Source organism: Clytia hemisphaerica, unplaced genomic scaffold (genome assembly GCF_902728285.1).
Source record: "Clytia hemisphaerica strain Z4C2 unplaced genomic scaffold, Clytia hemisphaerica genome assembly, whole genome shotgun sequence".
Classification (NCBI taxonomy): Eukaryota; Metazoa; Cnidaria; class Hydrozoa; order Leptothecata; family Clytiidae; genus Clytia; species Clytia hemisphaerica.
In genome coordinates, this window is record NW_027104387.1 from 345,356 (window position 1) to 400,139 (window position 54,784).

Here is a 54,784-nt window from a genome sequence, read left to right on the forward strand (position 1 = left end):
AAATAGGACGAAACCCTTTGTGCATCTTGGTGAGGGGGGTTCGAGCACCCCCCCCCTTCAAAACTTTTGAAATACTTATCTAAACAAAATATAGATTATATCAAACTGTTGGCAAAATTTTGTCATCTTTGAAGACGTCATTTGTGTTAACAGCGGTGAGGTCATCGTTCTTTGAAAATGCCGAAAATAGGACCCCTCTAACTTTTTCCACACACACATGGATATCTTTTGCTCAAATTTCATGTAGCACTCCTTATGACAATTTTTTTTACAATCTCGTCCCCACAGCATTCCACCACTTTATCATTTTTGCTGATGGATGTGATGAAAGTAGTGATGAGCTGAGCGCCATCAAAATCGTAAAAAAGTGAACGAAGGTACTGGGAACAAATTTGATTGTTTTAGGGACTAAGCTATTGGCTCCAAACTGGCCAATAATAGAAGCTGTATAAATTACATCTAATCAGACAGGCCGCACTGGGGGGTACCATGTTAAGGGTATGTCCGAGCCGAAAATCGAAAATTAACCTTTTGAGTGACAAAATTTTGACCTTTTTGGACCCTTAGACAGTGTGGCTGGAACTTCAATATTTGAGGATCCAAATCTTGCAACATCTTTACCTTATAGGAAGATTGAAATTAGAGTTTTCCAGTGTTCCAAAAAAAAACGCAAAGCAGAAATTTTTTCATCTTCACAGGATAGATTTTCAACAACAAAATACATCTTTTGGTCAATGAGTTTCTTTTTGACGTTCTTCTTTTTAGAAGAATATCGAGCACTTTAATTTTCCCCTTGAGTGTGCAAGAAAAAAATGATTAGCTTGCGTTCTCGCTTCCACGCGCCATACTTTTTTAAGGCTTCTATAGTTGCAGAAATAGCCTTCAAAGCCAGCTGCACTACAACCAAATAGAAATAAGAAATAAAAGTCATTTCAAAAACTGTTTATGCATCTCTTACTAGAGTAGATTAAAATACATTGATCACACATCGGCCCTTTACCGATCCACTCCTACTATTTTGTTCATTTTGATGTCATTTTCTTGTATGTAATTGTATTTGATAGAATATTGGCAAAAATTTGGCAAATTTCAAGAGTATTAGTGAAGTAATTTTTTATCTACAAGAAACTGTGCGGTTTACGTTTTTATCTACAAGAAACTGTGCGGTTTAAGCAAGTAAATAATTTCAAAGTTTTTTTGTAAAAGGTATGTGATTAAGTCCTTGAAATTTTTCTCCAAGGAGTAAATATAATTTTTGTTTAGATTTTCTACATTTTATTAGAAACAGGTTCTGAACACTAGGCTACAGGGAGTTTAAATTCCGTTTTAAAAAACATTGTATTTTGTGTACAATAGGTTCTTAATGATCCTATAAGAAAAATCTCATTCTAGTAGAGGATTAATAATTGTGTTTTGTTTGATTTGTAAAATGAATAAACCAGCTGCACTGGAAGGTCAACCCAATAAGCTTAAAACGATTAGAAGGAAGTACAATCAAAAAACCTAATTCGATGTTAAAGCCAAAGAGGTTGAAAAGCTCAAAAACTTCAGACAAAAAAAAGTTTAACACAAAGAATTTGTCCAAAGCAGACAGAGATGTGATAGATTATTTCTTAATGTCTTAAACCTGTTCTTTATTCTCTGAGAAAGTATCCTAGGCGGCCGCTTTATAAAATGTTCACTGCGGCTTTCATCAATTTTGTTCATTTTTTGGACTTACCTCCGGGTATCCCGGTGGAGGTCCTTTAAATTAACCCATGTCCGTCCTTTCGTTCGTTTGTCTGTTGCCAGCTTTTCTCAGGATTGGCTCATTAGTTTTTTCTGATTTTTTGCACAATGATGCAAAATGGCAATGCCCAAAATGTGACGGAGCCCGATTTTGGGAAAAAATTTTTTCCGGCCGAAAATGCCGGAAATATCCCGGAAAAACTGGTTTTTTGGCACTTTCTCGAGATTTTATCATTAGTTTTTTCTGATTTTTTGCTCAAAGATGCGTATTAACAATGCCCAAAACATGGTAGAGTCTGATTTTTGAGAAAAAATTTTTTCCGGCCAAAAAAGCTGGAAATTTCTGTTTTTGCAGATTTTCATTGGATTTTTTCGTTTCATGTCTTTGTTTTTTCGAACAAAAACATCATTTATAAGAATGTCCACGATTAAGCATGGTTCAATTTTCAATGAAACTGATTTTGGTACAGGAACTTTCTAAAAATCGCCAGAACAGCCGAGAATTGCCGGATTCCATGAATTTCTCGAGTTGCGCTCGTATTATTCTGCATTTTCATACTATTGTTCTCATTTTTCAATTGTCTTATTACATCAATCTTCAGGTAGGTCCATTCAGCATGTAGCTTGTTTTATTGTATGTTGATTTTTTTTTTCTCCAGTCAAGGCCACCCCTCGTTTATAGTTGAGTGTGCAGGGTTCCCAGGGGTGGGGGGCATTGACCTTAACGGCTGACGGGGACGTCTGAAGTTTGAAAAGTGGGCCCTGTCAGATATGAATTTTTGGCAAAATTGGGACCCTGTCAGAACGAAATTTTTTCCCATTTTCGCCCTGAAAATAAAAGCAGACGAAACTTTGAAAGTTTTTCTGTTTTCCACCCTGAAAATTGTCCAAAATAAAAAATCGACCCTGTCAGATACACTTCTTGAAAGTTAGTAAATTTGGGAACCTGTCAGATATTTTCAGAGCCTTAAAAAGGAACCCTGACAAGCGGCACGTCCCCGTACCCAGTTTTTCCTAAGTGCCTCCCCCGGGGCACGGTTTACTGTCTAGTAATCACTTGAAAAGAATAGTCAATTGATTGAGATTGATTTAAATGGCGTGTCGAACCTAGTATAATGTGAATGAATAGGGGCATTTTGTATTGAAGAAGCTGCTTAGGAAATTCGATCCAGTTTCGATAACTCAATCAAAAGTTATGGCGATTCTAAGTTTATGTTAATGTTACGCCACACTTTGACGTTCCTTTCTTATACACACAAAAACTCTCCAGACAAGAAAGCCTCAAAACCAATCATGAAAAACTTTCTTTTACACTCTCTATTTATTTACAATGCAATAGTTTCTTTCAATTTATTGAATAAACAAAAAAATCATTTTTCACTTTCTTCTTTTTAATTATAGTGTTCTTTTATTATTATGCGCAAATATTTTAATGAAGTTATGTGTTTCTTTTCTCTTCAATAAAAATATTTTTCGCACCAAAGTTTTCAGGATAACTTGTTTTCCGAAAATAATCCGAAATCAGATTTAAACTTAAACATCTTTACGACCTCCGGAAAAAAAATCTTGAAAGGGATTTGAAGGTCCACCGTGGCTGACCAATAACAAGCATGATACATACTCCTTTCAACAACTTTTTACTACTTTTTGCCACATCTATTCTCTTTTTAAAAATTATGAATCAATTTTTTAGAAAATAAATAATGATAAGAGGTAACAAATCAAATGGGGGATGAAGATGATGTATACGCTGAACAACTCAAAGAGGTTTTCAAAAGCTGTGATTTAGATAATAAAGGCTACATCAACCGTAATGAGTTGATTGATTTATCACAAAAATTACAACTGGGTGATCAAGTTGGAGATCTTCTAAAAGAAATTTTGGGTGATGAATTTACTGATGGAAAAGTAACTATTCCTCCTTTTATTATTGTCAGTGCCATTTAAAGTAATTACTAGATATTCTAAGATTGACTTTTTGCAATGTTAATTCAAATATCGACCTTTCTTTACCTGTTTTTATTCAGATGAATTTATTGTTTGTTAGCAACTTCCTGCTACCTCATTTTTGTCAATAATTTATGACTGGACTTTTTGACATTAATCATTATTAGTTGATATTTTACAGTATGTATGGCTAAAAAAGTGTTTCAAATTTTGAAAGTTTTGAATTGTAATGTAATGTAATTGGTTTATTTATTTAATGCAATTTTAATTTTTTGTTATTTATACCAGGTGACATTTGAAGACTTTCGTGAAGGGTTTGTTAATGTCTTAGCAAATGCAATTGATTGTTTGGGTGATGAAGAAACAGAAGATCAATCAGAATGGTCCGAAGCTGGTAATGAATTTTTTTAGGATTATCTACCCGTTCTTCCTGCCAAAAGTGGAATCCGCTGATAAGAAAAGCACAATCCTGTACCTTTCTTTGCAAAGTACCATACCTTAGTCTTGACAACACTTTAAAGGCATGGAGTCAAAAAAATGCTAATTATAGAGCTTTTTAAGCGTTTTTAAGCTATTTTAGTAAATTCTCCAGAGATTTATAATGCGAAAAGTGTCAATACGCCAATCTCAGTTCTGGCAAATAAACCCAAATAAACCCTTTTAATGATATTTTCCTTTCCAATCTAATTCAATTGAGACCTTTCCTCACAATTTCGTTTAAGATTGAAATGTTCATTGCATCTTCAGGTAACAGACTTTCAACCATCACTGCAACAACAGATAAAGATAGACAAAAGGTTCACTTTACTTTTTATTTAGATTGAGAATGAATTATAGAGTTTTGGAGAACTTTATTTTTCAAAAAATCAGCCATGTGTAAGTTCTTTCTGTAGAAAATTTTAGTCTTCCTTCACGATGTAGTAAAAATAGGGTAGAGTAAGAAAAAAACCCATTCTATTTTATCCAGTATACGCTCTCTCTTTTGTGGACAGTTTTTGTCTTTTTGTGTGTTACCTGGTGTCACTTCTGACCTGCTCCTGCAGTTGTATATCCACATATGTTTTCTGTATTAAGCTGATTTGCTGGAAGGAAAAAGTTCATTTTTAGTTGATCCTTTCCATTTACATTTAGGTGTCACCTGCTCATCATGCAAAGGTGTCAAAAACACAAAGTGGTGAAGTGAAGCCATCTCAACAACCTCCTCAGCAACATGTCAAAGCTCAAAAGACTTGGTCAAATACATCTCTCAGTCAAAGCTTTGAAGCTGGTGGAGGTATGTTATTTGCTGAAACACATAGCTTTATACTGCTTTATACTCTCTCATATTTTTCAACTGATTATTTCAACTTTCAAATCCATCAAAAAATCATGAAAAATTTCGACAAAATGTTATCAGACACCACACTTAAATGTTAAGTTCCTAAAAGTGTTTGTTGACTGTCTTTCTAACTTCAAATTTAGACCACCATGGTAGTAACTGTCATATGCAGTAACTGCTTTTAGAGTGACCAGCCTGGCACTGCCCTTTCTTGGCGTCAATTCAATGACTTTCAATCTTTTTCAAGCAAACCATTTAACTGTCAACCTTTAGCCTACTCTAATAACCGGCTACCGGGTTGTCTGTATTATTACTATTATATTATAGATGAGTCTGCCATACAAATGCGTCAAATCTGGGACGATCTTGCGGTTGGAGAATCTGGTTATATTAACCTACTACAACTCTCCATCGTTTGTGAGCATATTGGTATGGAAGGCATGGCTGATGATGAGCTAGAGGCATTATTTACTGAACTCGATAAAAATGGAGATGGTCTAGTCAGTCTTCGTGAGTTCATGGATGGCTTATTTCTATCAACAAAGCGACCGAGAAGTGATCGATCAATGTTTAGTCCTAGAAGTGAAAAATCAGTTATTAGTCCCAAAAATGAAACATTGGTGGTAAGTTCACGGAACAGTGAGCAATCTTTGGTGAATCTTGCTCCAGTGAATGAAGTGAAGCTTGAAGGATCTTTAGAGACCTTAGTGGATATGGAGAATGATTTAGAAACACCACGGATGGAAGAGGTCTTGGAAGCAGAGGTCGTTGAGGAAACTTTTTCTTCACCGCCTTCATCTCTTGCGAAAAGGAAATCTTTAGAAATGGTAAGTTATGGTTTTTATTGTTTTATGTTTCAAAATTCGGTGTAATAAACTGCTATGAATCTGCCAAAATTCCAAAACTTTGGCGTATTTGAGTACAGTACTTTGCTGTAATTCACTTTCTTCGCTCAGAATTTGATGTTCTTTCCAATGAGGCTTGGAATTCCCAAGTTAGAAAACCGAGTTAGCAAATTTAAACCGAGTTATGACGTCATCAAACAAAAACAAATCGAGTTAGAGAAATCAGAAATCGAGTTAGATATTTTGATTGTGACGTCAAAATTTTCGTTTGATGACGTCATAACTCGTTTTTTTTTGTTAACTCGGTTTTCTAACTCGGTTTTTCTAACTCGAGAATTCCGAGCCTCCTTTCCGATGGTGTCGATCATCTTTGTTAAGTTCAACTTTGAAAATTTGTCAATTATTATCTACCCTTCGGCTAGAAGTTTCCCCTGAAACGTCAGTCCTTCGGCCATAAACATTTTTTACCAGTCCCTGCAGGTCTAAATTTGTAGGCCCACTCTCAAGAAAGTTTCATAATCCTATTTAATTTCGAACTCGCACCACATGTAGCTTCGTCCCACGAGGAATTGCCCTTACTAATACTAAAAGCTGTGATGTTGTAATTTCTCCTGTCTGTGTAGAAAACTAATTATTACCTATCAATAAGCAGTTCTAAAACTGGCCTGACTTGAAATTTTATCTTGATTAAATTTTAGGCTGCATCTAATCCAGATCTATCGAGTACAGGTAGTTTTTAGTTTATTTTCTCGGCAGTTAAAAACGATCTTTTTGTTTAACTAACCAAAAATATGAGAGTCTACAACATAAAAGTTTCTTATGGCATTTTAAGCAAGGTGTGCCATGCTTCTTTAATAACTGTATGTGGATAGCTTATAGAAAACTTATTGTAAATATCAATTCTTTTATAGATATTTTCTATTCGTTGGATCCAAATGACACAGGGTAAGACTGCCGATTTTTCGAGTCTCACGAAATTATTTGAATCAATGTTTTGTTTAATTTGCAGACAATCTTTGAAGTGCGATTACAGCAACAATTTTTTAACTACAAAATGCAAATAAAGCGCCATCATCCATTGATTTCTTTGTCTTCATTTTTCAGGAAAATCAGTTACAACGATCTGATCATGTACTTGAAGGAGAATAATTTGGAAGAACTTGAAATCATAGCCAAGGTATTCATTGTCAATGTTTATGTTTTTCTTCAATACTGGAGGAGTGACACTTTTCGAAATAAATTCGGGTATTTTTTTTTAAAAAGATTGTTTCAAAAATCTAAAAAAAATTGTGTAAATGACGAAGAGAAATTTAAAACAAAATCGGACAACATCGTTGAGTTTTGGCGCTCTAACAAAAAAAGTATATAGCGCAGCCATCTCGTACCCAGAGCCAATTTTTTAAATTAGAAAAGGTAACAAAGAGACTGGGTTCGAGTTTGATAGCACAGGTGTATCTAATAAAAGTATAGTTAATGAAATAGTTACCTCAGATATAATGAGACTTTATGTAAGTCTAATTTAATTACAGCGGAAACAATCCGCAAATTATACGATTAGACTAATTATATATTGCAACTTTCGAAAGCACACAAAAACACTATTTTCTTCTTTATTTCAATGGAGAAAACTTTATTGTATCTATCTTGCTTCAAAAGAACGCATCGTTGTTTTTTTTTTATTTCTTCACAGGACATGTTTTTTAATCAAAGATTTTCAATGTTATAATAAGCAATATTTGGGTTGGTTAGATATTTCAATTTTTTAACTTTCAGGTACTGAGGAAAGATGGCCAGGGGAAAATAAAAAATCGTGATTTATCTCTGCAATTGGAAAAGCTAGTTTTTCAACAACAGCACGACGGTTAGCAGCTACACTTATTACTGATTTTGAAATATTGTCAATTTTGAAATTTTGTTGAATTAATTTTATATGTCACTGTAAGTAAGGCGAAACACTTTTAGTTCGGGCTATGGAAAATTTAAGTTAAGTTTTTTTACATCTTTGACGAAGAACGACTGCGACATATCGATCTTTTGCTAAGTTTTGATTAAAATTTGATTGTTTCTTTTTCAGCATTGACAAAGTCTGTCCTTTTGGTTTACAAGAAAGAAATCGCTAAACTCCGGTAAGTTTCAGTTTGTTCAAAATTCCATGGGCCAAAGACAAGTTTCGGTTTGATATTAACGATCTTCAAAACTTGATTAATTTAACGTTTGACAAGATGTAATTGATGCCCATCGGATTGAACGTAAACATTTTTGCAAGAAAGCGGTTAATAGCTGTTTTAGAACGAGTAGCTCCATATGCAAAGATTCCCCAATATGCCAGTTAGTCTTAAACTTATTTTAACAATAACTTTTTAAAAGAAAGTAATTTGGTTTCATAATCTAACTTTCAAAACTGATGGTCACTCGGAATATCTCCGAGGCCTAATGATAATCAAAAATCAAAACGAAACAAATTGAAATTGGAACCATGCAGAAAATGAGTTTGAAATAGTTCTTCTTTACTTTCGTTTTCAAAAGAAATCTTAATTTAAACACGCACCTGTGAATACAAAAAATCAATACAACTGCCAGGATGAAGCGGCGTCAAATATTTTTTTGTGAAAATTGCGTCTTTTGCAATCTTTCGGCTGATAAGTTTCAACGAAGAATATTATGGATATATTTTTGGTGTTTTTTTTTTAATTTTGTGTTGATTTCCATGGATTATTGCTGTGTAAAATAAGGTGGTATCCTTATAGGGAATTTGTGTTGTTCAGATTCTATTTGATAAACATTGACTGATTGACTTTGGATAAACCTTAAACGAAAACAGTAATGGCAGATGTTATTATTTACCCAGCCGAAGAGCTACGAGGACCTGTTCGGGTGCTTAGTCCCGAAGGTCGTGTTCTTAGTCCGGACATTTTGAAACGAATTATAGAGGGTCATGAGGCTAGTGATATTTTTGATGAAAGCCTGGATGCTGAGGAACGAAATTTTGAAGATGGGAAATGTGAATCTTTGGTTAAAGAGTTGGCAAGAGCCATACGAAGGTTTGCGTTTTTCGTCCGCGTTCAATCATAATTGATGTTTAGATGCACGAAACAAATGATTAATTTATTTGTGTTAACATAAAAATTTAATCGAAAAAGTTAAGTAGTTTAATGGAATTAATTGAAATAACTTCTTTGAACCGTAAATCGTAAAGTAAAAATCAACAACGGGGTAAAATTTCGTGTGAACTAAATTTCACGGATGGCATCTGTAATTTTTGCTTTCGCCGATTTTTCTCACATTCCTTTTTCAAAGAGCAAAACTTAGTCAACTCAAGTTGTTGAAACATTCATTAAACACCTTATATATTCGAATCTCCTTGCCATTTGACAGATAAAATAAAATAAAATAAAATGCTCAAATTCAATTAGTTAGGTATCCAAACTCTCTCTACCTTTCCACAACAAGGAATCGAATTTTCGACTATATCGTTCTTCATTTTACTATTCTTACGAAGATGGGATGTATATAATGTTATTTCTATGATAAAGAATCCCATGTAGTCACTATATCTCTACTGCACCTTCGGCCTATGCAAAGCAAGATTCTTTTCTGCTATTTCATGCGTAATTTTGTATGAGAATAAAAATGTTAGTTAGAATTTGGCAAAATGTGACTATCATCATTCTTTTCAAGCACTTTTTTTGATACCAAGCAATATTCTTTCTGCTATTTCATATAATTTTATCTGAGAATGATAATGTTATTTGGGATTTGGTTAGTGTCACTATCAGCATTGTTCGAGTAAAGCCCGAGTACAAATGTTGTCAGTAGACTCTGGCTTATATATTCGAACTCTATTATTCGAATCTTTCTTTAATTCGAAATAATTCCCAGTCCCTGTCAAAGAGAGAACCTATTTGAATACTTTTCAAATACTTAAATCTGAATCTCTCTGTAATTCGAGCAAACGAGATTCCCCGTTCGAGTTCGAATTAACAAGAGTAAACTCAGTAATAAACTACAGTAAGGATTGATTACGGTCAGAAGGACGAAGGTCTGACCATCATCATGCTTGATTTTATATTTACCACAGAAAACGTATGCATAAAATGAATAAATATGCATGGTCTAGATATAGCCAATCGATAAATAACAAGCCTTTCTCATTGTTTCCTCTCTATGTAGTGCCGCTTCCCCCTCTAAAAGTAAGAAATTTTATAATAGATTGCTGCCCTCTAAAAGAGGGACCAAAACCTTTTGAGAGATCACCGGAGCAAAAGATCAAAAGCAGTGCCTATTAGAATTTTATAGGCTTTACTAGCCATAATTTGATGTTTCGATAGAAGCTGTATTTACTCCTTTGAAATTGTACAAAGAAGTTATAAAGAACTGAAGCTACCAGTAAAAAAGCTGCAAAAGCTAAAAGTATGGCATTAAAATCGATGTTGTTTGATTAAGCCTGAGTTCTTTCAAATTTTGAAAAGAGTGCCACCTAGAAAATTTAAAACATGCCGCATACTTCAGGAAATGCGGTATTCATACATTCGAAAGCCTTAAAGAGGCATTTTGAAACATTGAAAGGATCTAAATCAAAAGCTTTCCCCGTCAGCGCAAACCGCGGTTTCTTTTACTGACCTGAAACATTTTTTATCAGAAAAAAGAAAAATAAATTGGTCTTTTTAACCATAATGAAAGAGAAAAAATTGCAAACTTGTGTCAGCGGCGGGCTCCTGAATAATTGTAATTCTTTTTACATTATTTTCTTCTTTTTTTTTGATTGACAGCGAAGAGGCGATGAGATCACGTGATCAGATGGAAGATTTGAAGAACCAATCAGAATTATTGGATGAACACAATCAAACGCTAGCAAAAGAAAATGAAGAACAAATCAAAATGGCACTAGAAGAAAGTCAAAATCGCATAAGGTGCCATTTTCCTCATTCAATTTAATCCTTTTCTTATTCCGTGAATAAGTTTTCTGGCAAATAGTGGTTTATTAAAAGTATGGAATGATTTCTCTAGTTTAGAAAACAGATTTTAGGTCCTTTTTCAGAATTATTTTCAGTCAGAGTTGGTTTGCACCCCGATGAGTGAATGCTTGAAAAAAAATCTTGATACGTCCGACTCTCCCTCTCAGTGCAATAACTCTCAAGCTTTCATTAACAATGCACGATTTTCCATAAGAACCAGTATTTGCAAATTTTTAGCTGAGACTTGCCTGTTCCCCCTGATTTTCAGGCTTTCTTAAATTGTTCTTTAAAATAAAATGCTCACTTTGTTCACTCACGTAAATGTAAATGGGCTTTTATAATCAGCATTCTCTTAGTCATTTAAAAAATTTATTTCTCAGCTTGTTCTTAATTTGTTCTTATTTTTTGGCCGATATTGAGCATTATGATCGTACCAAATTGTTCTTATGAAAATGTGTGTATTTATTTTAGAGAGCAAGAGGCTAATTTTGAGGAGAGATTGGCAACACGTGAACACGAGCTGCTTCGACAACGTGATGTCATGCTAAAAGAACACGAAAAAGAAAAGAACGAGCTGAGACAAAGATTGGATGAAATCAAATCAGACGACTCTAAGACTAAAAATAAACTCAAAGAAGCGGCTATGGTAAGGAAGGAATTGGATCAATACATATTGTGTTTGGTCTATCATCAGGTTCATTAGTTATATGGTTATGCTAAAGGTTGCTCTCCCGTGAAAGTTTTAGGTAGAAACCGGGAAACATTTGCCAAAAAAGAACCGTTTTATTACTGATCTTAACTTAGAATGTTCACGTTTTGTACAAGGGGAAAAAAGGCTTTGGTTTATGATATACTTAGAGTAGTTAGCTTTCGGTTAATTATACACTTTTTGTTTTATTATAGGAGATCTCGAAGCTTGAAGAAAACTTGAACATTACAATTAGCGAGCTGAACGAAGAAAGAAAACAGTCTTCCCGGCTCCAAGAAGTCGCTCAATCAGAAAAAGTCCTCAAACAAAGGGTTGGTTTCTTTCTTACTCCGCTGTTTACCTATTTTAATCGTAGAATTAAAATTTTTCATATTGCTAAAAGAGTCTTTGGAGGCATTTCTAGAGCCAAAAAACCTAGTTTTACGTAACAGTACCCTCATTGGTGAAAATATTGTTTCATTAGGACATGTTCCCTAGCGGCTGGCACCTCCCTCTTATTTTGCTCCTACCCTTTCGAAAGAGGAAACAGAGCTCAAGTGAAACTTTTCTTCTGAAAATACGTCAAATGCGCAGTCTGAACTAAGGTCTACAGATCCAATAATTAGCATATTAGCACGAAAGTTGGACCTTTTCATAGTTTTCTATTGCGAAGTATGATAAAACATTGAAAATAAGGTTCTAATAAGGTTGATAACCTGATGAGTGGAAAATGTCGTTTTATTATTTTATACTCTACGTTTGTTAAAATGATTAGTTATTCAATATTTCCCCTTTAAAATAAAAATATTGAATATTGGAAAAGGAACTACTAGTGAGAGAGAAAAATTCAAGAAATTGAAAATTTGGGGAAAGTGGAAAATTTGCCTTTTTGTTAACAAGAAATTATGTAGGAATAAATTTCTCGCGATAATGGTTTGTTATTTTAAGATCAAAATCATAGGGCATTCAAGCCAATCGTTATTATAGCCAAGGAATTTTAATGAAAAGCCTTGCTTTAACAAACATGAGGTTGATTTATTTTCCTTTATTTTCTCTCTAGATCATAGACTTAGACAGTCAACTTACGTCGTTGGCAGACTTACGAACCAACCAAAAAGAACGTATCCAACAACTAGAAGGAATTAATAAGGTATGTTGGTTACGGTTTTAAGGAATAAAACTATCGTATTTTCTGACTCTTGACCTGTATAAACTTTGTATTACTTTTTTTGTGTTTGGTCAAGTAGTTGCTAAGTTATAACCTTTTGAAGCTCAAATTCAAGGTTCTGAAATTTTTGAAAAGGCTACTAACTGTTACTTTAAACTATGAATTATTTTGAAAATGAACTTTTTAAAGGGATAATCAGATTGTTTGAGATATTTGGATTACAGAAACCTTCTGTGGTCCATAGTAAAACCTCAAAGTATTTTTGTCCAACAACTTTCCAAAATCGAATCAATATGGGTTCTTACACGGTTCTTACGTTGAAATTCTATTGTTTTCATCCTAAAAGCCAAAAACTTAAATATCTCGACTTTGGGAAATAGTAAGGCAAAAATATTTTGAGATTTTGCTCAGGATAATAGAAGGATCCCACATGGCAAATATTACAAACCATCTGATTATCCATTTAAACTGTTTTATTTTGCAGACGCTGCAACGTCAAAATGAAGAGCACGAATCACAAATTATGGAATTACAAAATGAATTGAACCACAAGCAAAAAGAACTCGATGAGCAAGTACAAAATAGTATACCTCGTATGACCAGAGATGGGAGTAATCTTTCTGATTATATGAAACCAGAACTCGCCCAAAGCAATAACCAAGGTATTATATACACATTATTTGTTTTGAAGCTACAAAAGGTTCGAAAAGCTTATGTTCACAAGTTTCGAATAATTTCATATCAATTATATTTTATTCCTCCTTTTAGAAATGGAAGAGCTGCAAAGTCAAATACAAGATCAAAATGATATTATCAAAAACTTACGGAACGAACTTGATACGGTTACTCACTCAATGAACGAAAAACACGGTCGGGAAATCAACCGGTTAACTGATAAATATGCCAGTGAAATAGCGGAACTCCAAATGAGTTTAAGTGCAGAACGAACTGAAAATACGGAAAAGCGTTCGACAGAGAAATCAAGTCTGATTGAATATTATGAAGACCAAATGACTGAACTTAAGAAAACTTTTGATAAGGAGAAAGAGAATCTACTGAACTCTCATCAACATGAGCAGAAACGTTGGCAAAGCGAGCGTATCCCGAGCGGAGATTTCCACTCTAGAGAGCGCTGGGAGGATTTGTTTCATGTTGAAAAAGAAGAAATAGAACTTAAGTATAAACGAGAAATTACTTTGCTTGAAGAGAAAATTATGGTTTTGGAAACAGAAAAAGCTGAACTTGAACTTAAATTCTTAAATGAGAAATCAGAAATTGAACAACAATTCCGTATTGAACGCTCGGAGCTTTTGCAGAACGCGTCGAGTGCTTCGCAGGAGAATGAACATTTTCAAAAACATGTTCAAGCTTTGAAGGACGAGCACGCAAAACGTCAATCGAACGCATTGCGTGATGCAAAAGATGAGCATAAAAGAGAGAAAGAAAAACTAAGAGAAAAATTTGAAAGTGAACTGGATAAGATGCGTTCTGAATACGAAAAAGAATTAAATGGGGAGAGAAAAGAGCATAGCGGTCAGGTAAGCAAACTTCGAAAAGAATTTGAACTCGATAAAGCGAGTTTGGTTGAGGGCTTCAATCGGGAGAGAACTGAAATGGAGCAAAGTTCAAAAAGAAAACTTAAAGAAACTGAGGATACTCTTAAACAAAACTATGACCATGATTTATCGACGCAGCTTTCTAAAATCCGTAAAGTTTCTTTAGAAGAGAGAGCTAAAGTCGAAGAAGACCTTCGTTCCGAAAAATACGAAATTTGTCAGAGTTTGCAGAACGATAAAACGGAACTTGAAATTCGTATCAAGCAAGTGGAGAACGACTTAGAAGTCTCCTTCGCTGATGAAAAAGCACGCCTGATTCGTGAATTCGAGCTTGAGAAATCCTTAATGGAGCAACAACACCAGAAAGAAATTGCTGAACTGCAACAAGCTTTCTCGACTGGTGAGGCAGGAATTAAAAACAAAGTAAAAGAAAATTTTCAGAAAATGTTACAAGAGCAAAAACAAGAATTAGAGGATTCTTATCGCGTCGAAAAAGAGCAATTGGTTTTTAGTTTCAATCGGGAGAAAGCTGCTCTGCAGTCAGGTTGGCAATTACAGAGACTAACATTGGAAGAGGGCTTTACAAAAGCGAAGGATGAAATGGAAAGTGCTTTTAAACGCGAAAAACACGATTTGATCGAGAAATCACGTAAACAAAAATCGAAATTCGAGGAATTGTATCGAAAACAAAACGAAAAGATAAGTGAAGATCAATCCAAGGAAATTGAAGAGCGCGTCAAACGTGAAACGGATCGATTGGAGTCGTCAAACACTCATTTGGGAAAAGAAAACAATCTTTTGAGGGAACAGAAGAAAGAGTTAGAAACACGAAATCAAGTTTTGGAGTTGAAAAGCCTCTCTGTTAAACAAGAAGGATCAGAGGCTAAACAATATTTGAATCAAAAGAACGAACTAGTCGAGAAAATTAAAACACTCAGTGAAACGGTTTATCGATTAGAAACCGATAACACACGATTATTGAACGAGAAGAAAGATATGGAACATGACAAAGATACCATTTTGGAGAACAGCGTTCATGAAATAACCGATCGCGAATCAAAAATCACTAGCTTGTTAAAAGAGAAAAGTGATCTGGAAACTAAGCTACATTGCTTGATGGCAGCTGTAAACGAGAATGAGAAGATGAAAGATCAGGCTATGCAAATGCAGGAAGAAGCCATGGAAATGAAACAATCTTTAACGTCTCTTCAAGAGGTATTTTTAAATGTTAAACCTTCATTAAATCGTTCTAAACCAACTTTCTTAAAAGCCGTTAAAATTATTAACATTTTTAAACCTAAATCAACTTTTCCGTAGAGCTTAAACTCAAACTCATTTCCAAATAACCAATTCGAACGAATTCTTATATCCTTCCTGACTTCAAGCCGGTAATTCACATAGTTTTGTCCCTTGGATATTGAATTACATTCCATTATGTTGAGCCCATACACGTTTTTTTTTTATTAGAACACTTAAAATTTGGCTGAGCCTGGATGTGCTTATTTTCTTAGCAATTTTCAGCCTGAAATGTTCTTAAATGCGTTCTCAATTTTTCAGACTACTCTAAATCGACAATATCATGCAAAATAAAGAGCATATAAAATTGGTACAATTTGGACAATATTTGACTCTCGATTTTAGAAAATCCATGCCTAACTTGGGTTAAAACTGCTTGAAAAGAAGAAAAATTGTAGTTTCTTGTCATTTTTTTCCAAACTGAGGCTGGGCATGTTCTTACGATGTTCTTAATTTTTCGACGAATTTCAGCCTAAATGTTCTTATAAACTGGTTTCTAATAAAAAAAAAACGTGTACGTGTTTTCACATACATAAATCTTCTATTAAAATCTCAACCTCGAACTTCCAATAAACCATACTAAACACATACACACAATTAAATCTCTGAATCTAACCACTTTAAACTCTATTACAATCTATCTATAACAGCTTAAAAACGTAAACCAATCATTAAAAGAGATGGTTCAGTCATACCAACGTAAAGAAAAGGAGAACAAAGTATCCAGTCGTGAAAAAGATTCGACCATCAATCGCTTGGAAGATGCTGTGAAACAGGTGGAAATTTGAATCGCTCTCCGATATCAATAATCAGATAGTGATAAAATTCTGCAGGACCTTGTGCTTCATTAGACATCGTCAGACTTTAAAAGGAATTTATTATTACGAGTCAAGAGTCTAGGGATAAAAAAAACCTTCACATCTACACTCCTAGAATTGACAGTCCTAATCTTTTTATGAATTTTGTTTGTTTGTTGTCTTCGGGCCCTTAAATTTCTGTAAGGATGAGTTTGAGACCTCTGCGAGACCCTACTGAAGGGAAGACGTCAAGGAAATGAATGGAAGATGGAAATTAATGATTTTTTAATACCCGTTCTTGCGTTCGTTATATTCATGACGTAATATTTTATACGGAAGCACCCAAAACATTACTAATTTTGAATTTAAAACAATAAATCTCGTGGGAAACGCCAGGGCTATTTTGGGTGCTTCTGTATAAGACATTACGTCATGAAAGCGCGAATATTGATTCGTACACCTTGCAATGCTGTTGAATTGACCAAAATCTTTTTCTTAACTTTAGCTGAACGTTCAAACGACAGCAGCTGCAACAGAAAAGTCTCGATGTCTCAGGGAGATTCAAGAGTTAAAAGATCAGTTATTACGAGCGAACGCTTCAAGTGATCGAGACAATGCATTGAAAGATAAAGTCTTTAATGATGCCAAAGCTGAAGTCATGAACCTCAATAAAAAGGTTTGTGATTTAAATATGCACCTTTTTCCATGGGGCTTTTTGATGTATACCTTAAATGAATTAATTTTGGCGTAGATTTAACTCGTTGATTGGCCAAATTGTTTCATTGAAACCTGGGCAAAAATGGGAGGGTACAAAGTGCTAATAAGCGTGGTTTTTATATGATTACTTTACAGTTATCCTAGACTTCATGATAGGTGGACGGAGTTGGTGGCTTTGAAAGTCTTTGAGATGACTAAAAAATATCCTGAAAATATCAGCTTTTTAGCAAATTATCAATTTTGTGTGGATATAATTTCGCTTAGAAAAGTTGGAAGCACTAAAATGCATGAACATTTCCCATATAACTGCACTTTTTTATCGTTACCTGTTTTTCGAATAATTTCAGCTCGATCAAAAATCAAAGAAAATCAACTCACTGGAAGAATCTTTACAACAAATGGAAGGGGATTTGTTTGAATTGGATAGTGAACGGAAACAACTGGATGAACAAGTCCAACATTGGAAAAACGAGGCAACTGAAAACAAAGAAAAAGTACGACAAGAGGTAAAGTACCATTACATCAATTTGCCACCACTATATCATCTTCTTGGTAGCATCTTTCTACTTTTCATTCGTTTGCCAGGTCTTATTCTTTAATTCTTAATAACAGAAAAGCTTCAAGGGGAAACTGAAATCGGCTTTACACACGCCGATTAAGTAAATTATCGTGTCAATGTGCAATGACTCCAGATATTCAAAAATATGTGAAATATTTACAAATTAGGCACACAAAATTTGGACTCGAGGTTTGCTTATATTTTGTTTTTCGACCGACGAAATTAGCTTTAGTCTTACATATCATATGTATTTTTTTCATTTTATTTTCTATTCCAGCGCAAAAACTCGACAACGAAATCAGTACGAAGTGACACTTTAGTAACAGAGCTTTATGTCGAAAATGCGGACCTAATGAAACAGATTGCCAACGCTGAATCTAATCATTCAAAAGCAGAAAAACAAGTGAGACAATTAACAGACCAGAAACGTGCGTTACAAAGAGTTATTTCCAAACTCTGTAATTCGTATGGTATTACAAACTTATCGTAAATTATAAAGATAGTTAGATTGTTTTGTGGTACCCTCCTTAATAAGCTCTACATTTTTCAGCAATTGAAATGTTAAGCTCTGAATATTTTTCAGCAATCAAAATTTCCCTCATTGCCACTTTCGTTCTGTGTGTCTGTTGGTTACTGATAGCAAATTGTTACTGATAGCAAATTTAAACTTGAAATCATTTCATTAAAGTTCATCTTTAAAACGTCAGAATTTTGACGACGTATTGTTTTGAGGGGGAGCTCGCATTAGCCAACACCAAGGTATTTTGTGGCGCCCATCAGATAAAACCTTGGATACACGTGGACGAGGTTGTCTCATAGCTTTCTCTTGGTGTAACTTGGTTTTTGCACTTTTTATTTATCACAACTTTACTGTAAATAATAACTAGATTTTCAGAAATACGCAAAATTAGTTTTTTCCTTTGGTAATATATAACAAATGACACCAGTGCTTTTTATACGATTGTACATAAAATATTAGAATGAATTATAATTGACAAATATATCTTTACACAGCTGAGTGAAAACAGATATCCTCTGCTTTTTGGACCTACCACAAAGATCGTTCGTTCGTTCGTTCGTTCGTTCGTTCGTTCGTTCGTTCGTTCGTTCGTTCGTTCGTTCGTTCGTTCGTTCGTTCGTTCGTTCGTTCGTTCGTTCGTTCGTTCGTCCGGCCTATTAGTTTTTTCTGATTTTTTGCACAGTGATACAAAATGGGGATTCCCAAAAAGTGACGGAGCCCGATTCTCGAAAAAATATATGCCTGAAAAACCGGTTTTTTGGCATTTTCCCGAGGTTTTATCATGCGTAATGGCTTCTGTCCAAAACATGGCCGAGTCTGATTTTTGAGAAATAATTTTTTCCGGCCGTTAATGCTGGAAATCGCCGTTTTTGCAGATTTTCTTTGCAATTTTTCCATTTTTTCCTTTGCCATATTACCAGGCAACCTGAAATGCGCTAAATGTTACGGATCGACTTTGTCAAGGAAGATAAAATAAAGGAAGATTTAATTTAAGGAGCTGAATGTCCGGACAAATATGAAAAGTGCGTGCCCGAAAAGTGTCACAGGCGTTTATCATTAAGAACGGGCGTTCCTCGCCCACTCCACCCATCGGTTTCCCTAAAATGGTAGACAACAGTATCGTACCGTTTTAGTCGCGTTCAACTGTAAAATACTATGATATCGGACTTTAGATCTTATGCCACAACCGATAACCCAGGACAACAGTGGGTTCGACTGACAAATCCTGCATTAATAACACGCATGCGTAATTTGTCGTTCTTTTTGTCGTTTTTTATGAAATTTGTCGTTCTTTTTGTCTATTTTTAGTAATGCAGGAATTGTAAGATAGAGCCTCTCACAATGTACTAGGATAATTCGAAATTTTACTTTACGGTTAACTCCAACTGTAGTTTTAATGCGAGTGGTGTTTCTTTCCTCCTGGTGTTTCTTGGTTTCACTTATCCATCACTTATTGAGCACTTCGTCGCGTCGTCTGCTTCTTTTTGCTTAGCTTCTGGCCTGGGGGGGGGGGGCACTCCAGGTAAGTGACTTACCAGACGTGCGGCCCTAAGGTCTAAGTAAGGGTAGGTTTTTTGGACTTTGCTTTTTTTACGGGAAGGTCTTTCTTGCGCTGTAATATGGAAAGTCCACTGTGTGTTGTGACTATGTAAGGGTTGATTTGTGAGCAAAAGTGGGAAAAAGTGCACTGTAGGGGTGTAAAATTTGAGAAAATACCAAATTTTGAGGTAAAATTTGAGAAATTTCAAAAAACTTTGCCCTGAAAAGGACAAAAAATTTTGAAAAATTGCACTAAAAGCAAGGGTCGATTTTCAGCCCACCATATCTTTCTTGCACTGTACAGCTGTAAGGGTACTGATTTTTGGCCGAACGTACGGTCATTTTAAAAATCGAGTCCCGGTCCAGGGGTTTTTCCAAGCACTAAGCAATGCCCCCGTTTGTACTTGCAAATTGAGTTTTCAGCCAAAGGCTGGATAGTAGAGGCTGGGGGTCTGGGGGGCGCCTTGAGCCCCCAGTGGGTCCAGGGCTATCCCTGGTGGGGGTTCAGGGGGCGAAGCCCCCGAAAGCTGAGCATAATTTGGCCTTAACTGGCACTTTAAAACGGTTAAAAGTGAATGAATTTCTAGAATTTAGCGATGAATTACTGAAAAGTCCTCTCAACTCTTTTAACAAATTTAATAAAACTGTATAAAATGGTGTAACAAATGGTACAGAACTGCCCAAATGATAAAAGAACTCTACTAGAATTAGAAAAAAGTTACAAAAATAAAGAAGAAGAAGTGGATGTATTTTTTATGTATTTTGCACTTTTAGCATAGACCTTTTTTCAAAGAGGACGTCCTGTTGAATAATTATGTAGTCCAGCCATAAAAACAATGATAGAGCCATAATAATTATGAAAAAAAAATAAATATGCATGGTTTTATCATTGTTTTTCTGCTGGACTACATAATTATTCAACAGGGTGGCCTCTTTGAAAAAAGGTCTATTATAGAACTAAGTTCTTTACCTTCAAAAAAGTTTTTCAAGAAAATCAAAAGGTCTCACTATCCAGCTCTTAAGTGAGGAGGATGATGAAAACTAATTTCATCTTTTAAGAATCAACTGCAGCTGTGATAACTGAATAACTTTTACTACAAGTTTTATTCATTTTATTCCTTTTAATGGGCTTAAATAAGGGGAAGAAAGAGTGAGAAAGTATTTTATTATGGTGAAATTTGATCTTTTACTTCTTTTCTGAAAAGTTTAATGCCTCCGTCTAACGGAGGCATTTGAGTGCTTGGAAAAACCACTGCGGTCGTCTACTGTGAGTTGTCCTAAATCCGACAGCCCTGCCTAAATTTGATGGGGTCTTTCAGTCTTTGGCAAAGATACAAACTAAAATAAAAATAAACCTTTCGCTGTGTTGTGATGCAATGAAGATCAAAGTGTCAACTAAACTGAGAGATTTGATATACTGAACCAATTGAACCAGACCCCCGCGCTCGATAGGATCGATCATCGGAGCGGCTCGATGACGGATCGATATGTGATCGATGGATTACTTATCGATCCGGATAGGAGATCGATGGAAGATTCAGCCATAGACCTTTTTTTAAAGAGGCAGCCATGTTGAATAATTATGTACTCCAGCATAAAAACAATGATACAGCCATGCATAATTTTCAAAATATGCATGATACAGTAATTATGCATGGCTGTATCATTGTTTTTATGCTGGAGTACATAATTATTCAACATGGCTGTCTCTTTAAAAAAAGGTCTATTAAAAAGTCTTGAGTATCGATCCTTCGTTGATCCATTATAGAGCTAGTATTTCAATTGAGTATATCGATTCGTCATCGATCGTTAATCGATTCGTCATCGATCGTTAATCGATTCGTCATCGATCGTTAATCGATTCGTCATCGATTGTTAATCGATTCGTCATCGATGACGAATCGATTAACGATCGATGACGAATCGATATACTCAATAGAGTCGATAGGGTGGATAAGATCGATAACTAATCATAAGCTTAAAAAAATCTTGAGTATCGATCCTCTATCGATCTCCTATCCGGATCGATAAGTAATCCATCGATCACATATCGATCCGTCATCGAGCCGTTCCGATGATCGATCCTATCGAGCGCGGGGGTCTGGATTGAACCAAATAACAATAATTGCTTCTTATACAAAACATAATTTTTTATTACAAAATTGTCAATCTGTCAATGTTGTAAACACGAGCAACAAATTCAGAATATAATAGAGGTAGTTATTTTTACAACTCACACTTATTTGATAGAAGTAATTGCCATTTTGACATTATAGTCTTCTTTTTAGATGTTAATTTACAACCTTTCGTCCAAAGCAAAAGATGTGCTTTTCTCGCCGCTGTCTTGTTTTAGAATTAGAATTATTTTCGGTTCCAGTTCCGACGGTCTTTTTTTCATCCAATCAGATCGCGCAATTTCACTTTCACTTTCTCTAGTCCAATAAGACTGCGACTGGATTCAGGGGGGGATGGGTTTTGAGGTCAAAAGGACGTATAGGGGGGAAAGATTTTTTTTTTTGAAGCCAGGGTGGGGGAAAACGAGGGGGGAATGGAAAATAATCAATCTAGGCACAGGGGGAACTCACCAAAATCAATTCAAAATTGTAAAACATCTGGTTTTATGAGATGATGTTGTGATCAATTGGGTGTATAGCATATGCTTAGTTTTTCTTTCATTTATTTTAACCAGCAATATTACGGTTTAAAAACAACCATCCTTTCCATTTATTCTTGAATTAGAACTATACCTTAGGGAAAACAATAAGTGTTAAATTCATCAAATTACAGCTTTTTATGCTTGAGGGGGGGGGGGCAGAGAAATTTTTGAAGGCAGGGTGGAGAAAAATGAAGGGGGAGGGAAAATTTTCATTCTAGGCATGGGGGGGGGAGAGACCCTGAAGGACACTATGCATCTCTATTAAATAACCCGCACAGAATAGAATAGAAATACAAGGGGTCACACTACTGGCCACACTACTGGCTACAGGAATTGAAAGCAAGCAATTAAGGCCAATATTTTTGGTTTTTCTGAAGGACAAAAGGTATAGGAAGCTTTACTGAAGGAGCCAAATTTTGACTTGATCGGAGAACCCTATCAAGACTTATTGATCTTGGATAACTCATTATTCGTTCAGCTAGGACAATTCATTGTCCTTTTTTGGACCCCAGTTCAAAAGCTTCAATCTCTTTAAGTATAACTTTTACAGTTACGGGACCAGCATGGGTCCGAAAAACGGACCTTTTAACTTAACCATGGGTACGGTTAGTGTAAAACGCAGGTCACAGGTCGCAGGTCACAGGTCAGTGTTGACAGGTCAGCTTCAGCTACTGTAAAACACAAAGAAAATGTTTTAAAAACAGTTGTTAATGTCAAAAATATAATCCCTAAGGTATTTTATTGATCTAGAACTATTTTAAAGCTAAAAATCTACCCACGTGCTTACCACGTGATTTCGCGTTTTACGCCGTGTATAACATGGACCTGTAATACCAGGCAATTTTTCATGAAGCTACTAAAATATTGGTAAAAAGAGCCTTTTTAGTGGAAAAACACTGGAAAAGTGCCCTTTTTGGCCACCAACGGACGCTGCCTTGCCTTTATAAAATATGGCCTGAATACAGTACTTGTATTATATATTCCATCTGTATCACACATGTAAAAAAATTATCTTTTCAATGTTATACGCATGTTACGTATGTTATATACAAAGAATAAAGAAATACTCTAATAGAAAACAGCCCCCTAACAGGAAAATAGCTATTTCAAAATCACTATGTCATATCTCATTTTATCACCTACATCACCTTGGGTATGATAACAAGAATGGATGAAAAAAGCGTCAATGGGATTATAATTTATAAATGTTTCAATATTTTTATCCCCTGCTTTGTATTTTTGATAAAATGACGTCACTATTTTCATCTCTCTAAAACAGCTCTCTTGGAGTATTTATTGTTTTCAAAACCTGTCAATCTATATCCACTTGCAGCGTCAGCATCCTATTATGCATGAAGAGTATTTTATTGTTAATTGGTGTACAAAACCTCATACTTTGAGATAACATTATTATTTACATAATTCAAGTGTCATTTGTTGTCAATATTTGGGGTTGATGATTTGTCGTTTAAGTCAACATATTTTGATATTACATTTCCATTACATATGATATTTTCAGGAACTTATGTTATGAGTTGTATGTAATGAGTTGTATGTTACGAGTTGTATGTTACGAGTGCGTTACAGTTTTCCGGTCTGTAATTTGTATGACCTGTGGCCTGTGACCCGTGACCTGTGACCTGTGACCTGTGTTTTACACTAACCGCCATGGGTATCAATGTAGGGCCTAGTAGACATTTATGAGTCTGTAATTTTCTAAACTAGTCAGGGGTGTAAAGATGGTGCAAAAACAGCCATTTTTTGTACCTTCTTTTTAACAGTGTCCTTGAATTTTCCAAATGCTTTTCATGATAGCTATGCTATCATTTCCCCCCACCCAATTTGTAGCGGGTGTGGCCGATTGGTTAAGGCAAAGAAATTAGATGTAGAAGGTAACCTATTTTGAGAGTTCGAATCCTATATGATAGTTAGGAACATTTGGCGCAATAAAAAAAATCATAACCACACTCAAAAAAATACGTTCGGTCTTTATTTACCATTTTTTGCCTAGACAATGTAGCAAACATAGAAAGTATAAGCAGACTGTGCCTTTGATAGGCTGCAAAAAATGTCTGCGTCAGTAGATAATTAGATACTACAGTAGATAGTTTCAACAATGATAGAACACACCGATATAAACAAAATTAACCAGCGCTTTTTTGTATCTTTCTACTTCTTCATCTTTGTCGAAGCTCTCAAAGTCAAATAGAATTTTAAGCACATAAGATATACTTGTAATTGTTAAATGCTGTTCTCGCTTTTGCTTCGGGAGGCCCCCCCAGCGGTTTGCGTGATGGCGTGATTGGGACTTTTTCTTGCGTGATAGCGTGATTAGAGATTTTTTTGGCGTGATGGCGTGATCAAGATTTTGGCGTGATGCGTGATAGGGCAAAAATTTGAGGCGTGATGCGTGATTTGGGCTGTTATTCGCTATATTTTGCGTGATGCCAGATTTTAGCGACTTTCGTGATGCGTGATAGAGAAAATTATTTTGTGTGATGGCGTGATTAGGGGTGCCCCGGGGGGCCTCCTACGGGGGAGTGCATGACGTAACTAGCACCGCAAACAAACTCGCCTTCTGTTGTCTGATCATATTGGGCATTTTGGTGTTACCACCTTCAAAGCAGCGGGCGTCTTTATTATTCCACAACTCTGTCCACCATTTTAAATGAGTTAACAATAGATCCAAAAGGGTGCCCTCATCAAGGAAGATCATTTGCTTTGGTCTCTGGCTTTGGGAAGTAGACTAAGTAATGTTTTTGATGTAAAATGGTAACAAACTTAAGTTTACAAGTGTCATTTAGTTTTTGCTGGCTGATAGAATGACAGGATCCTGGATGGCTTCCCTAACTGTATGCTGCGGTGATGTTTTATGGCTTTCTCTTCTCTTGATCCAGTATTAATTCGGAAACCTTCAATTCTTTTCAACTCGAAAAAAATGCACAAAAATTGACTTCCCTCCATTTTTTGTTATCTTACAAAGTCATTTTTGAGAACCACAAGTGAAAAGAAAAGCAAAACTGACTGAAAAGCTTGCTTAAAAATGAATGGCAGGTGCGGCTTTGCTTGTGCAAGTTTGAAATTCCGGTGAGTAATCTTGATATTTATAAGAATGTGATGTTTCTCAATGGCTGCTGGACGTATAATCTCAAATTTGATAATGATACTAATGTAAAAAATAATTATGCATGACATCATTTTATCACTTTCATGATTAGGAGATTTTAAGTTTGTATTTTAATGACCAGCCAGTTAATTCATTTGAGCGCTATGCACGTTAGCCTACACTGATGCAAGTTACCTCAAGTTACCTGATCTCACAGTATACGATCATGTTCTTCAAAACTTTTAATGTGTTATCGTGGGAAAAGAAAAGGGATTCTGAATGAGGTACGTTTTTTTATTGTCAAGTAATTTTCATTATGTTTCTATGTCAACACTTTGAAGAGAAGTAAAACTGCTTTAGTTGGTCTGTAAATTGGAGTCTATACATTCTATTTACCAGTGATGCAAGTCAGGGTAAAATTCGATTTGATGTTTTGTTGTTAACCCCCATCCTGATTTTACTATATATTTTTGAATTTGTGAGATGACAAATATTGTTGTAAAAATAATTTATTGGAAGTGCAATTAGACTTTAGGGAACTGAACCAACAAAGTCAGAATTTATTATCAGTAATGTTGCACTGGGTTTCAAACCTTTCTGGTGGAAAACGGATTTACTTCTGAATGTAAACATTACTAGTGCTAGAATAGTTGTTTGGGAGAACGTGACAGTCTATTGAATAACAAATTACTCCAGCCAGCGCAAACAGGATCAATATTCACGATTGTACCTAGGTAACAGCTGTGTTGTAAAAGACAAATTAATTATTAACGAAAATTTAGAGTATTCAACACTATCAATCTTTGTAGTGCAGTCTAAATGTGCCAAAAGTCATAAACATTGTGCACAAGGGCGTAAAAGCATGAAACTTTGCACAATGGTAGTTTAGAGGTCAAAAATGGATTTAAATCTCAGACCCAAAATATTGGCACCTGTTTGTGTATTTTACAGACCAGAACAGGTTTCCAGGCTAAAATGAAAATCTTTTTCTCCAAAGTATGTCATATTACATACCGTTGGAAAGCATGTTTCATGTCGTTCAGAAAAACATTACAACCCATATCTGAAAATGAAGCCAATAAAAGTTATTGGGGAAGGTTGTTTAAAAAATGACCGAAAATGACGTAATTGCTAATGTCAGCAAAAATTCCAGGACCACCCAAACGTGTTTATTTTTGTGAAATTCAATAGAGTACCTCTCAGGTACTAAATACTATTGCGTGCTATCCCAGATAAACCCCTTGTTTCAAGCTACACAAACTTGAGGAGAGTTGAATTGAATCAAACAGTAATGCACACATAGCACTGGTCTTGACGCAATGAGTGGATGCCACATATTCTAAGTAAGTAAGTATGACGTTATCATTTAAAAAATTTCTACTGGAGTAATTAGTTCAAGGTTTGTTTACTTTTTATTTCACTGCATTTCTCTGTCTTATTCTGCAGTAGTAAGCGATTGAAAACTCCTGATTTTTTTTATGTTTTTGTTAATGAGTTATATGTCTGTACCCGGAAATATTGTGACCTTCTTGCCTTAGTGGAACAAATATTTCGAGTGTGTTTTTGACATTGGACTTTCATTTTTAGCTTTTTATTATGCACCAGAAACACCGGACCAATTTACAACTCGTCCGCTGCTTGGATTCTCTGGTGGTAAAAAGTTTTCCCAATTGACAGCAAACATTTCCTTTCTGGTGCTTCAATGAGTCCGGTGTGTTAGCAGGGTCGTTCTGATTGTTGTTCAACTTTAATAGCTTTTCTTTTTTGGATTGAGTTTCAAAAACTCAATTTTAGATTGAGTATTTTGTCCGGTATACAGACATAAAAAAGTGCTTAGAAAAATCCCTGCCTATAGCCTCCTCCATACCCTTAAAAGGTAGGTTTGAAAAATGATAAATGCATTTTAAAATTATAGGTCACTATTTTTTTGATTCTGAGCATTACTAATTTGGTCAGCTTTGGTCATCACAAAAGAAGTGATGCCAAAATTGTTTGGATAGATCACGTGATTCATACCAAAACGAAAAGCCAACTTCAGGATGGTGTATGGGGAAACTTCACACCAGCAGGTCAACTAATAAAGCAAGCTTTAGGAAAGGTACAGCCTGCATATTGTCTTTGTGTCTTTTTTTGTCAAATTTATATCTTGTTTGGTGTTTCAGTATCTAACATACCCAATAACTGTTCCAACTTTAATTATTTTTTTCTTTCATATTTCATCTACACATTGAAACCAATTCTTTAAAGATTTCATCTCTTTTAAATTAATTGGGCATTGATCTATGGATTGAATGCACTTATTCAGGCATTACAGTAACTATAATAAAGTGCAATAACTTTGTAAAACTATTTTTTGCAACAGAATGAAATTCAACTATGAATGTTGTATTGACAACCCAGGTACAAAAGATTGAAAGAGCTAATATTTGGGTTCTACATTATTCGACTGTCACATAGTATAAATAAATCATTTAAAATGTCTGAACAGTTATTTCAAGAAGCATCTACAGCTTTTCAAGAATGGTGTAAAAGAAATAGTGTTCCAGTTCTCTCGTTGGATCCTACAAGTACTGAAAAAGATGATCTCAAATCAATAGTACAATCCATTGGAAATGCACGGTTTGTAGCCATCAGTGAAGGGTTTCATAATTGTAAGGAGATGATGAGTTTACACCATAGGATCATTCGCCACCTGGTTGAAGAATGTGGATTCAACATTGTGTTGAGTGAAAGTGGGTTCCCCGAGTCCCTTTATATCAATGATTATATTCGAGGGAAATCAATACCAGAGGAGATTGATGTATGGAAAAATGGTTTAAACAAAATGTACAGTGCCTGGAGAGAGGGACAAGCTCTGATTGAATACCTCAAGAAGAATAATAAAGATTATGGTAATTCTTTAGAGTATTATGGTGTAGATATTGGAGGATTTTATCAAGACTGGGTCACTCCTTTCAATATAATTTTCAAATACATCAAGACTGTTGATGAAGACTATTGTAAAGATCTAGAGTCAAAATTATTGCCATATCTCAACCAAATGTCCACAAATGCACGAAAAAACTATGCTGAAAATTTTGATTTGCACCAAAAAGCTTTACTATCTGCTATATTGGACGAAGCTGTAAGTTACTTTGGCTCCAAAGCTGATGAGTATGTATCCAGAAGCAGTAAAGAAGATTATGAAAAGATTCGACAGTCATTGACTTCAATGCAGTTGGCAGAAAACTATTATCGAAATTATGATACTGTTTCTAAGAAGTATGTAGGTTTGAATGGAAGAGAGATTGCAATGGCCCAGAATTGCTTGTGGGTCTTAAACAAAAGAAGTGATGCCAAAGTTGTTTGGATAGATCACGTGATTCATACCAAAACAAAAAGCCAACTTCAGGATGGTGTATGGGGAAACTTCACACCAGCAGGTCAACTAATAAAGCAAGCTTTAGGAAAGGTACAGTTTGCATATTGTCTTTGTGTCTTTTTTGTCAAATTTAAGTGTTGTTTGGTGTTTCAGTATCTAACATTCCCATTAACTGTTCCAACCTTAATTATTTTGAATAATTGCTACCTTTTATGTAGCAAACCAGAGCAAACTGTAAAGCAAAAAGCAAATTGTTTTCTTAAAATTGTATCGCTCTTGAAGCATCGCTTAACCTTCAATACATATCTTTTATGTTATGTGAATATATCTGTGAATTAGCAAATGATTTTATATGCTCCTCTCTCCTGCAGGATTACTACGGTATTGGTATGGTGTATGGATCTGGCCAATTTTGGAATAAATGGCAACGTCCTGCTGAAAGGTTCATTGACAAAATCCCTGAATGGGATGAAAAAAGGGTCAGTTTTGAGAGTGAAATTACTAAATCCCTACCTGGAAACGGGAACTATTTCATTGATTTTTCTGCAGCACCAAAGAATTTTAAACTGCAATATTTTATGTCAACACCGTTATCTCTACGGGAAAACGATTATTATATGCAAATCGAACCGCAGGAATGGGATGGTTGCATCTATCTTCAAATTGCATCGCCTGCAACCCCAATTTAGTGACTAACAAATGAGTCTTCTTGAAGTAAACCACAATTTTTCATATTATAAATTTTTTGTATCATATTTGCTTTTTACTCTTTGCAACATTTATTATCATATTTCTCAAAATGTCTTAGGTATTTATTGGCTGATTTCAAAATTTATTTGTCCAGGGGGGGGGGGGTCATGCAGTTACTATGTGAACACTATGACACTTAGTACGTGGTGGTGTAACAACTAAAAGAATTTAAAACAGTTACTCCAAAGTGGAGTAAATGCAGATTTTTTCACTTTTTTGAAAAATTTCCCTAAATTTCCGGCAAAAATTTGAAATTTTCGAAGAAAAATTGAATTGTTTTTGGAAAAATATCTGAAATTTTTCATGAAAATAAGTTTTTTGTCATATTTATGAAAATAGAAATCGTGGAATGCTTTGATAGTGACTTTAACCAAGTACATAAACTTATTCCAACAATTTTTAAATACAAAAATCAAATTTTCGACCAGTAGGTATGTCTTATATATCTAAAAAATCCGCAAATTACCCATTTTATGGGGTGGTGTACCCCTTAACTAAATTAACTAAAATAATATTATTTTTCTTTCTTTTCAGAAACAAAAAGAAAATAGAATGAATGACCCAGCACCAGTGATATATGGTCTTGAATTTCAAGCTCGTTCGTTATGCCCTCAATTTGGCGAAACCGAAGCAATACGGTTTTTAGTTGGTACCCAATCATTACGTAATGATAACCAAGTCCATTTGATTGATTTTGAAGACGAAAGTAACCTAGTCACAAAGCATGTTTTTTCGCACACGCCTGGTGAAATATGGAATATAGCATCGAATCCTTCAGATAAGAATATATTAGCCACGTGTTATAGTAAGATTATAGATGGTAAAACGAAACGTTTTGCAGCAATGTGGAGGATTCCACCCTTAGATGAGACAGCACCTCCTGTTTATGAGTTAACACCTGGTGATAATAACGGTAAATGCGTTTCGTTACAGCATGTATGTGAGTTGGATGCAGGGCATGGTGATGTCAAGAAAGTCATGTGGAACCCATCCAGTGATAACGACAAGCTATTAACCATCTCTGAAAGACATATTGATTTATGGCAAACTTCAAATACGGGTGCTGATCATGTTGATACTATAACCTTAGAAGGAAAAGCACAATTACAATACAGTGTCGGTAGATTCAATCCACACCATGGTGGTTCGCAAATTGCCACCGGTATTGACTGTCACATTAAAGGATATGATTTGAGGAGCATGTCATCTTCATTTTCTATAGAGAATGCTCATTCACAATTAGTTCGTGACTTAGATATGAATCCGAACAAACAATACTATCTAGCTAGTTGTTCGGATGATTGTAAAGTCAAATTTTGGGATATTCGGAACACGAAAGAATGCCTAATGACGCGTTCAGATCACTCACATTGGGTATGGAGTATCAGATATAATAATTTTCATGATCAATTGATTTTGACGTCGAGTAGTGACAGTCGTGTCATTTTATCCAATATTGCATCCTTATCTTCGGAGCCTTTCGGTCACCTTGACGACGAAGATGAGGAGGAAGAAAAACCAAGAGAACCAATTCCTGATAGATTGATATCGACTTTCGAGGAACACGAAGACTCGGTGTATGCTGTGGAATGGTCAAGTGTTGATCCATGGATCTTTGCTTCTCTTTCATATGATGGACGTTTGGTCATCAATCGAGTTCCAAGAGTTGAGAAATATAAGATTCTTTTATAGTTTTGATTTTGAGCTTTTGAAAGAATTTGGGTATGAAGTTTAAAGGAAGGGTATTTTTCTGGAGGTCATTTTCGGTCAAGTTATACCACATTACAGCAAAATTGAGATTTTGACGGCAAATAATTGGAGTTAATCCAGTTATTTGTTATTGGGAATCAGCTGGAATATTAGTATTTTATGTATTATAATGGAATTTTTTTGGCTAATTTATAACAGCAGTTCTAATTTGTAAGATAATTTTTCTATCAGTTTAGTTTTTTTTGGATAATTTTGTGTCGATCGTTGGGATTTTATCATATTTCATTCCCCCTCTTGAAGTTTTTTAAAGTTTTTTTGATTTAGCAAACTAACTACCAATCCTAACCTTCTCTGACCTTGTGCAATTACTTAGTACCAATACGAATGGTATTGTCTCATTGCCCTTTCTTTGGTCAGAATATAAATCAATGTATTCGGCTATGTTTTCTATAATCACAGTATCGTATGGTGAAGATTCAATTTCTCATATTACCGTTTTTACTTTAGATCTAAGAAAAATGAGTGAATTTAAAATCCATCATCATGCAGCAGAATTATTGAAATTATTCAACGTGACAGAGGGAGATGGTCCTGAAGTCTATGCTGAATTATTGACCAAAGACTTAACACCCTATGTTACCACTCAAATCTCCACGCATACTGCGAAGCGGAAGATTGCAGAGAACAGTCCCTCGCCTGAGGACTTTCTTAAAAAATATGAAGAACTGAAATCGAAAAATGTACGGGAACTAGATTCGTTGACTTATTTATTGTCCACGATTGTTCAAGAGCGTTATTTGGTCAAATTTATCGATCGAAATGATAAAGAACGTCGAAAATCAAAAGAATTGTCCGGTAGTTCCGCTTCAAATATGGCGGCCGTTGCCCCGACAACCGAATTAGGGAAGGAAATTGATGCACTCACTAAAGCCATCCCTAAATCAACACTGATGACTCAGAAAGATGTTCAAGATTTGAAAACGAAACTGGCCAATATCACTGCGAACACTTCGACAACCTCATCTACGGAGATTGTGAAAGTCCTTCGTGAAAAACACGCCAAGAAAATGGGTACTGGTCTACCTGTCCTCCCAAGTTGGGTGGATGATCGACCTTTCTTGACCAACGATTTTGTTGACGTGTATCGACAGGCTTACGATTTAGACTCTGTTTCCATTGGAACTTTACCGTTAAAAATGCAGGAAGTACTGTTGATCGAGGATCTTCTATTCTTGTTCATGGGTGTCGAAGGGAAATATATAACTCTTAAAGATGAAGTCAAAGATGTCGAAAAGAAATCCAAAAAATCTTTCACTATAGATAACAGTACCGATGCATCACTTTGTGAAATTGTCCACCGAATGTTGCCGATGTGTTCCAATTATTCCCTTGTTTGTCGCTTTATTGAGTCTGGATCTCATTTTGGTAAGGGATTGGTCAGCCACGCCTTATGTTCAGCTATGAGATCCTTACTAAAGGACTATTATATTTTCGTAGCACAGCTTGAGCAACAATTTCGTAAGGGTCTACTTACATTACAGAAGATTTGGTTTTACATTCAACCCTCTATGAAAACAATCGATATCTTGGCAACAGTTGCTATCATGATTGAGAGGGGGGATTGTAAAGGAGCAGCCATTTTGACTTTGTTACACGAGAAGACAGAAGCTTACACGGGTGACCCGAAAGGCAAAGATCTGTGTTTGTACCTGACTCAAGCCGCTTGTACGCCGTATTTTGATATCCTACAAAAATGGATCTATGAAGGTATGTTTAAATTCTTCTCGACTTATTCTTTTGGTTCTTTTGAAATCGACTGTTGTGGAATTTCCATAATTCAAAATTGCATTATTCAAATTATTCTATAATTAGAGCTGTATCGGAAAATATGTTAAAAAATATATAGATTAAAGTATTTGGTGAGATCTTCTTCTTGGCAGGGAAAGATTTAGCCTTCGAGCTAGCTGTTAAATCGAATTTCTTTTTCTTCAAAATTCTCCTCTTGCCATTTTTCATCTTCTTTGCAATAAAGCGTAAATTTCTAATTTAAAAAATTCTTTTTTTCTCACTTTAGGTATCATCAAAGATCCTTACAATGAATTCCTGGTTGCAGAGCACGAGTCGTTCGCCAAAGAACGCGTGACGGAAGACTACAATGATCAATATTGGGAACAACATTACACAATCGAACGCGCGCGCATTCCAATGTTCCTTGAACGCGTTGCCGAGAAGATTCTTCGCGCGGGTAAATACTTGAACGTCATTCGCCAGTGTGGGATGACACTAGAATGCCCGCATGCGCAAGAGATTGTGTATTGTCTGAACGAACGTGATTACGTAGAGCACATTGAGAAAGCGTACGATTACGCCAGTCACACGTTGTTAGATCAATTATTGTCGGAGAAGAAATTGATGTATCGATTGCGTTCGATTAAACACTACTTTTTGTTGGACCAGGGCGATTTCTTTGTTGGATTCATGGATTTGGCTGAAGAGGAGCTAAAGAAGAATATGGATGGTAAGAAATTCGTTTTTATTGGCACTCTTTTCGGTGTTAGAATTTCCAGTTAGCAAAATATGGCAAGGCTGCACTCAAGGAAAAATTCGGAAATACCAAGTTCCGCACTGAAAGAACGCACCTGATAAATTTTGGTCCGGACAAGGTGCACCTATACCTCGGAAATTCGCCCAAAAACAAAAAAATTGCTAAAAAAAGCTGCCTTTTAGGAAAAAATAGCTGCACTCTGCACTTGAGGTTAAAAACCGTCTGAACCAGTCTGAACTTGCACCTGAAAACCTCAAATTTTGCACCTGCACTCGACTTTTTCCGAGTTGTGCACTCGAGATCTCGAGCAAACGTGCCACACTCTGCAAACTGGGAATTTTAGTGTATAAAGAGGCTTTTCAACCTGAAAATTCAGCATGATTTACCAGAATATGGTATAATTTGCTGTGTAAAATCCATTTTCCGTCCCAGATGAAAAACCTTTCTTTGACCATTGTAATCCGTTTAATGACCGCCTAGCACGAGAATATGAATTTAGCTCTTTTCAACAATTGGCTAAGAATTATTATACTATGATCTCGGAGAAAAGGATAAAAAATTTTTTTGTACAAAGAGATGGTAACTTTGATAGACTGTATCGTAGTTCAAACTTTCATCAATGCTAAATCAGAGATCATATCTATGCAGCGTGTGTCATTCTTCTCGTTTTTTTTAGACATCGTACCCGCACGTTTGGAGGCGCTATTGGATCTTGCTGTGCGAACAAGTACTGCTAACAGTGATCCATTCAAAGATGACCTTACCTGCGACTTGCTACCTTATGATCTGATCACACAATTATTCCGCATCCTCTCAGTGACTGGTGACACCAACAACCCGAACTACCGTGACCCGCAAGAATCACAAATCTCCGGTTTAGAAGCGTTCACTTTGGATTATGAAGTCAAATGGCCGCTTTCTTTAATCCTTAGCAAGAAAGCTTTAACTAAATACCAAATGTTGTTCCGCCATCTTTTCTACGCTAAACACGTCGAACGGTTGCTATGCCAACTATGGGCTAGTAACAAACAAGCCAAACGCCATATGCTCCATAAGCGGCCTTGGTATTCGATAGCGTTCGCTTTAAGACAGCGCATGATTCATTTGGTGCAGAATCTAGAGTATTATATGATGTTTGAAGTCATTGAGCCCAATTGGCATCTCCTGGAAGATAACCTTCGCTCCGTCACCAACATCGATGGCGTTCTGGAGCACCATAACGATTTCCTAGACCGATGCTTGAAAGATTGTATGCTGACAAGTCCTGAGCTACTTCGAATCGTCAGTAAATTAATGGCGGTTTGCGTCACTTTCTGTAATTGTATGGTGCGTTACAACCATAGCGCTGAGGTACAAAAAAGCGAATCGAGCGCCAAGGATTCCGCTTCGACAGCACCGAAAGTTTCTATCCGACACTACGATCAAATGATGTCAACCGGAGATATCGAGAATACGATCGGAACTTTCGAGACCAATTTCTCCAAGTTTTTAATCGAATTATTGGATAAGCTGAGCCAACTCTCTAGTACAGAGAAAGAACAAGAAATGATGAACTTGGTTTTCAGGCTAGATCATAATAGCTTTTATTCTGAATACCAACGGAAGTTAATCACTGAACAGCTCGAAAACAATAAGTAATCTGTTGGTATTTTTCATATTCGGAAATGAAAAGCAGTAATAATTCTAAGTCAAGACCAAATCTGATTAGTTGTTTTACGGGCCCGACCAACCCTGAAATTCAAAAAACCAAAATAAAAATAAAATTGATTTTGGTACTACTTTTTTACTTTCATTACTTTACAGACTGTCAAATTTTTTTGAGAATTTTATATCCAATTTTTCATTTAATCCACGAATTCGAGCTTTTTGTGTCTTTTCATTTTCTATTTCGCATTTTTGTCAAGATATAGTAGTCTTTGCTTTTGCTGCCTTTTTAGGATTTTAGGAGATTCTATACGTAAAATTCTACTTTTATTTTTATTTTTTCGCCGACCGACCTACCCTTTTTTAGAGTAGTTTAGCCCGTAAAACAGCAAACTGAATTGGCCTCGCCTTACCGGCTAATTTACCTAAGATTTTCGAGGTGATGGACTAATTTGAAGTTGCACCCGTCTCTGTAAAACTTGAAATTGATGGTTTTGATAAAAACCAACAAATATGCTAATTGTCAGCCCTGGTGATTTCTCTTTGCCAGGCAAAGCTTCGGATGTTAAGTTATGATTCTGATTTCGGAATATTTTCCGAAGCAATTATTGGGATAACTTAGCGCGCGAAAATTATTTTTTCCTACATTTATTTATTTTTCTCGTTAATCTCTGATGTGAATATTTTTTTAAGAATCAGTGATAGGTTTTTTATGATGTGATCACTTTTTACTCGATTTGCTAACTTAAAGTTCTCAAGTCAGTTGTCAATGTATCCATAAAATAAGCTAAAGTATGTTTTCTTGAATATTAGGCTAAATTCATATCAAGGCCCTTCATTATGATAGCTTTTTATGTATTGTAAATTTCAATCGATCTTACAAGAAATTAATTATGGAATTATTTGAAATTTCAAAAGAGTTTTTTATGACCAGTCGAAACTAAACCAAACAGAAGTCATTTGGAATTTGCACATTCGGTTTTTCAAAGCCCTTTATGTTAGTTTCCGAAAATACAAAATTAAGACCACCACCGTAGTAACTTTTTAAAGATTCTTTTTTTTTTTTTTTTTTTTTTTTTTCATCATTAATTTCTTGATCTCCAAAAGTATATTGGTTCTTCTTACAAGAAGTTGAAATATTTTATGTATATGTTATGTATATAAATGTATATAAAATTCTACGATTCAAACTGATACGAAGTGGACAGCTAAATCATTAATGGAAGCTTAGTGGGCTGGTCGGCTACATAGTATAGAAATAGTAAATCAATGGGCAACCTAATATAGAAGACGCTGAAAAATAGGTTCATCGGATAAGATGATATAGATAAAAAAACACATAGGTCGAATTGTGTAGGTTGTCAAAGTCCTAGTTATGCAATGAAATAGTAAATATTAAATATTAGGGAGAAAAACTACTTATATGATAATATTTTAATATATTCATAGGAGATCAAACTGAGAAGAAAATTCGAATTTAGAATAGACTAGACGTAATAGCGCAACATCGAATTAACATCAAAACTAAAACCATTCGGTTAAATTTGTAGATATTGTGATGGCAAAATTGTGGAATGGCTGCGGTAAAATAGAATATAGGTTCGGTCTCATTTAGGAATATAAAATGTTAGAACAATGTTTTAGATAAAATAAAATAAATATTAACATAAAATAAATATATCAAAATGGGAACGCTAGAATCGCTGGTGGGCTAGAAAACACAAGAAGAGTGAGTCCAAATATATAGCAAGTGATTGAAAATAAATGACCTTAGAAAATAGACTAGGCTGCAAATGCTAAAGACTACACGTAAGTATCAGATACTAGATTGACTGTGTTTGTGACTCGAGGTTGAATTGAATTAGCTTAGAGATTTGGCTAGCGCCCTATCAAAATAAAAATTCCAGCATTTATCAGCAAAGCTTTCCTTTTTGTCAATTCGTTTGATATCAACAGGCAAGTTGTTGAAGCATTTTGCGGCCTCATGTGCAAAGGTGCCAGTTAGACGAGATGTGTCCTCAATGTCATGTGCGACCAAATTACCATTTCGGAGCTCTCTGTCTGGATCCGGTTGTCTATTGAGTTTGAGGTATGACGGCCAGCTGGGGTTGTGGAGAGCGCTATGGGCAATCTTGGCGATTGTTAGATCAACCATCTCAGAAACTGGTAACCATTCGAGATCGATTACGTCGCTGGTTCTGGCATAACGTTTGAGCACGAAGCCAGCGGCGGCGTTCTGGACTTTCTGAAGACGCTCAATCTGGGCTTTTGTAGCATCGGATAGTAAAGCGATGCCATATGTCAGTTTACTGAGAACCAGTGACTCCATAAGCATCTTGCGCTGCTGCCATGATGCGGTGTTCTTGAATCGTTTTAAGCAGCGTAACGTGGCAAAACAAGATCTCATGGTATGGTTGACATGTTCAGTCCAGTCTAGATGCTCATTAAATCTAACACCGAGAATTTTGAAATTTTTGACCTGTTCAATATCCTGTCCAGCGCTTTTGATAACCGTGACGAGTTCCGCGAGGGAATGGCGTTGTGCAAGTTGTCTGGTCGAAAAGATTGTCATTTTTGTCTTTTTTGTGTTTAGACAAAGATTGTTTTGCTCAGACCAAAGGTTGATGTTGTCTATTTCATTTTGGACCGATTCGATGGCGCTCTGCAGTTCTTGGATCTTTGTATGTCGGAGTAGCGTAGTATCATCGGCATATAGCAGGTATGTGCTCGGACCGTTGGTGTTTATAGTGGTCACATACAAGTTGAACAAGATCGGGCCAAGTATACTCCCCTGTGGAACGCCAAACTGTACATCTAATTTGCTCGATGATTTATCGTCGATTTGGGCGTATTGTTTGCGTTCTGATAGATAATCTCTAATCAAATAAAGTACTTTTCGAGAGAAGCCAAGGCTACTAAGTTGTTTTATTAAAGTTCGATAGTCAACGGTGTCAAAAGCCTTTGAGAAATCGGCAAATACAGATAGCGTTACTTCGCTTCTGCTCATTGCAACTTTAATATCGTTTTTCAGCTTGAGTAGGACGGTTATAGTTGAATGCGATTTTCTGAAACCAGATTGACTCTCGAGGTAAATCGATTTTTCTTCGATGTGCAATTCGATTCAGACAATGAACAGGTATATCTTCAGACAGGCGAAAATTATTCGTAATCTCATCAAAAAATCTAATAAGGAATTCAAAAATGAGTAAAACTACGAAGCTCTCATCGCGTCCATTTCTCGTCCATAACGTTTGGTGAACGTTGATACAAGGAGGTTTGTGTCTAGTTTCTAACTTATTAATTTCTGTGGTTTTCAAACATCTCACCAAGAACTTACCAATAAAGATGTTAATCTTTTTATGAAGGATAAGAAAATTCATTTCATTTCATCAAAAATACCTCATACTATTCCTTTGTTTTGAGGGGTGTCTACTTTGGAACAAGTTTGCTACGGTTGGTTGCAGATCGGTGAGGTTTTTATTGTTTACGAGAGTTGATTATCACATCAATAATTGCTTGCTATTTATTTGTTCATTTGTGAGCACCTCGATTGTGACTGGTTCTATCTGGAGTGGATCTCAGGATTGATTTAAAGTTTTCAGTGTTACTTTTTTTAAATTTTGAAATTTCGCTGATTTAAAAAGTGTACACTTTTTTTTTACAAGAACCAGTAAAATTTTTCTATGAGTCGGTTGTTCTTATTTTTTTGGCACTTTGAGCCTCAAATTGTTCTTATCCTGTTCTTATTTATAAGGTGTAATTGAGATATATTAGGCGTTATACATGTTTTTTTTATAAGCAAGTGTATGCCCCTTGGTCAGGCTCGTGTATGCTTAAGTTCTCAAAGCATCCAGGCATAGTTTATGCTTATTATATGCTTAAGAATTATGCTTATGATTCACCCCGAGCCAAGTTTTTTAATGAAATTTCAGAAATTTTGTAAAAAAATTGTCAAGATTTTGGGAGCAGTGGAATTTAGCTAGCCGTGGAATGTCTTATTTTTTACTTGACCTCTTCCAAACCAGATAAGAATGAAACAAAAACAGATAAAAATGACCACTTGAAAAATATTTTAGGCTGACGTATATGCTCATGTTATGCTTAGGAATTCTGCAAATCTGAGCCTTCGTATGCTTATAAGCGTTATGCTTATAAAAAAACATGTACCCAATTTTTACTACTTTAACCCTTAATTTGCTTGAATTTGAGTAATTTCAGGCTCAGCATTGTTCTTAAATTGTTCTTATCTTTTGGTGATTTTGAGCCTCGTTATTCTTATGAAATTGTTGTCATAAAAAAGTGTATTCCGATTTCTTATATCTTTTTTGGATTAAAAGTTACAGACATGAAGGCAAAAAAGGGTTCAAATGGGCGATAAATTGCTAAAAGTGTTCGAGATGGTTGCAAGGGTCTATATAACTGAGGTTTTAAGATTTTTAAGAAAAATTAAGTTTATCACTACAAGACAGACAAAAGTTAGTTAGTTTTAATTATTCTATCTTTTTGATAAAAGTAGCTTAATGTCCTAAACAGAGACCATTGATTACTCACAGGGAGGTTGCCAAAATTTTAGTTTTTTAATCACCCGGTCTTGCCTTTCAGACTTCTGTTATTAAATTGACAAAACATGTGGAAATATTTCACATTGACTCTTTTGATCGTCCCATTGGTATTCTCGTACCATATTCAAGATCGGCATGATAACTATAGACTGAACAGAGGAAAGGGTGATAGTTACAGAAACACACTCAGAGAAGATTTCTTCGAGAAAAGATCAGGTACGCGTTTTTTTATAAGAACATTCCAAAATTTTGAAGCCTTCGTATGTTCTAGACTTTTTGAGTTTAAAGTCTAAAAATGTTTTTAATATGTTCTTATTTCCACCACTCTGGTCTGTTCCTTTTATGAAAGTTAAAAAAGACTTTTTCTCTCATTTGAAAATTGAAAAAAAGTGTTCGCAATTACCCGTCGGTCGCAATTAGCCGACATGACTCTATCTTTGTTCATTGAGAAACAAAATTTGAAAAAAAATAAATATTTTCCCCCACAGTAACGAAAAAACGAAGAAAACAAAAGGAAATGCTCGGGTTACATTGTTTATTGTGTGTATGCTCAACATTTGATTTTGGTGCGATTGTTTTCCTTTAGTCAATCACCACGCTCAAAGGACATTTGATATTCATCAAAAATCAAAAATAGATTAAAATGGTACCTCGCACCGGGCAGATTCTCTTACGGAGCAATGACCTTTAGAGTGCCTCCCCCCCCCCCCACTGCTAACACGGAGTAATCAAAATCTGCTCGGAGATAATATATTATACTAATTTTCCCTTTTACAGCTTGTGTGGATGATGACCCTGCTGACTGGTGTGTAGATATAGTATCTCATGACAATGGATGTAAAAAATATCCCAAATTTGCAAAAGATTGCAAAAAGACTTGTGACCTTTGCTGTAAGTATGAATAACAGTATGCAAGACCTTTATTGCTCAATCAGATCTTATAACGACAGTTCTGTTGCCGAATGAATGTCGACGCTATTTTGGATAAAAAAATAAATACCAGAATTTTTCAAAACGCTTTCATTATACTTTTGATTATTCTCCTTGGAAATATCTTTTCAATGGTGTATTACTTTCTAACAGGGGGTACTGCTGCCAGCGATGAGTCAGTTGATTTTAAAGTCGCTATTCACGATAAGTGTGCACTAAATTTTGCTTTGCTTGTTATTTCTCAACCAATGCTTCAATCTTAAAAATTTTGGTATCGTTGGGAAAGTAGGAAAGCGCTTATTAATTTACTGTTCATTTTTTCCGTGAAATTTGAAAAGAACATGAAGACACAGTAACGAAAAAACGATGAAAACAAAAGCAAAAACCTCGTGTTCCAATGTTTATTATGTATACACGTATACAACATTTGATTTTGGTGCGATTGTTTTTGAAATCGCCTAGCTTTAAGCTTTCCAAAGATGTAAAAATAACGTTTATTTCTTCATTTTTCTTTAGCTCATTTCAAATTTCACGGAAAAATCTAACAGTAAATTAATAAGCTCCTTCCTACCTCCCCAACGATACCAAACTTTTTAAGATTGAAGCATTGGTTGAGAAATAACAAGCAAAGCCAAATTTAGTGCACACATATCGTGAATAGACTTTTAAATGAAAATGCTTTGAGTTGTAGGTGCTTCTCTAACTTTTCGAAAAATTTCTACTCTCAAACTCTCAAAGTTTAATACCTTTTTCTCGCTATTTATCATTTAGCTATGGACAATATTTTTCTACATTATTTTAGAAAATGGACAAAAAGGAAAGAACGGATCGTTGTTCAAGAGAAGGAAAAGTCATTCTCATCTCTCAGAAAGCCAGAAAGCGGAAATTATAATAATATTTTTCTACACTTTTTTACTATTTCAACTTTTAGATTTTTAGCATTTATACTTGTGAAATATAATTTGTACTCGTAATAAGCTTCCTTTCTTTTAAAACTTTGTATGACTTGTTACTTCTGAAACAGTTTGAAGGTATTTAAATTGTGATTCTTGACTCGTTGAAAAGATTATCGTGAGCGAGCATTCATCATGTAAAATATTGAAATATTTTTTGAAATTTGAAGATTCGCTGAAATAAATAACGAAGTTAGCTTTACATGATAATGTTGTTAGGATTATCCTTTAAACGAGCTTTGAAATTAGTTTGGTAATATAATTTTGGATCAACAAACACTCATAAGATTGAGTAAATTGATTAATTGAATTATTTTTGTGGTCAAAAGCTTTATAGGTTGAACTTTCCAATTTCAACAATACCCTAATTTTTTGGGGACGAATATTATTCTAAGATATTATAATTTAGATATTATTCTCAAAATCAATGCATTAATAAACAAAAAAAAAATCAAATAATTTACATTAAAAAAATAACAAAAAACGAAACATTTTAAATTCTTATAATCAAAAAACACACTTTAAACGTTAACAAGCAACATGCTGAATGGACCTACCTAATGATTAACATCAGATGAAAATAAGAAAAAAGTGACAATAATTGTACAAAAATTCAGAATGGAAAAATATAGCTTGTGTGTTGAATAATGTAAAATGGTAAAAAGGAATTTCCCCAAATACGAAAATCACTTAAACCATTCAGGCCCAAAAAACCTTTTAAGCTGTTTTTGGCCCAAATTTACCCAAAATTTTTCCTTAAAAGTCTGGCTCAGTCACATTTTGGGCATTGCCATTTTGCATCATTGTGCAAAAAATCAGAAAAAAATTATGAGTCAACATTGAGAAAAGCTATATTTTCTTATTTGGTTAAAGGGAATTTACCCAAAGTACGAAAATCCGTCTTTTAAGGCAAAAAGAATTTTCCAGGAAAAACCACTTCAGCCATTCTTTTGAGAATCTTGCCCTCCATCTTTGTACAAAAAATCAGAAAAAAGTAATGACAGGATTTTGCACAAAGTCCAAAAAACCCTATTTTTAGGCAGTTTTGGCCCAAATTTGCCCAAATATATTTTTTTTCGAAAATCAGGCTCCGGCACATTTTAGGTATTGCCATTTTGCATCATTGTGCAAAAAATCAGAAAAAAATTATGAGTCAACATTGAGAAAGGCTATATTTTCTTATTTGTTTAAAGGGAATTTCCCCAAAAATATGAAAATCCGTTTTTTAAGGCGAATAAGAATTTTCCGGGAAAAACCACTTCAGCCATTCTTTAGAGAATCTTGCCCTCCATCTTTGTACAAAAAATCAGAAAAAAGTAATGACAGGATTTTGCACAAAGTCCAAAAAACCCTATTTTTAGGTAGTTTTTGGCCCAAATTTGCCCAAATAAATTTTTTCTCAAAAATCGGGCTTCGTCACGTTCTGGGCATTGCCATTTTGCATCATTGTGCAAGAAATCAGAAAAAACTAATGAGCCAATCCTGAGAAAAGCTGGTAACAGACGGACGGACGGACGAACGAACGAACGAACGAACGAACGAACGAACGAACGAACGAACGAACGAACGAACGAACGAACGAACGAACGAACGAACGAACGAACGAACGAACGAACGAACGAACGGACGGACGGACGGACATGGGTTAATTTATAGAACCTCCACCGGGGTACCCGGAGGTAGGTCCAAAAATATTTATAGTTGACAACACAAAGCAAATAGCGAATTTCTAATTTCCAAATTACTAGTTTTTCAGTCCGATTAAAGCTTCTTTGAGTGAACTAATTTTAGCGAATTTGACGATTTTTGGCAAAATAGGCCAAGATTTTAGTTCTCGCCTAAATTAAATCATTTATTGTATCGATATAATTAGTTCTCACCAAAATACTTGTGTTACCATGTTTCGATTTATTTTTACAAGAAAATTTATCCGAATCCACACCACAAACTATAACCTACACTTTTTTTTTCTTTTATAAGAACAATGAGGTCCAAAATCGCCAAAAAAAGAACAATTTAAGATCAATGCTTAGCCTGACATTACTCAATTTCAAGCAATTCAGAGGTCAAAGAAGTAAAAATTGGGTATAAATCCTAAAATACTTCAATACCCTTTAGACAAGAACAAGATAAGAACAATTTGAGGCTCAAAATTGCCAAAAAAGTAAGAACAGCCAAGCCTCATCAAATTTTTATTATTTTAACATTTTCTACGAATTTTAATGCTGGTGTAAATTGTGGTTTCGGAAAAGATGGTTTTGGAAAAGAAAGCGGTATGAATTCGGAGAAACGGAACAAAAAAATGCTTACATATAGTTAAAAAAATAAATTAATAAAAAATACTTTGTGTCAAAAAAAGAAAGTTCTTATATTATAATTATATTACTTCATACTATATTTTTCACTTTTGAATCATAGTAAAAATCAATCTAGTCTATGCTTTCGTTTTTAATCAAAAATTCAATCAACGCACTTCTCAATTTCCCATCCGTCAAAAGGATATCACGTGACCTATGACGTCACAGATACTGACGAGATGGAGTTGTTTTCGTCAGAATATCCGTTCGATCGACTGTGTCTTGTTTCCTTCTTGCTCAAAATTCGCAGAGCACTCCTCTTGGTCACAGAGTACGCGTTGACAAAATTGAAACCCAAGAACCTATCAGGTACATGAAAAGATTGAGAATTTCGATAAAACAAATTTTCATTTTCTTTTCTTAAGGTTTGGATTCAAGTAGGATTAAGCCTGCTAAATCGGGTTTCAAATGATGTATGACATTATAATATACTCGGGATTGTTATTTCCGATCCACTCTGCACGAAGAGAAATGAAAATAAATTACTCTGAACAAAACGTTAAGTGCAATAGGAATCTTCCCTTAGGCATTTCGGTAGTAATTAACGTTTCAGTGTTGTGTTGTGCACGTCTAACAGGTTGTACTTACTTGGCAAGTATGAGTTCGCCAAAGAATAAAGCGAACGCCATCCCAACTTTGAGCGGATCATATGGAATTCTTTTCCACATCAAAAATAAACTGACCGGAAGTAGAATCATGGTGACTGCAACGATTAACGTTTGTGACCACGCCCTGTATAGAAGAAAAACAAAAAACAGTCTTTATTATCAATTCCCTTTAAGAATTTGAGACTTCATAATATAAATAGCCTGTTTTGAAATAATAGGCAAAATACCAACCTGACTTTTTGACCACTGGGAAGCCAGACGACACTTGTGTCCTTCTCTACGTTGTACTAATGAAAAATGAAAAAAAAAAGAATATCCTCTACACGTCATAAATTACTTCAAAAGTTTTATTCTACTTCAAGTCTCAATAATGGCGCAAAAATGGCTCTCGGACAAAACTTTCAGCTTCGTAGAAAGAACATTGCTTCTGCTTTCGAAAACTAGGCCATTTTTGCAGAAAGTAAAGTTGTGACTCGAAATAAAGAGGCTATGTTCTCTGACCAAGATGTCGACAAAAGATTTTAACTTGTGAACAGACTAGAGAAAAGGATTGGAATCTTTTACACAAAAAAAGCAAATCAACTAATCCTGAAGAAATTAATTTTTTACCTGAGCTTTGCAAACACTGCAACTAATTGTCTCCTTCTCATTCTCGGACGGTCGCTGAAAGTAAGAAATAAATATCAAACAACAAAAAGTTGGGTCAAAAAGTCTTTTTCTACAGGAATTGGCTTATTTATATGATGAAACATGGTGATATCAGATTGGAAAGAGAATAAAGGTTCAATAAAAACAATCGCTTTCAACTGCATACATATTAACAAAACTTGACAACGTCTATACTATACCGCTTAACTAAATTTCATAACCCATTAAAATTATTTCCGAATGTTACATACATACCTTGGATGGACATTATAATTAATTATCACACACCCGATATCTACAGAAACTTCAAAATTCATTACAACCTACCTCCATCAGCCATTTCTTGAGACATGTGTGATGGACGTATTTAGTACCACCCTTACAATCACATGGTTGGATTAAATGTTCAATTTTCTCGTCATCATAACAAATCCAGCAATCTCGGTTACCGTCACAATCTAACAAGAAAAATGATAATGCAGCTATTCACTTATTGTATGTGACACAGACTGACAGAGAATAGTCTCGGGTACGTAACAAACGTCCCCCGCTAATTTATTTTTCGAAAGTTTTCCACACAGGACTTTCTTTTTCCAATCCCCTGCTTATTAATTTTTGGGAAAATGTTTTTGAAAGTTCCCTCTTTTGCACCAATTCTGCTGTATTAGCCTCTTTTCCAAAATTTTTCAACCCAGGACATTTTTATTCCAACCCCCTTTTAAGTTTTGAGAATTTTTCCACCAACCCCGCTTATTCCAAACCCCCAGTTTATTAGGTACCCTAGAGTAATAAAAATTTGAAGGTACCTTTGATTTCAGGGAGGGATTTTGAAAGTCAACTTGGAAAGGTCACCAACAAACTATGTTGTCAGCGTTTTTTTCTTTAACAAAGATGGCGAGCTCAAAACAAAATCAACAAGTCAAAATCTAATTATCGAAGGGACACTATTGAAAATCGTAAGATATTCGAATTTACTTTTTTTCTTGTTACGGTTTGAGGAGTCTTTCATCCCATGGTGGTCCCAAGAATTATTCAGATTTCAAATCGTTTTCCTAGCCAACACAAAATCTATTTCATATTCAAAATCATAGTTCATCCTTCTTCTGCTAAATTTAAATTTTTCTAGACTTTTCTTTTTCAATGGTTAGTTTTTTCTCAAAGGTTTTGATTATAGTACTGATAAAAAGGGGGGAACTCTTTTGTGAAACTGAACGATTTAGTTCTGCAAGTATTTTTAACAGCTAGTTCTCAGTCTTTCAATAACTTGTTCATTTTTTAACACCAAGCTAACGGGGATGATTTTTGAACATAAAAATATCTGTCTGGAACAAATGATGACAAGAATTGAGTCTGAAATCCAAAGAGAAGCCTTTCCCAAGAACAAGACTAGATATCATGAATAAGAGGAAGAAGGTGTTTTTATTGTATACAACTCAATCTGTTCTTTATTAAATGAAGAAGATAAGATGAATCAGTGAAAAAATGAAGAATTTTAGTTTATTTTCTTCATTGTGAAATAATGAAATCATCAACAAATAATTTGGGTCTTTTACAAGAGGAGGGGGACATAAAGGTTTTGAGAAAATCGAAGAAATTTCGTTTTCAAATTTTGTCAGAAAGGAACGGAAAGGTCACGGTCAATTTTGAAGGGTTAATCGGTAATTTCCTCAGTCGGAAAAAAAAGATTACTTTCTTGTCATAGAGGAAAAGATCTTTTGGTACATTTGTTAAGGTAAGTCTTTTTCAATTTTTTGTAAACACTCACGATTACAAATTTACAGTCGACCAGACAAAAATGGCCTTTAGGGGACATTTACCGTTCGAAATGAGCAGAACTAATTACGTCCCCGTAAGGGCTTCCCGTTAACGTACAAACATAAACCCGTTATCAGAGTGCGGTGGTCTTGATTACCCATGATTCCTTTCGAATGTGAAACGAATCAAACGAAGAAAAACATTGCACTAAAAAAATGTTAGCTTTGCCTCTTATGAGCAAACAGAATCAAGAAGCATTTGTAATAAATGAATACTCTGTCTCTGTTAATCAAACATAGAAAAGGGGCGATTCTAGCTAAGAGAGCTAACTTCTTGTCTGTTAACCAAAAATAAATAATAGTCTTTTGTATTAAAAGAAAAAAATGGGAGCAGTACCTTCTTCATCTTCATCGTCAGTTTCGTTGTCATCTTCAGAACTGAATGTATTGTAATTGGATGGGGTGGGCGAGGCTCGAACGATGGGTGCTTGTTCATGTGCTTGTTGTTCTGCTTCCTATGTAAAAAAAATATTTGTGATAAATCTGCTGCGAGGCTTAAAGATTAGGATAATAAGATTACTTTTGCACGTGACAGGGCAAAAATATATAAATTATGAAAGACTCGTTCTTATTGTTCATTACGATTTGAAAAGCCAACTTTGGATAATAAATTTATTGGGAGTTTTAAATTGTGATCAATTGGACACCAAAGAAACTAGATGTCAGATTTTCTTTCTGTTAATGTAATGTGATCAGCACGTTTTGAAAAACTGAAGATTAAACCTTTCGAACTCTTCCAAGATCCAGAATTTTCTGAGGATTCAATATCCATAGTTCACCCGGTCTAAAATAAAATAAAAAAGTAAGTGGTGATTATAAGTGTTTCCTTAATAAAGCTACAAGATATATTCCAGTCATTAGATCATTAGGATATTACAGGGGGGTTGGGACATCATATCATCATATTTGTAATACCTTCCTAAACAGAAAGTAACGAATTATGTCTGAAAATATAAAAATATGACATAAAATTATGGCAAACAGAAAGGCAGCTTTGGTACGAAATAACAAAACAGCAAGCTTTCAAAAATGGTCAAGCAAAACATACTTGTAGACATTCCATAGACAGCATGGGAACCAAAGAACAACAGCCAGCTCAGCCACATGATATGCGATATTGAAAATATTTCGTTCACCAATTGGCAATTTCTCTTTCCACATTTTGCTCAAGACTTCACTCATGAGAAAGACAGTTACTGCCAACTAAAAAAAAACAAAATTATTGTCTAAGTTGGTTTTTAAAAATTGGCCATCTCATAAAATGAGATCAATTATCTATATCCTCAAACGCTTGGCTCAATTTTTGATAGCCAATATAAACTGTTTGGAAATTGGAAAGATATACCCTAATTTTGTGTTTATTTGTTTTTAAAAGAACACAAAACTATAAATTTTAAAAAATTTAACTGAAATCTGGGGGACAGTTACTGACGTATAATTTTATTTATAGAAAACGAAAGATAAAACTTTGAAATCTATATTATTGCACATTGAAATTGACAACATTTTTATTTGGAAGTATGTACGTAGGGAGGAGTGAAACTTAATACTTCAAAATAACACAAACTATTTGGACAGTTAAATTTGATATGCATGAGACATCAAAGGGATGTGCAAATTCCAAAAAGTCTTGTGATTTCTCATACTGATCAGATAACGACATTTAAAAACATTAAAAATAAAAACATTGAAATGAAATAGCAGTTTGACGTCAATAAAGGTTTATAAACAATAACGACTGAATTATTTTCTTTTTGGAGAAATTCCTTATCATATCATTAAGAAGCTTTTAGATATATCTTTATAAAGACTTAAACAATATCAGCTATACAAATCTCCTTAAATTTGAGTGACTTGTGACTGATTGAAAAAAGTAGGAAATTAAAAAGTACACTTACCAAGAAACCAGCTTGCATAACGAGTCCAAAGCGTGAGACAAAAAGTTGATAGAAATTAACATTGACTTGCTTTTGTACTGCTAGAGTGTCAGGCTTAAAAGCTCCTTCCACCTGAAAGAAACAACAAAATTGAAAGTATTCTATGAACAAACAGAAGAACAAACCTTGTAAGAACATAATGGCTTCGATTGCCAAAATATTAAGAATGAGTTAAGAACATTTCCAGGTTTGAGACTAAAAAAGAGCATCCAGTAGTTAAGAAGCTTCGAAAATTCTGAACTTTTTATAAAAAAAACATGTATGCTGATTTGGGACAACAGAAAAGTTTCTAAATAAAAATTTTCAGCTTAACGAGAATTTGATACCTTGCAAAAGATTTCAACTCCATATATCAGGAAAAACACCAAGGAAATCAACATCAAAACAGCAAAGCTTCCATTGACAACTTCATTTAGTTTGACCTTCAATAGAAAAAAGTATGCTCTATAATCTAAAAAACACTAAAAAATCGGAAAAGCCTTGCAGTACACCAACATGACCAAGTGTTAACATATTATGTTTGATATTTGAATTAGTAAACCTAAGGCAATTCTTATTGTAAACCTTTCTTTGATTTCAAATTATCTAAATCATATGATAAGCTTTCCAAAAGCCTAAATCTTGGTTTTAATTTCTTATAAAGTTGTTCGTAGATTTGGGTTGAATTTTAGTTTAAATGTGGACTTCTTACTTTGGACTTGATACTAAGGTCCTTTTCAATTTGAAAAGAACAATACCTTTAACTTTTCATTCAAAAGATGATTTCCAACATACTGCATGACCAACATTCCATAAACCATGAAATTCATGATCACAAAGGCCACAAATGATTTAGTTAGGAATCGCGGCCTATCCAACTTTAAACCAGAAACATGAAATGTCTAAAATTAGAAAAGGGTGTCAGATAGAAAATGTAATAATAAAAGGTTTCATTTTAAATCTGAAAATCAACTAAATGAAAGTCATTTTATCATGGAATTTATTGGGAAGATTGTAATTACAGCAAGTCTTTTTACTCTATTTAAAATTTCATATATGGCAGTAGTCTTTTTAGTCAAAAACAACCTTCAATAAAAGTGGGAGCTTTAAAATGTTTATAACTAATCTAGTAAAATTCATTGAGATTTTCTTATGTTTTTACCTCAGCCCAAAAACAAATTATAAGAAACATGCCGGATAGCACAAAAGGATAGAAAGTGGAAAACAGGTTCTCTTGAAATGTCACTTTTGATAAATCCTATAAAATAAGAACAAATTTTGTTACTACATCCTTAAGGAAATGATATGTCATAAATTGCATCAAGCTGATTTATCACAGCTATACTTTCATTAACGACAGGTCTATGATTAAAATTCTATTTTAAAGCCTTAAAGCAGGAAGTACAAAATAAATGAAAAAATCAATAAACAAATCTTTGTACTTTGAACTTCTGGATTACATCAGCTAGACACCATTGGAGACATCATAGAAAAAAGTAAAATGTTTACTTTTGTTCAAAACTGAAAGAAAAATAACTCACCAGCAAACCAAGTGTAAAATAAACTGCTCGAGAACCAGTGGCACAGATAACTGCCAAATATATTAATTTTTGAATACTTGGTCTAAAAGCATGATGTAAACAATTTCTTTTTGATCGTGTAAAATCTGACCACATACATAATACCTAGATAACAAAAACAGTGAAGAAAACTGAGTATGATAATTTATTAAAGGAAAATATTGGCAACAAAGTTGAGCTTCATATATTTAGTGATAAATCTTCCATAAGGGAACAGTTTCACTACAAAAAAAGCAGAGGAAGGACTAAATCATCTTTATCGAAAGTTGAAAACTTAAAACTAAAAGACTACAACTCACCAATTGTAAAATTGCTCCAAGACATATCAAGTAGAAGAATAGACCAAAAGTCACAAAATATCCAATATTTGTATGATCACATGATCCTCCAGAATATTGAACCTGGAAAATTCAGAAATTTATTTTGCAAAACTCATTTTTATCTTACCTTAACTTATTTCTAACTTACCTTTTCAGGTTTTTACAAAAGAACTTCAAGATGAAGTAATCTTATTTTGAAGTCTTTTCTCAAAAATCATATCATGAGGATATTGAATTATAAATGAAAATAGATTCAACTTACCTCACATAAACAAGTACCAGAGAGACAAACACCGTTCCCACTACAATTTCCAGGGCAAATCGCTAACTGAGACATTGGGATCAGCATGATGAAGATGTAGTCAATTTGTGTTTACAACAACAATCCTTATAAAAAAGATATAAAAATTATGTGTTTAAAGGTTTTGAAATATAGTAGTATAGCTTCAATCTAAATACCCTGTAGTAGAGCTGATCAACTCATGCTCCTGCACAAACTAACTATATTAAAAATCTTAACACTCAAAAGATGATGCAATTAGGCCTAAGGCTAGCTTCCTCAGAACCTTTCACTTTACTTTGCAAGCTTGAAAGTCTGCAGTCTTTGTAAATTTTATGATTTTGTTGAGTTTCCAGGCAAAATGTAAGGCTTGAAAATCCATTTTGAGCTCTTCAAAATCAAAAAGAACCTTTACCACTTGATAGGGCTCTTCAAACTGAGAAAAAAACCTATAACAACAAATTTCCAGCTTTTCCTAGATTAAACGATTTCTATTGATCAAAAGTGCCTTTAATTTTGCATGAATCATGCAGAGTCAGAGTCTGGGGCATACTCAATCCCCTTCATTTTCGGAATAAAACACTAACTTTTTTTAGCATAACTTTTGATCTAGAAGTTAAGAACCATTTTCAATAATCAGGCAAAACCATGACCAGACATGAAAATTGTAAAAGTGACGTTAACAATGGGTAGTTCCAGAAAAAAAAACCATTACCCCCCCCCTGTGGACGACAGGGATTTTTTGAATTTCTTTTCGCTTGGTCATCTATCTATCTATATATTTAAGTATAAACATCAGGCCCGAAGGCCCATTCTCGCTACATATAAAAATACAATAATAGTCATATAAAAACCTTTATTACATGATTGAACTATAAAAACAAATAAAATAAAGCCTGAGAGGATGTTGAGAATTTAGGTATGTGTAAAAAGTTAGGTAATCTGACGACGAAAATTGTGGTTTTTCAAACTGAAAATCTTAGATTGTGATTAGTGAAAAAAATTGAGATTGAACCTTAAAATAATAACTTAGAAAATTTTAAATATCTTGAAATATATACAATAAAATGTTAAATTAAGATTATAAATAATATATAAATAAATATAGTAAAAATGAGCCTTAAAAAATTGGTGGGTTGCACACGAGGTTGCAATGAATTAAAAACCAACTTTAATAACTAACTCAAAATTGAATAGAAAGATGGATAACTAATCTGATACTTAAAATTTCAAAAGTCAAAATTTAAATCACTCATTGCCACCATACCCAACTCATTATTATGCTTCCATGCTTAAAAAAAAAAAACTTCCATCATTAATGGGGGGGGTTTCAAGGGGTCCCGAATTCCGTCACTCCGTCCAATTTTTTGTCAAATTCCGTCATACCGTACAAAAGGAAAATTTTTTTCCGTCACCGAAGATTCCTTTAAAATTCAAGATTTTTGTCAAAAATTCCGCGAATTTAGAATATTTTTTGCTAATTCCGAAATTCCGCAAGTGTTTTTGCCAAATTCCGTTTTTCCGCACTAAAATTGTCTAATTTTCCGTCTCCGTCAGAGAACCCAATTTCCGTAATTCCGTCAAAATTTTCGCCAAATTCCGCCACACCGTCCGAAAAAAGGAACGATTCCGCTCCTCCGCAAACCATGAAACCCCCCCCATTAATTCTTTACGGTTTGAATCACAACACAGAAATAAGAATGTCTATGCACTATTCAGTTATATTTCATAGAATTATGTTTACTTACCATCTCAGATTACTGAATGTTACACAAATCTTTCTTTAGGCTTTGTTTTCTAAACAGTTTTTGTAGTCTCTTTTCCTTTTTTGTCATCAGTCAGAGGTCCACTGTCTGACTGTGGAGAGAGAATGGTATATTATTTCGATTTTATTTTTGTACAAAACAGGCTGCAATATTTGTTTACCTTTTAATATGGGTGACCCTATTGTCTCCTAAATTCAAAATATAACATAAAGTTGTCCATAGCAGAACCAAGTTAGTGCAAAATACCAGTCATAAAAATATGTTTAAATTTAAAATGAAGCTTTTAGTTTCCAAATTTTCCCGTTAAACATGTATTGGAGCAGATTTTGGGTAAAAGTTGACCCCCTGAAATTGAAATAAATATTACGTAATTAAAAAACAACAACAGTAAAATGAATGACTTGAAAACAAGTTCGCTATTGAGAAAGAAACTAACCGGCTTTGACGTAGTCTGAATCGCAGACCTCTACAAAACCACAGGTAGTATAGGTCTGCTTAATGATCTACCAACCGCTTTCCGGTTCGCAAAGGAAATCTTGGCGAGTAATTTGATTGACATTGATGTGCGCGCAAAAACGATCGTTTCGAACGTTTTCAATGGAATGTTTACATTTGAAATTCGAATCCCAGACCAGAAAAACAAAACAGAAAAAAGATAGAAAACAATCTGATGCGCGCATTATGTACAGTCTGTAGATTTATTTTTGACTTTTGCTTTTATAAGATATCTGGTCTGTAAATTTATCAAAATTTTTCCATCAGCTCTTCGGTCGAAGCTCAAAAAATACAAATATGAACACAAAAGTGAAAGAAAACAACCAGAAACACTCCAATCTCTTCAAAGAATTGAAGCTAAGTACCTGAAAAGATACAAAGGCCACACAGTATTAAAAAGTGAAATGCCAACGTCGAAGAAAAGTTCTTTGTTTGTTTTAACATTTAAAGTAAAGGCCCTTGTTGAAGGAACAACAACACTCCCTTTTGTAGAATCATAAAGAAGTAATGTCAGAAATATTCAATATGTACTGTATATACATAACTAGAATACCTTGAAATAATCTGCAACATATCTGTAGAACTGACAAAACAATTATCTGGAGCCAAAGTGATCAACGAATCCAGTGTGGTAAAAGATTATACACTCATGCAAGTCCAAATTAAAGCATCAAAATGTAGTTTTATGAAGCAAAATTTTGTTGGTGCACATAGAAGATACATCAGGGCACTTAAATCCAATAAATCTAATTTCTCATCTTTTACAAAATCTCCACATTAAACAAGAAAGGAGGAAGAAAAACAAGCAAACTTCCTTCCGCCTACTTTTTTTTCAAAATCCAAATATATTTTCCAATCTATGATTTGGTGCCTCACAGAAAATTTAAACATTACGTAATGTTATATTTGTAGACACTCGCCAGCTAAAAATGTCTTTAGCCGTATATCGGCTAAAGGCGGCAAATCTCTGGACAAAGGAAATATAGCTTATTAAGCATCCTCTATAAGGAGCACGAATCCGTTAGTGGATGCCAGCAGCCTAGCTTTGACGAGCCAACAAATTGTTCACAGTCTTTGTTATACACGACGACATTTGCAGCGAAGCGAGCGATGCGAGCGCGGTGTAGTGTACAGAATGGTTGTGTAGCGT

At 34.7% G+C, this 54,784-nt stretch overlaps 5 protein-coding genes across 7 annotated transcripts; 4 read left to right on the forward strand and 1 right to left on the reverse strand.

Moving 5' to 3' along the window:
* Positions 1 to 3,421: 3,421 nt before the first annotated feature.
* Positions 3,422 to 18,603, forward strand: LOC136819505 (ninein-like protein). Of its 3 annotated transcripts, XM_067075737.1 has the most exons (20): positions 3,422 to 3,636; positions 3,964 to 4,069; positions 4,423 to 4,472; positions 4,807 to 4,948; positions 5,321 to 5,820; positions 6,537 to 6,567; positions 6,750 to 6,783; positions 6,943 to 7,015; positions 7,612 to 7,699; positions 7,913 to 7,964; positions 10,608 to 10,748; positions 11,265 to 11,439; positions 11,697 to 11,813; positions 12,542 to 12,631; positions 13,134 to 13,311; positions 13,418 to 15,420; positions 16,152 to 16,277; positions 16,804 to 16,974; positions 17,363 to 17,521; positions 17,852 to 18,603. In XM_067075737.1, the coding sequence occupies exons 1-20, from the start codon at positions 3,454 to 3,456 to the stop codon at positions 18,062 to 18,064; spliced, it is 4,632 nt and encodes a 1,543-aa protein (XP_066931838.1). In that variant the 5' UTR covers positions 3,422 to 3,453; the 3' UTR covers positions 18,065 to 18,603. The 3 variants fall into 3 exon arrangements, with proteins under 3 accessions (XP_066931838.1, XP_066931840.1, XP_066931839.1); XM_067075739.1 differs by lacking the exon at positions 16,152 to 16,277 and having other exon boundaries at positions 13,418 to 14,187; XM_067075738.1 differs by lacking the exon at positions 16,152 to 16,277 and having other exon boundaries at positions 17,852 to 18,144.
* Positions 18,604 to 27,794: 9,191 nt separating this feature from the next.
* On the forward strand, positions 27,795 to 29,548 carry LOC136819480 (erythromycin esterase type II-like). The gene is made up of 2 exons (XM_067075715.1): positions 27,795 to 28,846; positions 29,128 to 29,548. The coding sequence occupies exons 1-2, from the start codon at positions 27,872 to 27,874 to the stop codon at positions 29,443 to 29,445; spliced, it is 1,293 nt and encodes a 430-aa protein (XP_066931816.1). The 5' UTR covers positions 27,795 to 27,871; the 3' UTR covers positions 29,446 to 29,548.
* A 492-nt stretch (positions 29,549 to 30,040) lies between these two features.
* Positions 30,041 to 31,482, forward strand: LOC136819482 (EARP-interacting protein homolog). Its single transcript, XM_067075717.1, has one exon. It carries the CDS (start codon positions 30,059 to 30,061, stop codon positions 31,196 to 31,198), a length of 1,140 nt encoding a protein of 379 aa, XP_066931818.1. The 5' UTR covers positions 30,041 to 30,058; the 3' UTR covers positions 31,199 to 31,482.
* A 219-nt stretch (positions 31,483 to 31,701) lies between these two features.
* Positions 31,702 to 36,314, forward strand: LOC136819481 (gamma-tubulin complex component 2-like). Its single transcript, XM_067075716.1, has 3 exons — positions 31,702 to 32,983; positions 33,291 to 33,734; positions 34,438 to 36,314. Exons 1-3 carry the CDS (start codon positions 31,735 to 31,737, stop codon positions 35,397 to 35,399), a joined length of 2,655 nt encoding a protein of 884 aa, XP_066931817.1. The 5' UTR covers positions 31,702 to 31,734; the 3' UTR covers positions 35,400 to 36,314.
* Positions 36,315 to 44,229: 7,915 nt separating this feature from the next.
* On the reverse strand, positions 44,230 to 53,227 carry LOC136819519 (uncharacterized). The gene is made up of 16 exons (XM_067075754.1): positions 53,122 to 53,227; positions 51,356 to 51,480; positions 51,073 to 51,174; positions 50,735 to 50,878; positions 50,356 to 50,451; positions 49,952 to 50,095; positions 49,541 to 49,636; positions 49,176 to 49,286; positions 48,326 to 48,480; positions 48,001 to 48,061; positions 47,615 to 47,732; positions 45,791 to 45,921; positions 45,425 to 45,478; positions 45,047 to 45,102; positions 44,796 to 44,939; positions 44,230 to 44,509 (listed from the first exon to the last, which is right to left on the reverse strand). Exons 2-16 carry the CDS (start codon positions 51,440 to 51,442, stop codon positions 44,362 to 44,364), a joined length of 1,647 nt encoding a protein of 548 aa, XP_066931855.1. The 5' UTR covers positions 51,443 to 51,480; positions 53,122 to 53,227; the 3' UTR covers positions 44,230 to 44,361.
* Positions 53,228 to 54,784: the final 1,557 nt, after the last annotated feature.

Coding starts and splice junctions, on each gene's coding strand:
- LOC136819505 (XM_067075737.1), top strand. CDS start 3,454: ATGGGGGATGAAGATGATGTATACGCTGAACAACTCAAAGAGGTTTTC. Junction 4,070..4,422: donor ATCAGAATGGTCCGAAGCTG/GTAATGAATTTT, acceptor TTGCATCTTCAG/GTAACAGACTTTCAACCATC. Junction 6,784..6,942: donor TTGGATCCAAATGACACAGG/GTAAGACTGCCG, acceptor TTCATTTTTCAG/GAAAATCAGTTACAACGATC.
- LOC136819480 (XM_067075715.1), top strand. CDS start 27,872: ATGTCTGAACAGTTATTTCAAGAAGCATCTACAGCTTTTCAAGAATGG. Junction 28,847..29,127: donor TAAAGCAAGCTTTAGGAAAG/GTACAGTTTGCA, acceptor TCTCTCCTGCAG/GATTACTACGGTATTGGTAT.
- LOC136819482 (XM_067075717.1), top strand. CDS start 30,059: ATGAATGACCCAGCACCAGTGATATATGGTCTTGAATTTCAAGCTCGT.
- LOC136819481 (XM_067075716.1), top strand. CDS start 31,735: ATGAGTGAATTTAAAATCCATCATCATGCAGCAGAATTATTGAAATTA. Junction 32,984..33,290: donor ACAAAAATGGATCTATGAAG/GTATGTTTAAAT, acceptor TTCTCACTTTAG/GTATCATCAAAGATCCTTAC. Junction 33,735..34,437: donor GCTAAAGAAGAATATGGATG/GTAAGAAATTCG, acceptor CGTTTTTTTTAG/ACATCGTACCCGCACGTTTG.
- LOC136819519 (XM_067075754.1), bottom strand. CDS start 51,442: ATGCTGATCCCAATGTCTCAGTTAGCGATTTGCCCTGGAAATTGTAGT. Junction 50,452..50,734: donor ATTTTACACTTGGTTTGCTG/GTGAGTTATTTT, acceptor CTTATTTTATAG/GATTTATCAAAAGTGACATT. Junction 49,287..49,540: donor GAGTTGAAATCTTTTGCAAG/GTATCAAATTCT, acceptor TGTTTCTTTCAG/GTGGAAGGAGCTTTTAAGCC.